This window comes from Lycium ferocissimum, chromosome 12 (genome assembly GCF_029784015.1).
Source record: "Lycium ferocissimum isolate CSIRO_LF1 chromosome 12, AGI_CSIRO_Lferr_CH_V1, whole genome shotgun sequence".
NCBI classification, from domain to species: domain Eukaryota; kingdom Viridiplantae; phylum Streptophyta; class Magnoliopsida; order Solanales; family Solanaceae; genus Lycium; species Lycium ferocissimum.
In genome coordinates, this window is record NC_081353.1 from 43,398,722 (window position 1) to 43,469,554 (window position 70,833).

The 70,833-nt window shown below is 34.9% G+C and overlaps 6 protein-coding genes across 10 annotated transcripts in view; 4 read left to right on the forward strand and 2 right to left on the reverse strand.

Annotated features, from left to right (window-relative positions):
* The window catches only part of LOC132040298 (uncharacterized), a 5,181-nt gene extending 4,320 nt beyond the window's left edge, over positions 1-861 (forward strand). For all 3 annotated transcript variants that reach the window (XM_059430937.1, XM_059430938.1, XM_059430936.1), the window contains one exon: positions 405-861. In XM_059430937.1, the coding sequence (XP_059286920.1) occupies positions 405-564 (160 nt within the window). In that variant the 3' untranslated portion in view covers positions 565-861. The remainder of the gene's footprint in view (positions 1-404) is intronic.
* Positions 862-13,145: 12,284 nt separating this feature from the next.
* LOC132039341 (uncharacterized) lies at positions 13,146-19,337 on the forward strand. The gene is made up of 7 exons (XM_059429840.1): positions 13,146-13,167; positions 13,724-13,818; positions 14,508-14,645; positions 14,752-14,916; positions 16,677-16,814; positions 16,924-17,045; positions 18,791-19,337. Exons 1-7 carry the CDS (start codon positions 13,146-13,148, stop codon positions 18,987-18,989), a joined length of 879 nt encoding a protein of 292 aa, XP_059285823.1. The 3' UTR covers positions 18,990-19,337.
* An 8,773-nt stretch (positions 19,338-28,110) lies between these two features.
* LOC132040837 (probable rhamnogalacturonate lyase B) lies at positions 28,111-33,997 on the forward strand. The gene is made up of 16 exons (XM_059431520.1): positions 28,111-28,400; positions 28,531-28,612; positions 28,934-29,055; positions 29,310-29,369; positions 29,751-29,870; positions 29,966-30,085; positions 30,425-30,566; positions 30,674-30,844; positions 31,383-31,538; positions 31,630-31,736; positions 31,838-31,928; positions 32,173-32,314; positions 32,417-32,570; positions 32,689-32,805; positions 32,982-33,108; positions 33,489-33,997. The coding sequence occupies exons 2-16, from the start codon at positions 28,571-28,573 to the stop codon at positions 33,723-33,725; spliced, it is 1,908 nt and encodes a 635-aa protein (XP_059287503.1). The 5' UTR covers positions 28,111-28,400; positions 28,531-28,570; the 3' UTR covers positions 33,726-33,997.
* On the reverse strand, positions 32,374-37,165 carry LOC132040838 (wall-associated receptor kinase-like 20). 2 transcript variants are annotated; one of them, XM_059431522.1, is made up of 4 exons: positions 36,236-37,165; positions 35,891-35,947; positions 34,392-35,453; positions 32,374-32,521 (listed from the first exon to the last, which is right to left on the reverse strand). In XM_059431522.1, exons 1-3 carry the CDS (start codon positions 37,014-37,016, stop codon positions 34,405-34,407), a joined length of 1,887 nt encoding a protein of 628 aa, XP_059287505.1. In that variant the 5' UTR covers positions 37,017-37,165; the 3' UTR covers positions 32,374-32,521; positions 34,392-34,404. The 2 variants fall into 2 exon arrangements, with proteins under 2 accessions (XP_059287505.1, XP_059287504.1); XM_059431521.1 differs by lacking the exon at positions 32,374-32,521 and having other exon boundaries at positions 34,165-35,453; positions 36,236-37,158.
* An 8,924-nt stretch (positions 37,166-46,089) lies between these two features.
* On the forward strand, positions 46,090-54,114 carry LOC132041068 (transcription initiation factor IIA subunit 2). Of its 2 annotated transcripts, none has more exons than XM_059431823.1 (3): positions 46,090-46,253; positions 48,000-48,050; positions 53,703-54,114. In XM_059431823.1, the coding sequence occupies exons 1-3, from the start codon at positions 46,125-46,127 to the stop codon at positions 53,841-53,843; spliced, it is 321 nt and encodes a 106-aa protein (XP_059287806.1). In that variant the 5' UTR covers positions 46,090-46,124; the 3' UTR covers positions 53,844-54,114. The 2 variants fall into 2 exon arrangements, with proteins under 2 accessions (XP_059287806.1, XP_059287805.1); XM_059431822.1 differs by lacking the exon at positions 53,703-54,114 and adding an exon at positions 51,396-51,808.
* A 176-nt stretch (positions 54,115-54,290) lies between these two features.
* LOC132041066 (farnesylcysteine lyase) lies at positions 54,291-56,309 on the reverse strand. The gene is made up of 2 exons (XM_059431821.1): positions 55,523-56,309; positions 54,291-55,350 (listed from the first exon to the last, which is right to left on the reverse strand). The coding sequence occupies exons 1-2, from the start codon at positions 56,307-56,309 to the stop codon at positions 54,629-54,631; spliced, it is 1,509 nt and encodes a 502-aa protein (XP_059287804.1). The 3' UTR covers positions 54,291-54,628.
* Between the last annotated feature and the right edge of the window lie 14,524 nt (positions 56,310-70,833).

Below are 70,833 nucleotides of genomic sequence, written 5' to 3' on the forward strand. Positions count from 1 at the left end.
ACACTATATGAGAAATCTGGGGTCTAGGATCAAAAGAGTTAATAAGAAAATGTGCAGTTGTTAGCTCATGCAATGCCCTATGCCGAATCAATATGGTTTTAAAAAGATAATAGGTGAAAGTGTGTGATTTTACCGCCTTCCATGGAAGTTAATAAACTCAAGGTGCTCCCAGGTATGCGCATGTGGTTGTTCATGTTGCTTACACATAGGTTTTTCTCTTTACAACTTGCCATCTACTCCATCCATTGCAATTGTTTCCATCATATGGCTCGTCCAATAAATTAAATACACTTCTAGACCATCTACCAACACTTTGCAACTGTACTATTGTGCTGCTTTATCTGCTGTTGTATGGCAAGTGCTCTGGTCTTTACGTTTTCATCCCATTTCTTGTATCATTGAAGGAACACTAGTCCAGCTGAGAGAGATCGCAGTGCTCCTAGAAGGCAGCCACATGAACTTTCCAAGAAGGGGCTTCTATTTACAATTGCAATAACGGGTGTTGCTGTTTTGTTTGGCTCACTTATTTTCCAGAGGAAAGCTGAAGACAATCAAGTTCCCTAGCAGCTTTACTGTAATCCGTCAACTGATATTTTGTCAACTTGATTTTCTTACTATCTGAGAAGTTAATGTAACGATGTCTGCGTCCTAGAATTCATAATGTACCTGCAAGCAATTAACATGCAAATCAAAGACGAGTTTCAATAGTACATGAACTGTTGTATGTAAATAATAATTTCTAAAGTTCATTTGAAATTGTGTGGTACCCCCAGAAACTACAGGCGTAGCTAAGGGTGCACGGGGTTCATTCAGATTCCGTTGCTGAACTATATATACAAGGTTTGTATTGTTTTGTCTGTATATATAGTAGATCTTTGAATCTTCTTGGCTTCGTCGTGTATTTACTTATTTTTATTTGAATCCACTTAACAAATAATTCTGGTGATGTTACTGTCTAAACCCCCGATGAACATGTAATTTACACAATAATCCAGTCTTCCAAGAAGCTCTTTACATAACTTTGGGCCTTTTCTCCAAGGGTAAAACTCAGGAATAGTCATTTTCGGACTTGTAATCGTAAAATAGTCAATTTTTTGGAATCCATGACACTGCCATGAATTTCGAACTTAAAAAGTGCAACTTCGTCACAGTATTCAGGACTCGAGTTTCACTTTCTTAAGTTTGACATTCATGACAATATCCTAGCTTTTTTGTTTGTTTAAGTTCGAAATCCATGATACTATCATTTCACTTTCTTAAGTTTGACATTCATGACAATATCCTAGCTTTTTTGTTTGTTTAAGTTCGAAATCCATGATACTATCATAGTGATTCTGCATTAAAAAATGGGAAATTTACATAGCGTGGCAAACTAATAATAGGCAATTATATTTAGTAGTCATAGTTTGCATTAATTACTTTCCATAGTTAAAAGTTGCATGTTAATGATACTTATTAGCTATTAAGGTAAAATACATAACTTTCTCCTCCTCCTCTCTCTAACGTCTACAACTCTCTCCTCTCTCTCTCTCTCTCTCTAACGTCTAGTTCTATCTTCCTCTTTATCTTCTCGTGAGTGTAAGTGTAGCGTTCAGTTCTTTGTTGCCGTCGAATCTAAACCTAGGGTTTTGGATTGTTAATAGCTCGTTTGATTGTTGTATGAATATGTGTTGATTTGAATGGATACGACGTTGTCTTCTTCGTCAGTGTCAGAGTCGTCGTCTTCTTCTTCTCCATCTTCTCTGGCGAGTTCGAACTGCCGCCGCCACACACTGACCGGAAAAGGAGTAGGTCAGTAAGGTCTAAATCTTATCAGAAAATACACTGTATTTTTCAGATCTGACTAAAAAATACCTTTTGTATTGTTGTATACATACAGTGTATTTTGTATTGTTCGTCAGAGATCTAAAGTGTATTTTGTGCTTTTCGCCTGTATTTCGAAGGAGATATTTTTGTATACAAATGAATACAGTGAATTTAAAGTGTATTTTTATTTCTTGTATCTAAAATCCGAGTGTATTTTATTTCTTATGTCTCAAATCTGAGTGTATTCATTTTTTTCTAGTGTAAAATATAATGTTTCTTTATGTATTTTTCGCCTGTATTTCGCAAGGGAGATTTTGTACACAAATGAATACAGTGAATTTTGAATACAGCTGAATATCCTTGTATTTTCTTGCATTTATGTTGTATGAATACAGCCGACTTCAAGTAAAATAAGTTGAATGCAATGTAAAAGTAGTTATGAATGAATACAGTCGAATTGAATACATCCGAATTCTTTTATATAAACAATGAATTTGAATACAGACGAATATCCCTATTTTTTTCATTTATGTTGTTTGAATATAAACGAATTTAAATACAATAAGTTGAATACGATTTGTAAATCCAACCGAATTGGAATACAGCGAAATACAGCCGAATTTGAATACACGTTACTGTAGTTACGAAATGTAATTAGCAAAAGTGTAGTTATGCCTAAAAAATCCCACAAAGTATAGTCATTTGTGTTTGCGCGGATTGCCCTTCATTTGAGGTGGTCTTTAAGTTTTGCCCTTCGCCTAATGCCCTGAGGTTGTGGGTTCGAATCCCAGCTCAATAAAAAATAAAAAAATCGCAAGGCAGATGTTTGGATTCGCAAGGCAGAGTTCTGCAAAATTCCGCCTTGCGAATCCAAACTCTACCTTGCGAATTTTTTTTAAATTTTTGACTGAGTGGGGATCAAATCCAAAACCAAGGGATTTTTAGCGAAGGGCAAAAGTTAAAGACCAGGGACAAAAATTAAAGACCACCCCCAGCAGAGGACAATCCTGCAAATTGCCCAAAAAATTTCAACTTTTTAAAGAACTATTAAATACTGGTTATGTTTTAGAAAAAATGGGTCCGGAATATTGGTTAGAGAGTAGGGCAATTCGCAGGATTGCTCTTCCTTTTGGGTGGTCTTTAGTTTTTGCCCCTCAAAATGTTGGTCTTTAATTTTTGCCCTTTGCATTGCAATCCTGAGCTTCGCATAGAAATCATGAGGTTCTGGGTTCGAACTCCCGCTCAGGCATAAATTAAAAAAAAATCGCAAAGCAAGGCTTGGGTTGCGTGTATGCCGAATCCGGCATACACTTCTTAAGGAATAACTAAAGTTATGCCGGACCCAACATAATTATAAGTTCCGCCTTATAAGGCAAAGTTTATGCCTTAAGAAAAAGTTCCGCCTTAGGGGCATACTTTTAGTTATGCCTTAACCAAAAGTATGCCCCTAAGCCGGAACTTTTTCTTAAGGCATAACTAAAAGTTTACCTTATAAGGCAAAGTCTATGTCTTAAGGAAAAGTAATGCTTTATGGGGCATACTTTTAGTTATGTCTTAACTAAAAGTCTGCCCCATAAGGCATAATTAAACTATGTCTTAAGGAAAAGTTCTGCCTTATGGGCAGACTTTTAGTTAAGGCTTAACTAAAAGTCTGCCCATAAGGCATAAGTATGTCGGGTCCGGCATACACGCGACCCAAGCCTTATCTTGCGATTTTTTTTTAATTTATGTCTCAGCGGGGATTCGATCCCAGCACCTCAGGTATAAGGCCATTTTTCAAGCGAAGGGCAAAACTTAAAGACCACAAATATGAGGGGCAACATTTAAAGACCACCCCAAAAGAAGGGCAATCTGCACAATTTTTTGTAGCTTGTACGAATTGGGTGAATGACCTATATATACATAAGAATAGGATATATTTACAAAATATAACGATACTTTTCAGTTTACAAAACATACCAATAGATTTTTCACAAAACATATACGAAAAATTTGGTTCAAGGCTTAAAGTTTTGCTCAAAATTTTGTGTATGAAAATGAGTATATCCCACTCAAAGCTTAACATTTTTGCTCAGAATTTTGTGTATGAAAACTGTATGAAATATGTATATCTCGCTCAAGGCTTAGAATTCTCACATTTTTTGTGTATGAAAATTGTAGAAAAATGGTATGAAATATGTACATAACTGTATAAAATTTGTAAAAAGATTATGTTAGATTTTTGAAAATTTAATACAACTACAACAACATTGTATACAACTTTCATACAATATTAATACAAATGTTTATTCTTGTTAAATGTACAAACAGAGAATTAACACTAAAAAGCTAAATTTATGCCTCCCTTTCTCTGATTTGTTGAGCAGGTCTCTGATATGGTAGATCTATTGCTATTGTGTGCAATGAAACAATAGCAGTGGGAAGAATTACTCTTTTAAATCATTGTATCCATGGTGGCCTATCAAGAACAACATAATAACCGACTGTTAATCAATTTCATTTAGTAATTCTCCAAGTTAAAGCCTAATCTGCAGGGAGCCAGCACTGTGCAGAGGTTCAGAAGACAAAAATCATGCCATATCGAGTTTAGTTTCAGAAGACAACACCGAAATCACCATTCTCACTCAACTCAAGTAAATCAGTAGATCTAAGTGCCTCCGCTGGCCGCCGCACTTCCGCTTTCAACCTCCTCCATCGTTTCCATGTTTCTGACACTACTTCCCGCTCCGTCGTCAACCTCCTCCACTTATGAAAAGGGGGAAGATGGAGAGAGATGTTTCCGCCTCTATATTTTTTTTTTCCAGATCTGTTGTGTGAACATATGGGGAGGGAAGGGCAGGCTTTTAATTGTTTCAGATCCGTTATGTTTTGTAATTTTGTTTGTATGTTTTGTAAATAAGAAAAAGTATCCTTATGTTTTGAAATATAGAGTCCAAAGTAGTATTATTAGGTCATTTTCCCGTGCGAATTTTACTTTCTCCAATTGATCCAACTAAGCCCAACGAGCCCAAGATCACTACAGCAGCCCAATCAAAGGCGGTCAATTAATCTTCCGTAAGTGAATCAAATTGTACAACATCATCAAATTGGATCTTAGGTTGTTTCACTTATTTACACCTTGTTTTGATCGTTGTTACCCATTGTATGGTACTGTATTGTTATTACAATACAATATTTATTTTAATTGTTATTTAAAATACATAGTGTTAAATTCGTCATTACGTAATAGTGAAAAGCCCCATTAATAACCGATTTGGTGTGGTCGCGTTTTATCTAATTTCTCTTTCTAATTATGTCCTGACTTTGACCTATTTCATAAGAATTATTCTTTTTTCTTTTCGGTTTTTTTTTTTCATTTTATTTGGAAATTAGTATTTGGTCGTGAAAATTCTAAATACAAATTGTATATAAAATTTGGAAAACATCTAAAATCCTATTTTCACTTTTTCTTTTTCCACTTTCGGTATATTCAAATAACCAAATATTCTTTGTAAAAACTATAACCAAACACAACTCCAACTTCAAAAATTCCAAATAAAGTAAAAAAAATATTTGATTTCTACATCCAAAAGCCTAACTAGTATTTCATAATCCTATTTTACCCTTACCCTATATTATATATAACTCCACCCAAATAACCTACTCCACGTCTTCCTTTTTCTGCCTCGTCAACTTCTTGGCTTGTACGTCTTTCTTTCATCTTTATCTCCTTCTACGTTTTGGTAAAGAAACTTTGAGTTGCATGCATGTTTCGTTTTTCTTTTCTATTAAGTTGAACAGATGATATTCTAGGTAGCATGGACTATAGTTTATGTTCATACACTCAGTTGCATGAATTTAATTGTGTTTGGTTTTTTGGCTTGAGTTTTTTTTTTTTTTTTTTTTTTTTTTTTAGTTGAGCAGATGATATTCTAAGTAGCATGGCTATTTAATAGTTTATGTTCATACACTCAGTTGCATAAATTTATTTGTGTTTGGTTTTTTGGCTTGAGTTTTTTTTTTCTTCTTTTTTTAAGTTGAGCAGATAATATTCTAAGTAGCATGGCTATTTAACAGTTTATGTTCATATACTCGATTGCTCAAATTTAATTGTATTTGTTTTTTTGGCTTAAGTTTTTTCTTCTTCTTTTAAGTTGAGCAGATGATATTCTAAGTAGCATTGGCTATTTAATAGTTTATGTTCATACACTCAGTTGCATGAATTTAATTGTGTCTGGCTTTTTGGCTTGAGTTTTTTTTTTTTTTTTTTTCTTTAAGTAATAAAACCAAAGTCCAAATATTATTTTTGCTTTCATTGATTTATTAAAAAAATAAAGTGTACATATCATTGTTTAGAATTTGCATGTTGTTAATAGCTTAATATATTTACGTGGCATAATTTGTGATGAATTAGCAGTAAGAATTGTCTGTATTATTTTTATGAGTAATTATTGATAAATTTAATTAGGTGTTTTCGCGGTGCTTTTGGAAGGGAATAATGGCTGCAGCTTCTGATCAAGCCACAAGTATCTGCAGTAACTGGTAAGTTTTGTTTATGAAGATGATAATATTCACTGCTGAGACAAGTTGTACATTGCGTTTGCAGAAGAGTACTTAGTCGTTAAGTACGTTAGAATTATGTTTGTTAGGTTAATACTTTAGTTCCTCTTTTATTTAAGTTATATAGTTTTGGTTATGCCACTATGGCCCAGTAATTAACTTTCTATTTAGCACTTCTAGTACCGAGTATAGTGCAGTCCTTTCCCCTTTTCTGCTATGTCAGCATATATGGAGTACTATATTTGTTCCATTAGCAGAGCATCAATGAAACAGTACCTTTAATTTTACCCTAGTTTCTCTTAATGCGCGTTTGGAAACAAGAATTGTGAAATTTGGAAAAAAAAGTAGTACTCCCTCTGTCCCAATTTATGTGAGCATGTTTAACTGGCCACGAAGTTCAAGAAAGAAAGTCTTTTGAATCTTATGGTCTAAAATAAACAAAAGAAATTTTTGTGGCTAGAAATTATTTCATTAAGGGAAATGGGAATTTTAGAGTTAAATATATAGACACGTGCCATTTTTTGGGACTGACTAAAAAGGAAGGAGTGTCATATAAATTGGGACGGAGGAGTTGTGTTTGGACATGTATATAAAGTGGAGTTGTTTTTGGATTTTTTTGAGTGATTTGTCAAAACAGCTTTTTGGAATTTTTTGAATTCCTCTATGTCCAAACAGTTTTCCGGAATAAAGTAAAAACTATTCATGGCCAAACAGGACCTTAGTTTTATTATAGCGGCAGCGTCTTTCCTTTCTTTTGTCTTTTCAATTTCCAACTCTTGTATCAGAAGCTAGTTAGAAGTGTATGACAACTGTAAATTCCATAATCATTTGCCTCCTTTTTGGTACCTTAGGTGGAATTTACACAAGACAATATTTGGGTTTTGCTTTTAGCTGCAATTTCATGCCCCTAGTGTGTATTGACAATAGGGATAAACCATCTTGGTGTGTTTTTAATAAAATAATGTTTGTTAAAGCGGATGCATTAGTTCCGTAAAGATATGGCATGCCTAACTGCTTTATTTTTGAGCGGGTTCGCGGGGAAGATTGCCCAAGTCCATATAAGCAAACTACTGTCCATTCCCCAACCAACGTGGGACTCTAACCCACTCTTACACCCCTCTTCACGCCTAGGTCCAACTGGAGCGTGGACCGGTAGCCCAAACGGGAATGGACCTGGCTCTGATACCATGTAAAGATATGGCACCTGGGCCTAACTCAATCCCAAAAGTTGGCTCATGAGGGTAGGATTGCCAAGTCCATATAAGCAAACTACCGGTCCATTCTCCAAACAATGTGGGACTCTAACAAGTTCCAAGTTGGGTTTTCCATTTTGGTATTACTCTGATATGGACGAGTAAATTACAGCTAGGTTGTTGGTGTCTACTTGTGGATTGTGATGTTGGCAGAAGTGCTCACTGAGGTTTTACTCTTTCAATTCAATTTCGCATCGGGGTTGTGAGCTAAAGGAAAATGTGAATTTCTTATTGAATCCATGTTTTCATACCAATAGTAGTAGCATTATTCTCGTAGTTCTTTGTCCTTCTATTTCTCTTACTACCTGTTGTTTCTTGTGCTTCGGTTATCGCATTATTTGTTCGTTGTTACTGTTCTTTTTTTTTTTTCAATGATTTCCCTATTATTTGCTAAGTCCTCTTTAATTAGATGTTTTATTTTTCTAACTGCTTTTATGTGCGTAACTTGAGCCGAGGATCTTTTGGAAACAACCTCTCTACCTCCACGAGGTAAGGGTAAGGTCTGCTACACTCTACCCTCCCCAGACCCCACCTGTGGGATTACACTGGGTTGTTATTGTTGTTGTTGGAAGCTGAAGGGTTCATGTCTTTAATATATGATGAATGACCGATGGGATTGTGTAAATTTCGACTAAGTGATGAACCTTCCAGTGCGTGACCAATCATATCATGCTAAATGTCATGTTTATTCAAGTTTCACCTTGTATGTTTGTCAACTTCTTATTATCTTAATCAAATATGAACTTTGCTTATGTGGTTGTATATTCATCATTTGCTAATTTGAAATTGTTATGTTTCCAGTGACAGAGCGATTCTTACTTCCAATCTCGATTTGCATGTTGCTCATGTTGAGTAGGTCCCTCAGACATGTGGGGCCCACCAGAGTTGAATAGTAAATACGCGTGGTACTGTTCACGCGTATAAAACGCGGTTTCTTGTTTTGCAATTCACGAATCTTGTTCACGCGGTTCGCTTGTTCACGCGGTGTCTTGTTCACGCGGTTTCTTGTTCACGCGTTTTACGAAGCTTATAAATAGAGTTCTAAGCTTCATTTGGAAAGGACACCAAGAAAATCTCGAACAATACATCGAGTGAGAGCAAAGTGAGGTATTCCATGTTGTAAAGAAAATAGTACGGCGAAGAAAAATAGAGTGTGAGTGATATTGTAGTAAGGTGGGAAAAATCAAAAGAGTGTTTTTTCTTTTGTGGGTGTAGTGGTCTTAGGAGTATTTATACTCGTTACTACACGATGTAAAATTCCTTACTATAGTGATATCGTGCTCCTCTTAGTCGTGGTTTTTTCCTTATTCGAAGGGTTTACGTAAAATCTTGGTGTCGTTATTGCCGCATTTTATTCTTGCTAATTTAACCATAAATTAGTGTTCCGCGTTTATCACTAATACCGTGAATATTATTTTTGCGGGGCTATTTTATTTCCAACAAGTGGTATCGAGCCAAGGTTACATCGAGTATGCTCGTGGTTGCGGCACGGTCGAACTTCCACGTCGGAAAAGAATTACTTTGGTCTTCGAATAAAATAGTATTTGTATTTGTGATAAACGATGGAAGCCAACACTAGTAGAATGGTTACTTTAAATGGCGTAAATTATGCCATTTGGAAGGGCAAAATGGAAGATTTGCTCTATGTCAAGAATTTTCATCAACTTGTCTTTGCAAATAAAAAGCCTGATAATAAATCAGATGAAGAGTGGAATTTGTTGCATCGGCAGGTTTGCGGCTTTATTAGACAGTGGGTTGACGATAATGTGTTGAACCATATTTCTGGGGAGACACATGCTCGGACCCTATGGGAGCATCTTGAAAGTTTGTATGCTCGGAAAACTAGTAACAACAAGATGTTTTTGATAAAGCAAATCTTTGGGTTTAAAATACCACGATGGTTCCGCAATGACGGATCATCCGAATATTTTTCGGGGGGATCATGAACTAGTTATACGCTATGGGCATTAACTTTGATGAAGAAATTCAAGGCTTGTTTCTACTTGGTTCCTACCAGATTCTTGGGAAATTATTAGAACTTCATTATCAAAGTGCGCTCCGGATGGTGTGATCTCTATGGATCTTGCCAAAAGCGATCTTTTAAATGAAGAGATGAGAAGAAAATCTCAAGGTTCCTCCTCATCGGATGTCTTGGTGGTGACACTAGGGGAGAGGCAAGAATCGTGGTTCTCAAAATAGAGAACATCATAGAAGCAAATCCGGAAGCGGACTTAAAGATATTGAGTGCTATCATTGCGAGAAAAAGGGCACACAAAGAAGTTACGCCAGATTTTGAAAAAGGAGAATAGAGATAAGGAGGAAAAGAAAGAAGATGGCAATCGTGTTGCCTGTCACTACTGAGAAGATCTTGTTACTATCCTTGATGCGGATGCGATAAATATTGCTTGTGATGAGTCAAGTGGGTTGTGGACAAAGTGGTCTTTGCATCTCATGTGACATCACGGAAGGAATTTTTCTCATCCTATACTCCGGGTGACTTTGGAACTTTGAGCATGGGTAATGAGACTGTATCTAGGGTGGCTGGTGTTGGAACGATTTGTTTGAAAACTAGTATTGGAACTAAACTAGTTTTAAACAATGTAAAGCATGCACCCGATGTTCGTTTGCACTTGATCTCTGTTGGTGTTTTGGATGATGAGGGATATGTCAGTACCAATGGTGCTGGAAAGTGGAAGCTCACTAAGGGTTCCATGATTGTGGCTCGGGGCGAAAAGCGTCGTGGTCTATACTGGACTACGGCCTCTACTACTGTGTTGATATGGTGAATGCGGTTGAGAGCAATAGCTCTTTGACATTATGGCATAAGAGGCTTAGCCACATTAGCGAGAAAGGACTAAATGTTCGGCCAAAAAGAAATTATTGTCAAATTTCGACGGTGCTAAATTAGAAAAGTGTGAGCCTTTGCTTTATTGGAAAACAAAATAGAGTTTCTTTCAAGTCTCATCCTCCTTCAAGAAAGACAGAGTTCTTGAGTTGGTGCATTCAGATTTATGTGGTCCAATGAAGACAAGGACTTTGGGTGGTGCACTTTACTTCGCTACCTTTATTGATGATTGCTCAAGGAAACTTTGGGTCTACGTCTTAAAGACTAAAGACCAAGTGTTGGGTGTCTTTAAGCAGTTTCAGGCCTCAGTTGAAAGAGAAACTGGAAAGAAGCTGAAGTGTATTCGTACCGATAACGGTGGTGAATATTGTGGACCGTTTGACGAATCACGTAAGCAACGGGGTATCGGTACACCGTAAGACTCCTCCTAAGACTCCTCAGCTTAATGGTTTAGCAGAGAGGATGAACAGGACCTTGATGGAAAGAGTTAGATGTTTGCTTTCAAGCAAAGTTGCCGAATTCCTTTTGGGGTGAGGCATTGTTGACCGCCGCACATGTTATTAATCTATCCCTCGCGGTTGCTTTGCAAAGTGATGTTCCAAACGAGTTTGGTATGGCAAGGATGTTTCCTATGACCACTTGAAAGTGTTTGGTTGCAAAGCTTTTGTACATGTGCCTAAAGATGAGAGGTCAAAATTAACTGCCAAGACAAGGCAGTGCATCTTCATTGGTTATGGCCTTGATGAGTTTGGTTACAGGCTATATGATCCAATTGATAATAAGCTCATAAGAAGTCGTGATGTTATCTTCATGGAGGATCAAACCATTGAAGATATTAACAAAGCGGAGAAGATAAAATCTTGAGTTACGAAGGCTTAGTTAATCTTGATCAAGTTCCTCAAACAAATGTTGATGAAGTTGGTGGGCTCGATGACGATGGTGATGCCGGAATGATATTCCGGATCAGCATGTTGATGATGATAACGATCTTGCTATTGATGAGGTAGATCTTTCTTATGAAGTCGTGGATGAGCCGACATTCCCTTAGAAGGTCTACTAGACAAAGATGTTCCTTCTTCCGTTATTCACCTAATGAGTATGTATTACTCACCGATGGGGAGAACACGAATGTTATGAGAAGGCCATGGAAGATGAGCACAAAGATCAATGGATTGAAGCCATGCAAGATGAGATGAAATCTCTGCATGAGAACCATACTTATGAGTTGGTGAAATTGCCTAAGGGCATGAGAGCTTTGAAGAACAAATGGGTGTTCAAAGTTAAAGCCGAAGAACACAGCTTGAAGCCCAGATACAAAGCTAGATTGGTTGTTAAGGGATTTGGTCAAAGGAAAGGTATTGACTTTGACGAAATATTTTCTCCTGTCGTGAAAATGTCCTCCATTCGGACAGTTCTTGGTTTGACTGCTAGTCTTGATTTGGAGATTGAGCAGATGGATGTGAAGATTTGCTTTTCTTCATGGTGATTTAGAAGAGGAGATTTATATGGAACAACCCGAGGGCTTCAAGGAAAAAGGTAAAGAAAATTTTGTATGCAAACTTAAGAAGAGTCTATATGGATTGAAGCAAGCTCCCGTACGATTGGTACAAGAAGTTTGAGTCGTTATGGGGGAGCAAGGCTTCTGAAGACTTCTTCGGATCAACGTGTGTTTGTACAAAGATTTTCTCATGATGACTTTATCATCCTTACGCTATATGTGGATGATATGTTGATTGTAGGCAAGAATGCTTCCAGGATTGACGAGTTGAAGAAACAGTTGAGTAAGTCTTTTGCAATGAAAGACTTGGGTCATGCTAAGCAGATTTTGGGCATGAGAATTACTCGTTCAAGAGTTGAAAGAAAGCTTTATTTGTCACAAGAAAGGTACATAGAACGTGTACTAGAGCGCTTCAATATGAAGAATGCTAAGTGGGTTAGCACACCTCTCCCTGGTCATCTGAAACTGAGCAAAAAGATGTGTCCTACAACAACGGAGGAAAAAGAGAGAATGGCCAAGATTCCTTATTCCTCTGCCGTCGGAAGTTTGATGTATGCAATGGTATGCACTCGACCAGATATTGCTCATGCAGTCGGTGTTGTTAGCAGATTTCTCGAAAATCCAGGGAAAAAGCATTGGGAAGCTGTGAAGTGGATACTCAGGTATCTAAGAGGAAGCTCAGATGAATGCTTGTGTTTTGGAGGATCAAATCCAATTTTGAAGGGCTATACAGATTCTGATATGGCAGGTGACCTTGATAACAGAAAATCCACTACTGGATATTTGTTTACTTTTTCAGGGGGAGCTATATCATGGCAGTCGAAGTTGCAGAAGTGTGTCGCACTGTCTACAACGGAAGCAGAGTATATTGCGCACTCGAAGTCGGCAAAGAAATGATATGGCTCAAGAGATTCCTTCAAGAACTTGGATTTAAAAGCAAATGGAGTATATTGTCTATTGCGACAGTCAGAGTGCAATAGACTTGAGCAAGAACTCGATGTACCATGCGAGAACAAAACACATTGATGTCAGATATCACTGGATTCGTGATTCTACGGAGACAAAAAGATTCCAGTTGAAGAAAATCCACACAGATGGAAATGCAGCTGATATGATGACAAAGGCGGTCTCAAGGCAAAAGCTTGAAGTTTGTTCCAAGCTAGGCGGTATGAGCTCTCGGTGATTCACAAGAACATTCTTCCCCATGTCGTCGGGAGGGGAGAATTGTTGAGTAGGTCCCTCGGACATGTGGGGCCCGCGAGTTGAATAGTAAATACCGTGGTAGCATTGTTCACGCGTATAAAACGCGATTTATTGTTTGCATGTTGTTCACGCGGTTTCGTTCACGCGTTTTCTGAAGCTTATAAATAGAGTTCTAAGCTTCATTTGGAAAGGACACCAAGAAAATCTCAGACAATACATCTGAGTGAGAGCAAAGTGAGGTATTCCATAGACTGTAAGAAAATAGTCTGTGAAGAAAAATAGAGTGTGAGTAATATTATAGTAAGGTGGGAAAAATCAAAAGAGTGTTTTTCTTTTGTGGGTGTAGTGGTCTTAGGAGTATTTATACTCGTTACTACACAGTGTAAAATTCCTTACTATAGTGATATCAGCTGCTCCTCTTGGCCGTGGTTTTTCCCTTATTCAGAAGGGTTTCCACGTAAAATCTTGGTGTCATTATTGTCGCATTTTATTCTTGCTAATTTAACCATAAATTAGTGTTCCGCGTTTATCACTAATACCGTGAATATTATTTTTGCGGGGCTATTTTATTCCCAACAGCTCACTGCTCCCGGAAGCTTGAAAAATGTAAAATCTGTGGGGATATGGTTCCAAAAAGACATGGAGAAGAACATTTCTTGAGAACTCATGTGCCGGTAAGTGAAACTATATATTTGCTCTCTTTGTTTTTTGTGGATGATGCTGAGGGGTTTATAGGGAAAAAGTTCTTTTTTCCCTTCTCTAATTGCATTCTCGACTTTTACACGCGAGGAGTTCTCAATTACCTAAACTGTATCATTTGATCACAACTAGTTTTTAGTGCCTTTTAGAGATAGATTTCTATATTTCATCAATTCAATTTCCTTTATTTTTCTTCCAGTTTTCTTCAAGATACTGTTTATGTGAATATGCACTTTTATACAGCTGTATTTGTAAATACATATTTTTGTGTACCTTGTTTCATGGTTGTTTGCTATTTTCCTATTCTTCATTTACTCATAATGTTTGTTTAACAATTAATAAATCACATCGCTATGCACGTTTTTTTGTTTATGTCGGCCTTTTCAAGTGCTATCATTAAGGCTACATCGCAGCGTTCAGCCTGTCCTGGGCTTAAGAGTGCTTGAACAGTCTTTAAGACCATTGCATTTAAGTTAGACCTCTTACTTCTCAAATTTTTGCATTTGATGAAGATTTGTTTTGTATTCTCACCTACTTCTATCATTCTGTTTTGATTTACGGGAAAGATACCTTCCCCCCTCCCCTTTTTCGAGGGCTGGGGGATAACATTCTTTAATAAGACAACTACAAACTTTTTTATGTGATTTTACGCATGAATTCTCAGGTGACCTGTTCTTTGTGTGGGGAGAAAATGGATCGTGAGATATTAGCTGTTCACAAAGGTGAAAATTGCCCACAAAGGATTGTGGCATGCGAGTATTGCGAGTTTCCTTTGCCTGCAATTGATTTATCTGAGCATCAGGTTATAATGACTATCTATGATTAGGCTTCTTTCTATTTTATACCTTTTTCTGGGTAATGTATGAACTTCAGTTACTGCTGTTTTAAAATCTGCTTTCCTTTAGCAGGAAGTATGTGGGAATAGAACCGAACTCTGCCATCTTTGTAGCAGATATATTATGCTCCGTGAAAGAGATGGCCATGAGAATAGATGTGATGGAGGCACAAACAAAATTGCAGAATCTGTTCCAAAAAGACATGCAGAAGATCAGTTCTTGAGCACTCATGCTCAGGTAAGCTAACCTATTTAATTAATAATCGTTAAATTGTGGCAGATGCCCAGGGGTTTTGCAGGGAAAAGATTCCTTTTTTCCCTTCCCTTATTGCATTCTCAACTTTTACATGCAAGGAGTTCTCAATTACCTATAACTGTATTATTTGGTCCCGATAGACGTTAGCGCCTTTTTGAGATAGATTTCTGTATTTGATCAATTCAATTTCCTTTATTTTCCTTCCAGTTTGCTTCCAGATACTGTTTATGTAAATATGCACTTTTCTGCAGCTGTCTGTATTTGTAAATACGTATTTTGTGTACCTTGTTCATGTTTGTGCAATACCAAAGAACAGATTGAACTTCATTCTTCAATTTAGTTATTTAATAACTAAGTATGGTGCAAAGCATTGCAATTGATTTCTTTGTATAAAAGGATGGACCTTTAACGGTGATCCTATTCTTAAATATTGAAGCATTAATATAAGAGCTTTGGATTAATGCTGAACAACACAAAAAGGTGTGATGATTGGACACCGGTCCACCCCCACCCTAACAACAATTTTGGGGTTGCTAAACTCTTGATATCCTAACTGCAGGGATTGAAATTCTAGTTAAAGAAAAGACAGACCCCTTCTCCATGATTTCCCTTAAGTTGTTGTCCTATACTACCTTAAGAAAACAAAAACTAGATCCTTTTTCTTGGACAAGTAAAGAATTTTATTCATGTGAAAGCACCAAGTAGGTGCATAACAAATCACCAACATCTCTTGGGGTTTAAGCAAAGTGCAATAGCGCGAGTTAAACGAAAGAAACAGAAACATATTTTTCTTGTAAGAAAGATAACTATAATTCAAACAACAATTATATGTGAAGCTACAATTAAGTTATAACGTATGAAATAAAGATCATGTGAATCAAGTTTAAAGACCATTTTGAATTCTGATTCAGATAAAAAGATGAAATTTTAAGTTCTTATTTTGGGTCCAGCGAGTTGTTTTCTTATACTATTTTAATTTTCCTAGTCCTAATTTACTCATAAGATTTGCTTAACTATTAATAAATCAAATTAATATACACATTTTTGTTAGTGTTGGCCTTTTCCTGCACCTAGTTTCAGGGCTTAAGAGTGCTTGAACAGAGTCTTTAAGAACATTCCATTTAAGTTATACCTCTTACTTTCTTCTCATATTTTTGCATTTCATGAAGATAAATTTTGTATTCCCACCTACTCTGCTTCTATCATTCTGTTCTGATTTACGGCAGTGTTATCAAAAGTGAAAATCGCAAAAAGCTCTAAGGTCAGTTGGGGCTTTAAGCGCAAAGCGCAAATAAAGCATGGGCCTTAACGAAAAAGAGACAAATGGAGGAAAAAAAATACAAATATATATGTTGTCCAAGACTGATAATTATAAGCACAAATAACACATATGGACAACAAAATTGAAAAAAAAAAATACGATAAAGTGAAATATCAACTATTTAGTGTAGCCTCTTATGGAAATGCTCATTGGCAAGGAAAAGTATGTCTTAGAGCCTTGATGATGACACTAAAGCACACATTAAGCGAAGCGAAGCTCAACATGTTTTGAGCCTCACTTCAGGGCTTAAATGCGTTTAAAGCGCACCTTTAACAACGCTAATTTATGGGAAAGACACCTTCCCATCTCCCCTTTTTCGAAGGGTGGGGGGGTAACATTCTTTTCCCACTTCTTCATAGTTGCTGTTCTTTAATAAGCCAATTACAAACTTTTTAATGTGATTTTATGCATGAATTTTCAGGTAGCCTGTTCTTTGTGTAGCAAGACAATGGAGCGTGAGGTATTAGCAATTCACAAACGCAAAAATTGCCCACAAAGGATTGTGACATGCGAGTATTGCAAGTTTCTTTTGCCTGCAATTAATTTACTTAAGCATCAGGTCATAATGACTATCTATGATTAGGCGGCTTCTTCTATTTTGTACCTTTTCTGGGTAAATGATTGAACTACAGTATCCTGCTGTTATAATATTCTTATGCCTTTACCAGGAAGTATGCGGGAATAGAACAGAACGCTGCCATCTGTGTAGCAGATATATTAGGTTCCGTGACAGAAATGCCCATGAGAATAGATGCAATGGAGGCACAAATAACCTTGCAGAATCTTCCAGGTATTACGGACCTAAAATATTTTGTTTTAGTAGATGTTTTTCATGTCCCAAAGATCAGTTTGAACCTTTCTTTCAAAGTTGAGTAGATTTTGGCTTTGATTCTTTGGTGATGTTTATGAGGTCCAACCGTCAGCCTGTTGGAAACATGAATCTCTCTGTCATTTTTACCATAATGCTATTGTCGCTCAGACATGCATTTATCATGCTTATTTTTTGCTTTCCTCTCTTACTCGCACAAGTACAACTGGTCTATGCATCTTGCCTCAGTGATTAGTGAGCACCGACTTACAAGACTTAGAGCCCGTTTGGATTGGCTTATAAGCAAAAGCTGTTTGCGAACATAAGTCGAAAAAAATAAGTTGGGGTAGTCCAACTTTTTTTTTGACTTATAAGCTGTTTTAGCTTATAAGCAACTTTAGATAAACTAAGTTAAATGGGTCAATTATTTTTTGGGCTTATTTTAAGCACAAAATGACTTTAAGCTGGCCAGCCAAACACTCAAAAAAGCTGAAAACAGCTTATAAGCCAACTTATAAGCCAATCCAAACGGGCTCTTAGAACCCATTCCTTAACCCCACCAACTCTCCAACCTGAAGACAAAAAGAAAAACAGAAAATAAGAAACATTTTCTATATATGCACCGTAGTGTGTGGCCATGATACAATGAGCCCAACATCATCATGGCTGGATATGAAGACTCCTTGGTTACTGATCATGACTAATAACCTGACATCATAAAGGGTAGGCAGGTTCCAGACGTGTGAAATTTGCTGGTTAGTAACTGTGACGAGGCATGCTACCATGGAATACTTTTCTGATTTTCGATTCATCCACTTAGCATACACTCGTCTAAAGGGATATTGGACAAGTTGCTTTTGAGCTATGTATGTTGATATGAAAATCTGTATTACTCCTACCTGAACATGAACGTACTCAGAAATGGCATGTCTATACACCTGTTTCTCAGCCATACTGAAGTTAGTGCATATAATTATGTACAGACTTGTTTCCTTTATGCTTTACCTGCCCAGTAAAGGGTGATCATTGATCAAACTCCAGTTTTGTGTTACACCGGAACTTCATTTTCTTCTCTCTTTGAGGTTAATTCCTCGTTCATCGTATCTATGTTCATCAAGAAAGTTTTTGCTTTCTTCTTCTGCTGCCAACATTGTCCCCCCTTTATATATTTGATACTCTTATTAGAAAGAATTCTTTCTGCTTCGCTCATATGTAGAAGATGCTCTCACATATTTAGAGACTCTGGGACTTGTAAGTTTGTCAAATTTACAATATACTACATCAATGGGATACACATCCGGATTTGAGAAAAGGGGGGCTTTAATTTAGATCCTTTGTCAGAAGTCTTATTATTACACTATATGAGAAACCTGTACTCGAGGATCAAAAGAGTCAAGAAGAAAATGAGCAATTGTTAGCTCATGCAATGCCCTATGCGTAAACTTTATGGTTATAAAATAATCAGTGAAAGTGTGTGATTTTACCGCCTTTCTGTGGAAGTTAATAAACTCAAGGTGCTCCCAGATATGTGCATGTGGTCGGTTATGTTGCTTACACATAGGTCTTTCTCTTTACATTTCAATTGTTTTCATCATATGTCTCGTGCAATAAAGTAAATACAATTCTAAACCATCTACTAATACTCTCTGCAACTGAACTATTGTGCTGCTATATCTTCTGCTGCATGCCAAGTGCTCTGGTCTTTACTTTTTCGTCCCGTTTTGAAGGAACACTAGTCCAGCTGAGAGAGATCGTGGTGCTCCTAGAAGGAAGCCACATGAAGTTCCCAAGCCTTGGCTTCTATTTACAATTGCAATAACGGGTGTTGCTGTTTTGTTTGGCTCACTTATTTTCCAGAGGAAAGAAGATAGTCGAGTGCGCAAGCAGCTTTACTGTAATCCATCAACTGGTACTTTATCAACTTGAATTTCTTACTATCAGAGAAGTCGTGCTAGAACTCATAATGTCCCTACAAGCAGTGGTGGAAATTTACACTGCATAGATAGATAAAAGAATTTTTTTTTTTTTTTTTTTTTTTTATATATATGTTGACTCTCCTTGTCTTTTTGATGTGTTTACTTCTTTATATTTTGATACCCCTCGGTTAAAATCCTGCCTCCGCCAGTGCCTACAAGCAATTAACATGTAAAATCAAAGACAAATTCCACTAATACATGAACAGATACTGTTGTAAGTAATCAGTTTGTATCTCTAGTTGATCAAAATAATGTAATTGCCTTATTGAAAATAATCCCATCCATGATGCAAAGAACAGCAAGTCTAGATTGTTAGAACCCGTATTTTTGTACAGTGGAATAATCTGGATTAATTACGATAAGTTAAGGACAAAAATTATTTCGGGATACAAAGTCGGGATTCTTGACCTTCGATTTTATTTTGAGATATAAGTTGTGCATGAATTTATTGGTATGGAACAATTAGGAAAATTTGGGGCCAAAAGTGATAAAAATTGGAAGATGAAAATCATCCACAATTTCCATGGTTGGCCTACACAAATGGTGTTCAATTTTAATTGGGACAACACATTAATGTGGGCCAAGGGACCTTGACCAAGTCTTGCCAACTTAAAAAAAAAAGATGACCACAAGTCTTTCTTTTCATTTCACCACACTTGACACTTAGAAAAAAAAAGGGGAAAGTGAATACTCCCTCCTCCAAGCTCACGGCCAGCAGCAGCAAGAATCATCCCCCATTTCTTTTCCTTCCAAAAATATTTTGTTGATAAAAACCCACTATATTGAGGTCCCTAAGTAGCGTGGAAGCATTGTTGGAGCGATCAATCCACTATTTCTCATCTTGTGGAAACCCTAGTCTTGTGGAAGTTAAAGAGAAAAAGGTAAGATTTGATCTTGTTCTTGTGTTATGAAGGTTATATTCATGTTGTAGTATGTTATTATGGTTGGAAATCATGAAATATAGTATGATTGGAAGTGGGTTGTGTGATGGGTGTGCTAGCCGTGTAAATGGGTATTGTGATTGGGTTGTTGAGTAAACTTCTTGTAGCATGTTAATTGTTGTAGTGTGTGGGATGGCTAAGAATCATTAATACATGTCTATGTGTAGTGATAGATGATTATGGGTCACATTACATGACAACGAACAAATGAATATCGCTTATTGTTTTAGTCGTCGTCGCTATGAATTCTATGTTGGAAATGAAAGTTTATTGACTCAAATTGATGTCGTAAATGTTGCGGACTGATTTGGAGGTTTTTGTATATTTAATGTAATTGGTATATGGATGAGATAGTATTGTTAGTATGTGAATTGTGGATTCAAATCATGATTTAAAAATGAAGAAAAAAATTAAAGGGTTGTTTCGGTTAGGGGGCTGTTTCGGGTAGCTTGGAGAAAAATTTGGATTATTGGAAATGTTGTATGAATTGCTTAGAATGTCCTTAAATATCGTTGGTAGGGGTTTGGGTTAGTATGTGAATGTATAAGCGTCGATTGTGACTTGAATGTAAGTTGTCGAATTGAATTTATGTAAGTTGTCGAAAAGTGGAAAAGAAAACTACTATTGTTATTTTGCTTTCCGAATTGGTTGTTGATGTTGCTAGGTTGGTTATTGTTGTTGTTGTTGATTGTTTTGGCGAGTTGAATTCTCGGAATGGCCTATTACGGGGAAATCTTTGCCCAATTTACGTAGAATTAAGGGCGAATTTGGAATTTAAAGCCTAAAAGTCATTAGCTAATGTTTGGCATTTTATGGCTTATTTTTAGATCGTGGGCAGCCCGAATCATAGTTTGGATTAGCTTGAGTTGGATCATTTTGGAGAGCGTTTGAGATATGTAAAGCAACCTTCCTTCTTTCGGCATGCCTTAGTTTCACATAGGCTAGATTAGAGCCTTAAGGGAATTCCAAATTCGAAATCCGAGCATGTTATGATCCTTATATATATTCTTTGGCACTCTTATGTATGTTTTGATGAAATATTATGTATTTGAAGTAATCGCTTTCCGAACCTTGCATAGAAAAGGTTCACTTTAAGGAATTTCGTAACCTCTGAATGCCATATCTTTCTCATAGAGGCTCGGATCGCTTCAATAATTTTTATAGAAGTTTGCTTGATGTTTAATGGGTATGTTTTTCATAGGCGGGCTCGGTTCGGTCTATACTCGTCCGTGGGTCCCGCGACGCCCTTTTATGTAAACTCGACAACTTTGAAACAAAAAAGTGATAATTATTATTCGATTTCGAATATACCGTTTTACTTATCCTTCGGGTTTATAATAATGATTTTATGCATATGATTCCTCACTACTCCGCTCGTGCCTACTATGATATCGTTCGCGGTTCCGGCCGGTTACGTTGTCGTGCGCTTTGTGATACATTCGGTGTTATCTTTGTGTTTATGGTTCACCGTGCTCTCGCTCGAGGGCCGGGTTCCACTTATGTTTGGCGTTATGCTGTGATTGGCGTTATGCTGTGTTGTGATGTGTGACGGGGATTCGGAGATTTGAAACTTTCTGGTGTTATGCTGTGTTATGGCGCCATCGACAGGCGGGCGACCATATTTTCCTGTGCCCTATGCATAATTTATACTTTGAAAATAAACATTTTGATATTTTTGGATATGTATTATTTTCCATACTTCTGATTCGATTATTTTTCAGATTTATTTCTCGCTTCTCGCTTTGCCTACTCGGTACATATTTAAATCGACCCCTTCTTTTCCTCGGGAGTGCGTTTCATGCCCCGAGTACGGACGTTGACTGGTGATCCACGTTTAGGACACCCCTTCGCTACTTGGAGTGCTCCTCTCGTTCCGGAGCTTATACTTTTGGTATATATATTCGTCGTTGCATTTATATATATTGTTCGGGTACGGCGGGGCCCCGTCCCGTCATATGATTCGTACACACGTACGTTTAGAGGTACGTGGACATGTTTTGTGGGTTGTGCCTACCTCTGTTCAGTTGTGTGTGAATACGTTGTGTTTGGGCGATCCCACTCGCCGCGGCGGCCGGTCCGCATATGTATATGATATTTTGTTGGCCCTGTGTGGCCTTTGTTGGTATTTTCTGTGCGCAGGGTTATTTTGGATAGTCCTTAAAACAAAGGAAACTCTGCCGAAATTTTTCTGGAAATTATCTAAATTTGAAACATAGCCTTGTCGGACGCTATGTATTTGAATGTGTTCGTTATGATTTGAGATAGCGTTTGATAGATGTGTTTGGGTGCCCAGATCGGGCACTAGTCACGGCCTACGGGGTTGGGTCGTGACATAGATGCTATAGGATGCAATGAGTTATTTGAAGTCAACTGCAGAATGTTTCCCTGTTGATTAGGTGCTTTTGGTTGGAAAAAAAAAATTCAAACATTGACGTTCCACTATATATGTCCTGTCCAAGCCAAGGACCTTACGCCGAACAGTCCTAACATATGATGATTCAGATTCGGCATTTTTGAATTAGGAAATGCTCGGTTTCCACCAGAGAACCTCGAGAACACTTAAACTGATGCCCTTAGCATCCTGAAGTTTATGTCGATTTTTTCAAACTCCTTGACTACATGGTTAGAACAACGGGTGTCGATGGTTTTTAAAAAACCAATTTAACAAACCTAACCGAATCGTACTGAACCGATTTTTAGATTTCTTTTAATAAAATCGACGGTTTTTATATAAATTTGTAACTGTACCGAATAATTAGGTCGGTTTTAAATTTTATAAAATAAATCGAAAAAATACCGAACCATATCGAATAAATTTATGTGTAATTATATTTTATATATCAAGTTTAAAATACTAAAATTTTAGCCTTGGCCTCGGGTGATGGAAACGATTACAAGCTGACAACATTATTCATATATACCCAAAGTCCTAACACTGAAACCCATTATACTACTTCTATATATTGAAACGATATTAGTTCTAGCATCTCGAGTATTCTGGTCTTCGGTTAGCTACAAGGTATAAAATATCTTTCCTCTCGTAGGATTTAAGTTTCTCTAATTGGATATTTAATCTTAATAGACTTAGTTCTTGAGCCACCTCTTGGTTGATTTCTTCCCGCTTTTGTGATCTAAATTATATCTTTTTTCTTTACTTAACTTGTTTCACACTACCGTAAAATAGTGGGATGAATCTCTATTCTTGTCGTCGTTCACGTTTTCTTTATTCATCACCTTTTAAAAAGTAAAAATGTCTAGAGAATTTTGGTCAAAGTCCTACAGAAGTATGCATAGTATCTTTTTCTAATTTCTACTAGTGACTTTTACATGATGTTTTTTTTTTTTTAAATATCAAAAATTACCGAACCATATCGATACCGAAGAGAAATCGAGATGATGGGACGGTTTCAAAAAGTCTAATTTTAGTGATACAAAATAAAATAATCAAAAATTGATACGATATATATTTTATGAAATAACCATCCGAACCGTATCATTACAAGCATGAAGCACCACTCACCTTGTTGCGGTGCTGAACCTTAGATAATCCTTTCTAAAAATTATGATAATCGATAATTAAAAATAATAGAAATTAAAATTAAAACAAATTAGGAAATATGAGAAATCACAGGGAAGCACATAAAGTAAAGATTAGGAAATGAGAAGTAAAAAAATGAAAGATAAACAATATAAAAATATATATATTCGAAAAATAAAAAAAGAATTTGTAAAAGAAAAAAGAATATAAATAAAATATAAATGAAAAATAATAGAAATTAAAATTAAAATAAAGAAGAAAAGTGATTAAAAAATAATCTCGTAATTACATCATGTAATTACAAGCAATTATCAACTCCATTTAGAACTGAACAGTGTAATTTCTCCCTCTCAATTGCATCTTTGATAAAGTAATGCTTGATCAAACAAATATGTCAAACTATATAATTATACCTAGATATCAAAATTTTAGCAATAACTGAGTAATCAAAATTGCAATTACATAGCTCAAAATTGAAATGAGAAAATTACACCCTATATCAATTAGATGATCAAGAACTTGGTATACTTGTGCATAAGATGATCAAAAATGTTCCTTCTACATTAGCTTTGGAATTATGTATGGGTTCAGTTTCGGGTCTGCATAGTGTATCTCATCAACTAAGAAACTTTCCGGTCACGTTTTATAAACTCAAGTCCTTAAAACTGACAGTGGGAATTGATGAATCCTGGATGCAAGTCATGATGCTATTGCTCAAGTATTCTCCTAATTTAGAGGTTCTTAGTTTGTTTTCGGATGAGAATGATGATTGGGATGAAAACTGGAAGCTGCATGACCCTAGTGAAAGCATTGTGTGCTTGGAATCTCATCTAAAATTGATTAAGTTGACTGGTTTCAAAACTGAAGAAAATGAGATGGATCTACTAAGGTTTTTCCTTAAAAATGCACAGGTATTAGAAAAACTCATAGTTGTTTGGGACAGTTATCGTGCCAAATCAGAAGAGGCATCAGAGGAGATTTTGAAGTTTCCTATGACTTCTTCACATGTTGTGACATTTCTTGATTTCAACCTCAAATCAAGATCTCGTTACCCGCACAATATAGATTAAAAGAAGTTTTGATTGTTAGAAGCTATGTTGCTCAAACTCTTTAAAAGTACCGCCAAGTGTGTTCTGGATCCTCCAAAAGCAATACATTTTTGGAGGGTCCGAGCATGAGATTTTTTCTCATAAATTCCTTACACTAGACCGTAATGAGCAAGCACATGGCGCCTGAAGTGTATGAATTTCTACGATTGTTTTGCCTTTCAGAATGGAAAATTCAGCTGGACAGTCCTCCGTGAAGCACGTTTCACTGATGACAGCCTCAACAGAAGGAACGTTCAACTTGTCAACAGATGTTACATGTCCCGTTCTACTTTGGACTAAGCTGGCCATGCCACACACCATTGACGATCCATATGAAAGCTGGTGCTTATGGAGAGTTGATAAAGCCGTTAAGAAGATCTGGATGATGGTCCTTGCAAGTATATTTTGGTGTGTTTCGACAGAAAGAAACCGCATACGTTTTGGTGGAATTTCAATCTCCAAACCACTCTAGTACAACCATATATGTTTGCTTAACTTGTTAATTTGTTAGAGTAACTTAGTCCCTATAACTAGGGCTGATCTACTTTTGGACCTTGTTAGCTCCCTAATCCTAGCATAGTCTCTTCTCTTGTACTGGAGCTAACACAACCTCTTTTGTAACTTCTGCATCTTGATGCATTTTTATGAAACTTCTTACTTCATCAAAAGCACGGAAAATAATTTCACTTTGGCAAATTATCTACGTTGCAAATTACTTTTTATTGAGACGATTGGTTTACCGTCCGCTGGATGGAATGGATGTATAAAGGGGCTTTTTGGGATCTAAATAAAGAGATTAGGACTCATCATGAAATGACTCAAAAATGGATCATGGCCTTTTTGAGTTGTTCATTTTGATCATATTCAAACAAATGCGGAGCTAGGATTTGAAGCTTATGGGTACATGAATCTAGTTCTTTAAATTATTGGGTTCTAAATTCATATAGTTCATATATATGCAATGAATTTCTTAAGAAAAATGCATTGAACCAAAACTACTAAGTTTGACGGAAGTGTAACCTACACTCTAGCTCCGCCCTTGTATTCAAATATTCTGTTGTATGGCAAGTGCTCTGGTCTTTACTTCTTCGTCTGGTATTTTTGGAGAAACACTAGTCCGGCTGAGAGAGATCGTGGTGCTCAGGCAGCCACATGAAGTTTCCAAGAAGCAGCTTCTATTTACAAATGCAGTAATGGGCATTGCTGTTTTGTTTGGCTCACTTATTTTCCAGTGGAAAGCCGAAGACTGTCGAGTTCCCTGGCAGCTTTACTGTAATCCAACTGATACTTTATCAGCTTGAATATCTTACTATCAGAGAAGTTAATATAACGATATCTTGCGTCCTAGAATTCATAACGTACCTACAAGCAATTAACATGCAAATCAAAGAAGAGCAATCCTTCTAGATGCTATGCTATGCAATGAGTTATTTGGAGTCACAACAGCATAATATTCCCTTGATTGATTAGGTGCGTTTGGTTGGGAAAAAAAAAATCAAATATTGTTCCACTATAGATGTCTTGCCCAAGCCAAGGAACTTACGTCAAAATGATCCAAATGAGATTTGACATTTTTTTAACTAGGAAACATTCGGTACCCATTAGAGAACCTTGAGAAATGCTGTACACTGATGCCCAGGGAAGACTCAACATAGTTGGAGGCCAAAGGTAAAAAATTGATCAGAGGCCCTTTAAAAAAAAGATCACTAATAAATTTGACAACTATCTTTCTAGCTTTTTTATAATGATTCCTTCCAATAATATTTTTCAATTGATAATATAGCTAATTGATTTAATATCTCTTGAGACATTATTGATCTTAAGTGATATTTTATAAATTTTAATTTTGAAAAAGTTCTTTCCATTGAGGCAACTTTTAACATAATTTTATATAAAGTTTAGGTGATTTAATATGTCTATCTTATGTTTGTTTTACTTCACCAAACATTGATGTCTAAATAATGGTATAGGAGTATAAGTTTAATACTCTTGGATACTCCATCAATGTCCCCGAAAGATTAAACAATTTGTAAATTTTTTATATCAAATACGTAAATTACAAATTGGCTGACATACCAACTATTATTAAAACGGTTAAACCACTTATAATAAGACTCCTGCCAGAAGAAAGACAAGGTTGTGGACTTGTGGCGTTGTGCCAATGATTTCCTAGTCTCAATTAGTAATCATTTTATACAGATAAGTTACCCTAGAAAATAGACTACACCTCATTTAATTAGGGTTATATATCCAGCTTGTTCCCTATCATTTTTAGCAAGTGTCAATTATCCTGTGGTTGGTCAAGCCCTATGTCCTTGAGTATCTTTTAGTGTATCCCTTCTCACCATATAGGTTTTTACCTAGTGTGAGTTCGAATCAATTGAATTAATAGACAGTACCCAATGATTAAATGAAAAAACACGAGACGAAGGTATATATGTAGCTTATGATATAGGGGTAATTTGGTATGCCGGACAATTATAAATAATTCTGTGATAAAAATTTAGTAATGCCTTATCCCTTATTGGATTACTAATCCTAGAATAAGTTATATCAAGATTAAAAGTAGTACCTAGATAAGTTATTCCTGCAAGATAGTACCAGGATTAGTTATCCCTGAATACAATAATGAAAATGACAAAAATAGCCCTAAGGTCCCTCAAACTCTTTTTCTATTAAATAAGGTGGAGGGTATTTTGTAAATAAACAAATTTTTCTTAGAAATTATGCGGATGCATGTTATTTTTAATATAACAAATCAAACAGTTAATAAAAAATAATACTAGAATAATTAATCTTAATATAACTAATCTTAGCATAACTTGTTTTCAAACCAAACGACCCCTAGAGAGGAAAAAATGATGAAGAAAAGACAGGATTGGGAACTATCTGAAAAAAGCATGAAATGTAACAATGATAAAAGTAGTACTGAGAACAAGTAAATACAAACAGAATACAACATGCAACAATTTGGTAAAAGGAAAAGAAAAAAGGAGACAGAACGGAACAAGATTGACAGAATTTTTTAATTTGTGAGGATAAGATTGAGAAATGTAATGAGGAAAACATACGACAAAATGTCACGATCGAACCAAGAATGTTGCTTTTCCTGCCTTTGTCTTTTTGAGACAGATTCAGAATTATCTCTTCTAAGTTACGTGTTCATACAATTATGCCTTTCAAATATTTTCAACTCGTGAACACTTGCTATCATTATCAGCTTTTACATTGGGTTTATATATATATTTACACTACTAATGTAATTTTAAATAAATTTAGCAGTTGTTTTTCTATTTTCCATTCTATTATCTTTAAACTTGCTATAAAAAATTTATAGTGTCCTTCTTGTGACCTAAAACAAACTTTATAAATTTCTGTGATTATAAACCATTTCATTTTGAGTAAAATAAGAAATTTAAGAATAAATTATTATCAAATTTGAAAATGAGGCTGACTAAAAAAGAAAAAATATTACATAAAGTGAGACGAAGAGCACTACTTACTATTACAGGTCAATTTAACGTGATAATTGTATGAGCAAGTAACTACAAATTTGAGAGTACAGTACAGTTATGGCATGTGTTTATGGTGTTCATAATTCAATATTATTATACTAATAATGTCTGATGGGGCAAAGCAGTGCCGTGCTGGACCAAATTTGCATGATAATCAGGCAATAATGCTCTGCACAAAAGGAATTACGTTTAAATATGCATCTCTCTCCTCTCCTACAAACCTATAAATAACCAAAGGCGGTTCAAATTTTGAAGCATATTCAGATCCATACTGCACTGGTAATAAGAACTGACCATTGTATTCTTCGGAACAATCATGTCTATTTTTTTAATTTTTTTTGTGTGTGGCTAAACTCTCTTTATATATGTATGTATATATTGATATGTATCTTTGTTCTTCATTGCACAGGTGGGGACACACAAGAAAAATATAATTTATTAGGCAAACAATGTCTTCTACAGGACTGCAGTTAAATGCTCAAAATGACTATGTAAAGTTTTATCTTTTTTGTCAATCATGCATATTCTTTAGAACTTACTGCTATTAACTTTGTTTTTTCATAATAGTTTCTTTTTTCTTGGTAGTAATCACACACTTAATAGTTGTTTTCGTTAGCTTTAGTATATCTGCCTTTGAGAAATTAGCTTAGAAACAAGGGAAGCTCTGTCTTGCTGGTTGTTTGGTTTCTCTGTATTCTCGGGGCTCGAAATCAAGATCTTGGTTAACAGTGTTGGAATCTCATCCATCCTATCATAATCCTGGTGGTAAAGATAACTTTTTTGTCTTTCTATAAGAGTGTTTTCATTTGTAGGTGATGATAACCAATGGGGTTGTGGAAATAACTTGGACAAATCCAGGAGGAATTATCAAAGGAATAAAGTACAATGGAATTGACAACTTGCTGGAACTAAACAACAAAGATTTGAATGGAGGGTAAGTATAAAGAAGGTGTTATCACAACTCCTCCTTTGTTTTCTGATTCAGTCTAAGCCTCTCTGGTCATTCCTCTTAGGAACTATCTTAAGGCCTTTATATTCATCTCGTATTTTGATTTCTGATGAAAAAAGAAATCTGACTTTGAGGACGTACAAAATCTACTACAATATCCGCATCTGTCTTTCATCATTTTATTAAGATGATTGTAGTTGAAAAAATAGTGATTTATTTGAAGCTGTCAAAACAAACAGGTTTTGGGACCTTAATTGGAGCGAGGTGGGTAGTCAAAAACCAAGGGGAAAGTTTGACACGTATGTACTCTTTACCTTCATCCTTTTCCTACAGAAAAAGTTTAATATTGCTTAGAAGTATCCGGTGGAATGCATATTTAGTTACATTAAAGAGATCGCGTATTCTTTGAACTTGCCTTTTCCTACTATAGAGAACTGTTAATGTTCATCTTTAGGCTATGTTGCTCGGTCTTTTTAGAAATGACATGGGGTACACAACTGCATATCGGAACCTCCAAAAGTAGAGCATTTATTGGAGGATCTGACACAAGTGCAGCCTCATTTTTGGAAAGTCCAAGCAACATAGCCTTAAGAGGTGCTAAAGTGAATTAACCAATGTTGAGAAAGTATAGAGATTGTTTTAGCTTTAGCGTCCTTTTATTGTGAGGATTATAAATGCAGGATTGAAGGGACAGATTTACAAGTTATAGTGGAAAATGAGGAGCAGATTGAGCTTTCATTCACAAGAATGTGGAGTCCAGCAGTCAAGGGTGAACAAGCTCCTTTGTTTATTGATAGGAGGTTCTTGCTTGAATTTATTAGATAGTTTTCTTTTGAAGTTCCATTATATTTCCTCGTAATGATCGTAAACGACTTGGATTCGAACTTATTTGCAGATTTGTAGTATTCCGTGATGTCCCAGGATTCTACTCGTACGCCATCTTTGAGCACACGAAAGACATGCCTGCTTTCAACCTTAACACCACCAGAATCGCTTTCATGCTCAATAAAGAAAAGTAAGAATCTGCATAGCTATTTTTTTTTAAAACGAAGCAGCACGTTGAAGTAAACAAAATTGATTCATTCGTAATGGTCATGCTCCCTTTTTATTTGATATTCTATCATGGGAAAGGAATTACTCTAAGAGGTGAAGAAAATGAAAGAAAAAGATAAGATGTAAAACCTTAAAATGTTTGGATGTAGCCGAAAATGCATTTGTCTGACGTTCTTTTGAAAGCTCTCTTCGTAAAACAGAATATTGTTTCCTTACGGATATAAAATGATCAAATTCTAATATACTATCGAAAATGGAAACAAGAAGAAGTAATTCTCTATTATCCTTCTGGCATTACCAGGTTTCACTACATGGCCATAACAGATGATAGACAGAGATTTATGCCTAGTGCAGAAGACCGGCTTCCAGGGAGAGGTGAACTGCTAGCCTATCCTGAAGCGGTTCTCCTCGTTGATCCTATAGAACCTGAGTTCAAAGGAGAGGTATTATAACTTATTAGAATTTACAGCATTTAACAAGTAAGGCTGTATTGTATATTAGAGTTTATAGTGCAGTTAATTTACTGTCTCCTTTGGATCCCCAAATGCAGGTGGATGACAAATATCAGTATTCACTTGAAAACAAAGATAATCAAGTGCATGGATGGATATGCTTTGACCCTCCTGTGGGGTTTTGGCAAATCACTCCTAGCAATGAATTTCGAACAGGAGGACCTTTCAAACAAGATTTAACCTCTCATGTGAACCCGACCACCCTTGCCGTACGTGGCTAACATACTCATTTTTGCTAACGACCGATTATAAACAGATTGCTGTTAGCATGGTTTCAGCAAAAATATGCATTTAGGGGTTGTTTGGTTGCTAGTTAGGAAGTAAGTGATTCATGTATTAGAACCAGCATAATGAGAACCCTTTTTGGTAACGTTTTAATTGCTATATATAAAATTCGGCACACGAAGTACAGTGTTTGGTTACCAGTTTACAATCCTGCAATGTCTTAAGCTATAAGTCAATTTATGTATTATTTTATGCAGGATGGAAGATGGAATAACTAATACATGAATAACTAAATCCTGTATAACTAATCTCTGCATAATTCTAACCAGCAACCAAACCACCTCTTAGTTGTCTTGTGATCCTCAGTATCCTCCCAAGTTTTTCTAGTATACAGGTTGGCAAGTAATCAAAGACATACAATAGTTTATATTAACACAATCACATAGAACTTTTTATATTAACACAATCACATAGAACTTTCTCTGGCCTAATCCCAAGTAATTTCTTAAAATTTGCTTGCAGATATTTCTAACATCCCACTATGCTGGTACAGATCTTCTGGTAAAATTTGAAACCGGGGAGGATTGGATGAAAGTCCTCGGCCCCCTGTTCACATATTTCAACTCTGTATCAGACAAAGAAATGGCTCTGTCACTTTGGGATGACGCAAAAAGACAGGTCAGTGTCACGGAGAAGATAGAAGTTGAACCAACAAAACTATAACAGCACAGTACTATTCATGACATATTTTCACATTTATATTATTTAGATGAACAAAGAAGTCCAATCCTGGCCTTACAGTTTCCCAGCTTCTGAAGAGTTGCCTAACTCTGGTCAAAGGGGCGTAGTTAAAGGTCGATTGTTAGTAAAAGACAGGTAGATTCCTCTCTTACCTTAATTCCACATTTTGCATTTCCGGGTTCGATAAGTATGTTGTCTAAGTTAGTCTTAGGTTAGCCTTATGATCTTATCGACAGATATTTAAGCAAGGAAAATTTACCTGGAAAAGATGCATATGTGGGACTAGCAGCCCCGGGAGATGCTGGATCATGGCAAAGAGAGAATAAGGTAATTTTCTCTTCTGCTCTAACCCGAATATGAAATGCAGTGACTTTGAAAACAAGCTCATCTAACCTGGATCAATGTTAAAACCTATGTTGATCGGACACTTCAAGTATACCACCTGGTGTGTGTCGGATCCTTCAAAAACTATCATTTTTGGAGAATCTGACATAGGTGTGGCAACATTTTTGGCGGGTCCGGACAACATAGGTGTAAACCACTAATGCTATGCATATTGCCATTTTACCAGGGTTACCAATTTTGGACTACAACGGATGAGGACGGATACTTTGCTATTAAGAACATACGTGCAGGCTCATATAATCTTTACGGATTGGTACCTGGATTTATCGGAGATTACAAGTATGAAGTTGTAATAACTACAACAGCAGGTTCTATTAAGAAGCAGCATTTTTTTAATTAGCTTCCATGCTGAAGCTTTCTTCTTTATCGAAGGTTCTAACTTCTAACCGATGACATTAATGTTAATACAGGTTCTGATATTGAGTTGGGTGAGCTTGTTTATGAGCCTCCGAGAGATGGTCCTACCTTGTGGGAGATCGGTATCCCTGACCGCTCTGCAGCAGAATTCTATATTCCTGATCCAAACCCGAAATATGTTAACAAACTTTACATAAATCAAGACAAGTGAGCTTCCTTAACAATAAGACCAGTCACTGAATAAAGAAATTTACTCACATATATGTCTTTGACTTTTGTATAATCGGTAATTCTTAGAAATTTTTCTGTTGTAACTTCTTCTCAGATTTAGGCAGTATGGTTTGTGGGACAGATATGCAGAGTTATATCCTGATAATGATTTAGTCTACACAGTTGGAGTCAGTGACTATCAGAAAGACTGGTTCTTTGCTCATGTTAACAGGTGAAAACTCCTCGATATACCAACATTTCTTTGTCTAATATTTTTTTTCAAATCACTCAGAGTTGTATTAGACGATACGAAATCATTTTCCATAAAGGAAAGAATAAATCTAGTGCTATTGATGATTTCCTCCAGACTCCAAAGAACTGATCAGTGTGTAAATACTTGATGCTTAGGAATATAGGCGACAATGCATATCAAAGTACTACATGGAAAATCAAGTTCAAGATTGATAATGTAGATCAAGTTGGAGCATATACATTGCGCTTGGCGCTTGCAGCTGCTAATCATGCAGAATTACAGGTATTATATTACAAAGTCTTTACATAATGTGGGCATGAATTGAATTGGTTGGTGCCGTTGTATATCACCTAATAATAGCCTATCTGGTCAAGCTACTAGGAAGCCAAAAGTGTTTATTATAGAGAGTTGAGGTGTTTGGCCTAGCTTTTCCTTATAAGCACTTTTGGAATCTTGACCTAGTACAATTACTGCCCTAACATTGGCAAAAGTGATTTCGAATTGATTAGTCAAACACAAACTGCTACTCTCCAAAAATACTTTTTTGAAAAGAACTTGTGACAAACAACGGTTTCCAAAATAGGCGGAGTTTGGGAGTTCGGCCAAACAGGCTATAAATGTCTGTTGCTAAGACTAACACGACTTGAAACTTCTTGTAAAAGGTCCGGATCAACGATCCAACAGCAGATCCTCCCCTACTTTCAAGTGGAGAAATTGGAGGAGACAATGCAATTGCAAGGCATGCTATTCATGGGATTTACTGGTTGTTCAATCTGACAATACATGGTTCTCTACTTTTGGGAGGAGAAAACACCATATTTTTGACACAAGCAAAGACAGCCAACATTTTACAGGGGATTATGTATGACTATATTCGATTGGAAGGTCGCTCATGCTAGAGTGAAAACCATTATTTAATGTTTCCACAGAGCAAATCCCAATAGAACTACTAATCATTTGTTGCTACTTCATAATGCAAATAAAAAAATTATACATTTCTATAGCATTCCAGCATGTTATAAACATAGAGGTTCATCAGCTTGATAGACTTCTTCGTGTTGGACAGCCTGAGATGGATTTTACTTGCCAATATTTGGCTGCTAGAGTGGGAGTCAAGTTTTTATGTATCAAAACAATAAAATTTTCTCCCCTGGTATTCACCTTTACTTTATATTAATGGTGTCATCTCACATACAATATGCCGTGTTTTTGGTTCAAACAGCGACTCAGCGTATATATCCAATGCAGTTAATTTACTCGAGGCGTCTAGCCAAAAAAAAAAAATATGGGTTCCTTTGCTTTGCCTTCTCCAGAGAGTTCCTTGAAAGGTGAACAAAATTTCGGAAATCGAGAATACTATCCCTAAGTGGACTTGGCAGGAAGAGGATGGAAAAGAGATAAAAGGCAACTCTAGATATGTGTGTATAAACTAACTCACTCACTCTCTAGTTGTATTTACAACAAACAAGCTCTCAAAGAAGAACACTCAATCAAATTCGTAATACACGGGTCTTTATTCTATCACTTTAATTACCAACCTAAAATACACACAAGAATGCATTTACCATTTTGAACATGTCATTGATTTATTGCTTTTGCAGTAGCAATAGTGAGTATGTACTCAATCTCCTCGGCTACTTCTTTCATGGAAGGCCTGTTTTGTCTTCTTTCCTCCAAGCAACTGAGAGCCAGAAAACCGAGTGCCTTCATTGTCTCCAACTCCAAGCTGGTTGCTCCCTCCTTTAATGCAGGATCAACAGCATCCATTATTCTCTCTTCCTCTACCAACCTTGCCACGTATACAGCCAAGTTCACATCATCCTGTTCTCGATCAAAGTCTATTGCCTTTTGGGATGTCAAGAGTTCCAGCAACACAACCCCGAAACTGTACACATCACTCTTGTCTGTCAATTGATAGTTCCTGTAGTACTCAGGGTCAAGATAACCGAGGGTACCCTGAGCACAGGTGGACACATGACTCAGATCCGCATGTGCCAACCGTGAAAGACCAAAATCCGAGACCTTAGCATTCAACTTTCCATCGAGCAGAATGTTGCTAGACTTGACATCGCGATGGTAAATGGGAGGAACTGCAGAGAAATGCAAGTAAGCAAGTCCCTCTGCAGTTGCGTGGGCGATGCTGAGCCGGAAATTCCATGTTAGGAATTTGCTTTTCCCATGCAAATGATCATTAAGAGTTCCATTCGGGACATACTCATAAACCAGCAATGGCTGTTCAAGCTCAACACAACAACCTAGAATGCCCAAGAGGTTCTTGTGGTTAACCTGACACAGTATTCTAACCTCATTTAGAACTTGATCAATGCCTTTAGTATTCCCTAGCTTGGCACACTTAACAGCAACCGCAGTACCATCATCAAGTGTACCATAGTAAACTTCACCATAACCCCCAGCACCAAGAAGCCGGTCCTTAGAGAAATTGTTTGTTGCTTTCTTTATTTCTTTGCCTGTAAATAGCTTTGCAGATTTTATACCACCTGAGCAAAGAATATCTTCCCGTTCCCGAGCTAGTTGGTCTTGTGCATCCTTAATTCGCTTGTGACGTCTGTACACAAGAATCCCAATTACAGCAGCAATCACTGCCACGCCCACCCCTGATGTCAAACCTGCGAATCCAAGAAACATTCAAGTATTTTTGGCAACTCATTAACATCAAAGACAATACTCCCTATACATGTCATGTTTCACTTTCCGAGAGTCAAACATTCTAAGATGCCGTTTTTCATCATATTGATATGAGAGAAATTACAACGTACTAATCATATATTTTTTAAATATCTAAGTTACAATTTTAAAATATTGCATTAATCTAGTAGTCAAATTGACTTTCGAAAAGCGAAACATGACAACTAATATGGGATAGAGGAGTACTGATCAACCAAGTTGAAAAAAGAATGATATCAACCATGTTAATAGCTAGATATTTTCAATTACTATAAGCTCCTTGAAGTCTCAAAATAGAGTAAAAACAGAGTAATCTGATCAAATTTACGTGAGATTTAATATCAGAAGCAGGTAAATTAAAGATCATTTTATACAATACCTGCTATGAGTGCAGTGTGGTCGCTACCACAACCATCAGGATCTTGGCACGTCACATCTGCGTATCAAATTCAAACATAGTCAAAAATAGGTTCAGAAATACTCTCCCTGTTTCAAAATATTTGTCTGGTTTTGACTTAACACGAAATTTAAAAACGTAAAGAAAACTTTTGAATATTGGATTTTCAATTAAACATGTGTAGAATGTACCAAAATACCCTCTAAATTTGTGCTCTTATACAAGCTATTTGAAAAGTTGGAACTGAAAATTGTCAAGAGAAATTCTTTTTAAACGGACAAAAAAATGGAACCAGTTGATTCAGAAAATTATTTTATTTTAACTTACTCTGGGCACATAACGCGGCAATTGGGTCCCAATGAAACCCGGTATGACAAAAACATCTACTAACCCCACCACCACGACCATTCAAACCCGGGTCGGGTCTACACGTGGAGTCCGAATCACATTCGGACTGACCCGTACAAACCGGCTCTAACGGCAAAACCCACTGTAATTCCAACCCGGGTTTTGCCCATCTACTCACAGGCAACTCCGTATCCAAGTTCACAAAACTCCTATAAGCCCGACAACCTGATTCCCTGACCCGAATCATATACGACGTGGACGATCCACCTGCCCTGAAAGTACAGCAAATCGGCGTCTGTGTACACTCGAATAAATCACCTCCACGACTTCCATTCAAGTACACGTGGCATAAACTGGATGAAGAGCAGTCGAGTGGTGACCCCAGCAGAGTTTCGGAGCAGTTAAGGTAAATGATTGTGTTGCTACTTGTGATGTTGAAAGGAAGTGATGAGTTTAACTGAATGCCAACTGTGGAAATATCCTGTGTGATGCAGGTGTTGGGTAAGAAAGGTGAGGGTTCGATAATAAGTCGTTGTGTTTCTGGATAAATGGAACTGATTGGATAGGAATTGTTGAGAGTATCGAATAAAAGTTGGGTGTCAGTGCAACGTATTTTGTAAGATTGATCGCCACAATCAGAGCCAGTACTGAGTGGATAAGGGACAGGTAAGGAACCACAATCGGCGCACTGACGAGCACAAAGTGCGCTGGTGGTGCACATTAGCAGCACCAGTAGAGCTGCCATGGAAGAAGTTGCCATTTCTTTTTTTGTTTTGGAAGGTGAAGAGTTGGGGGTTGGAGACTTGGGGGGTTGATTTAAATCATTAAATGTAAAGTATTCTTACCTATGTTCATTTTTTTTGTTTTGTTGGTCAATGAGGTTGTAGTACTATAGTTCATTGTATTGGTACGAGTTGGACTTTGGAAGATAGTGGAGGTATAGTCAGAGATTTTGGAAGCTTCATTTAGTATAAGATATTTCCAACTTGTAATAGGTTTTGTAGTAACATGTTAAAATTCTTGACTTTTGACTTCTATTGGTGGATGCACATTTTTCATTTTGCTTCTTGTTCAGTTCTTACTCCCTCCGTCTTAATTACGTATCGTGTTTTTCATTTACACTTTTTTTAAGAAAATTACGCTCTGTGTCTATGTTTGAAAATATTTACGCCACGTAGCTCATACTTTGAGTTTGTGAAAAAAAACAAAAGATATGAATCCTCTATTACAATTGTTTTTTTTTTTGATAGGAATCAAAAAGAAATATTTCAAAGCGATTCGATTTCATGCTAATGTTGCAGTATAGGAACTATTTCGATTTCGGTGAAGTTATAAATTAGAAAAACTCGAGAAATTTTAGACCGATTTTATATCACCCTTCAATTCGAATTAGCAAAAGCAATGTCTCCTTGCATAATATGGATTTCAAACATTCATGATCTAGAAAAGCATCTAATGAATTAAGAGTACAATCCATCCTGTTTAGCAGAATTCTTTGTTTTGTAATGGATAGTTGCAACTCCGTAAAAAAGAATTCAGTCAAAAAAAAAAATTCATTGAACCATTCTTATATTATATATGTGTAAATACAGGTACCATCTATGTATATATATATGGATTCATTTGGTTCTTTTTATTACCCGATTTAGCTCATATTTGTGTATAAACATCTTTTCTACACTACTATACACTTTATACAATGTTGATACAATATGTATAATGCCCCTTCCTCCACACCCCACCCCCCCCCCCCCCCCGCCTCCCAAAAAAAAAAAAATTGTATATTGGCTACGTAGCGTAGTAATTTTTAAAAGCTATATATTTTTAAAAATGTAGAGTTTTTAACTATTTTATCCTTATTTATGTCTTAAAATATAATCTCTGTTCATTGAATAATTACTCTATTTATGTGTTATCTTCCCATAATTGAGGTGCTTGTACTCTTCCAAAACAATTATTACTAGGGTAAAATGAGAAAAAATGAATTTTGTTTTGAACTTCTAAAATCTATATATATATATAATTGCAGGACAAAAGCCCGGTGATGTGGCACCCTCCTAAGCCAGGATTCTCATTTATCTTTTTTCTCAATATTTTCCCTTTTTGCCCTATTATTCTTTCCCCTCTTATTTTTAAGTCAAAAGTTACGCCCCTTAGTTCTGTTACAAACTCAAGAGTTGTGTCCCTTAATTCACTCCTTCGGTTAAAAAGTCAAATTGACATCTTAATTACTAGAACCCATTAATTTTGTTGCTCTATTCAGATTACACCTCCTCTATTCTCCTTCTTTGCTTTTGTTTTGAAAGAAAATTTTACCATGCTAGATTCCTTCTACGAACTTCCTTCATCATCCTCAATCAATTCTTTCTATCACATTAGTATTCGTTGGCGACCCAAGGAAGAACTCTTTTTCTCTTATAATATCAAATTAAGTGCACAATGGATTTCTTTTTCTAGAATCACGACTTGGCAGATTCTCTTTGACTATAAGAAAAAAAATTGAGTTGCTGCGAGTTTATGCCTTGGCCATTTTCTCCCTTGGTCTAATTTTATTTCATTTGCCAAATAGAGAAGTAGAGTACTTCTCTGATTGATAGTTGTGTATATATAATGTGTTTGTGTTTATGTACTCTCCTCATAGATACATTCTCTTTGAAAGATATGTCATTCTAATTCAATCATTTCTTTTCTTCTTTTTGATGTGTTGCTGTTTGTAAATAAAAATGTTAAAATTAGAAAAAATTTCTTTCATTCTTTCCGCTTGATCATGGTTATCACATCTTTATGTCCTTATTATGCTTTGATATAAAGATCTATAGTATTTTATTTTTATCTACTTCTCTATAATCGAGCAAATGGACATGATGATGGATTAGGAATTGTCATGATTTATAGTCTAATATTAATATCATAAGTTCAAATTTCTTGGATAAAACATTTTGTTCCATACTAATTATGTGAAAGAAGAAAATATCTTGAAATGTTATTGTAGTTAATTAGAAAAAGAATTAAAAAGTGTTTGGTTAGACAACTTTTTACTCCATAATAAATATTTATGTTAAAGGAGAAAAAAAAAGTTATCTTGTAATGAACATGTAGAGAACAACGAGAACCACAATGTGGTATCATGAAATAACACTCAACATGAATGTGTTTGCCATGATTTTTTTAAAAATAAATAAATAAAGAGCAGCAAGAAGAAATAACCTTCCCTTTTTACAGGCATAGATGACTGATTTTTCCCTTCTCCTTTTACGAATTCTTTGCTTCTAGGCTATGGTACACGGAATCTCTTCCTTTTTTTCTTTTTTTTTCTTTTGAGGAGTTGCTTTCTTAATTAAAAAAGTCTAGGTAATGAAATCACTCATTAATAGCAGAAAATTGATTTTTAATGCATATAAATAGAAAAATATTGTCTCTTGTATCTCACTAATTTATAAAAAAATATTTTAAATTTCATTTGTGCCTTCCGTCACTGCGCGAAGCGCGAATAACTTTATTAGTAATAAATAATTTGAGATAATTATTTTTAGAGATCATTACAAATAATTTGAGATAGGAAGTATTGAACAAGATCGAGTATTTGGTTATCACTGGCTCAGTGCAACGTATTTTGTAAGATTGGTCACCACAATCAGGACCAGTACTTAGTGGGTAAGGGACAGGAGAAGAACCACAATCGGACACTGACGAGCACAAAGTATGCTGGTGGTGCACGTTAGCAGCAACAGTAGAGCTGCCGTGGAAGAAGTTGCCATTTTTTTGTTTGTTTTGGAAGGTGAAAAGTTGGGGTTGGGTGTTGGTTTAAATCCTTAAATGTTAATTATTCTTACCTATTTTATTCTTCATTTTGGTCGGCCATTGAGGTTGCACTATAGTTTATTTTATATTTTTTTTTATGGTAAGAGTTGAAATTTGGAAGATAGCGGAGGAATAGTCAGAGAGATTTAGAAGATTCGTTATTCATTATAAGATATTTCCAACTAAGGTTTTGTAGTTAATTATATCTTAAAATTCTTGACTTTGACTTCTATTGGTGGATGCATATTTTTCATTTTGCTTCTTGTTCAGTCCTTACTCTCTCTTCGCCACTAATTATCTGTAGTGTTTCTCTTTTACAACATCTTTAAGAAAATATTAATTAAGATAAGTTATGTGAATATATTTTCTTATTAGTTTGTGCCAAAAAAAAATAATTTATCTCTATATTTGAACACAATTTATCTTTATGCAATAATTAATAGCCACACGAGATATATGTGACTCATTTACACCATAAGTTTAAAAATCTACTCTTCTTTTTAAATTCTGTGTCAAGTCAAATGAGTTCACATAAATTAAAACGGAAGCAGTATATACTAATCTTTTTTAATTGAATATATACTCTATTTATGTGTCATCTATTCATAATTGAGGTGTTTGTAATCTTCAAAACAATTATTATTAGAAATCACGACAAGTAATTTGAGACGAGGAAGTATCGCACGAGAGTACTTGGTTATCACTGGCTCATGCAACGTATTTTGTAAGATTGGTCACCACAATCAGGACCAGTACAGAGTGGATAAGGAACAGGTGAAGAACCACAATTGGCGCACCGACGAGCGCAAAGTGCACCGCTGGTTCACATTAGCAGTAGCAGAAAAATGGAAGAAGTTGCCTTTTTATTTTTTATTTTTTCTTGTTTGTTGTGGCGGGGTGGGGGGGCAGGGGGGGGATTGATTTGAATGTAAATTATTCTTTCCTATTTTCTTCTTTAGTTTTATCGGTCAATGAGGCCGTACTTTTTATTTTTATATGGTGAGAGTTGAAATTTGGAAGATTCATTTTTTTTTTAGTACAAGGATGTTTCCAACTAAGGTTTGTAGTAATGTATCTTAAAATTCTTTGACTTTGACTTCTTGTTTAGTTCTTACTTCCTTTGTCTCAAATTATCTGTCGTGTTTTTTTTACATGCTCTTTAAAAAAATATTAGTTAGAAGGATTTTTAACTATTTTACTCTTATTTATGTTTTATGATATAAACTCTCTTCATTGAATACTTACTCTATTTAGTGTCATACCTCTATAATTGAGGTGTTTGTAGTCTTCAAAAATAATTATTACTAAGGGTAAATTGAAAAAATAGTTAATTTTGTCTTGAACTTCTGAAATGACAAATAATTTGAGACAACTATTTTATATATCACTATAAATCATTTGAGATGGGAAAAACTAACATGAGTTGAAACTTTTTTGTAAAAGGTCCGGATAAGTCATGCTTCTCTACTTTTGGGAGGACAAAACACCATATTTTTTGACACAAGCAAAGACAGCCAACACTTTCCAAGGAATTATGTGTAACCATATTCGCTTGGAAGGTCCTTCATGCTAGAGTGAAAAGCTTTGATTTTTCCATACAGAAAATCCTAGTAGGAGTATTCATTTGTTGCTATTTAATGCTAATGAAAAAGATTATACATTTCTACAGCATTCTCGGATTTTATAAACATAGAGCTGGACTAATTTGATGGACTTCTTCATGTTGGATGGCCTGAGATGGATTTTACTTGCCAATATTGGGCTACTAGATTAGGAGGCAAGTTTTTGGGCATGAAATAATATAGAAAAGAAAATAAAAAAAAGGCCTGTGGTCTTCACCGTTGGTAGGCATTTGGCCATAGATTCCAAATATTTTTCATATGTTTATGCTTTATTGTCTTAAATACAACTTCAAAAATGAAAAATGGATTGAAAAACATGTTATAAACTGTTTCCAAATCTGAAATACAATTTTAAATTGGATTTAAAATTTTCATGATCAAACACTAATTTCAAATAAAGTGAAAGATTATTCCGAAAAATAAATGAATATTTTATGATCAAACGGGTCCTTACTTTACATTAATGGTGTCATATCCCCTATATAATATACCATGTTTTTTGGTTCAATCAGCGTGTATATTCAATGCACTAAAGTTACTTGAGATCCATGGATCATGACATGACAAGGAGAAAGATGAACAGATTCTAAAGCTGTGATCGATAGAATCAAACTTTAAAATTTAGGGTTCTGGTCACTGACGCCATGCAGCCTTGGTCAAACTTAAGACTGTCGATGGCATAATATGGAGGTCTAACATCAGATGAAATAAAAATTAGGTAGATCTAAATGTGGTACCATGATAAAAAAAATGAACCTTACGCGTAATTCAACTCAAAGTGTTAGATAATGGGTTGAAGGTCATTCCATGTGAGCTGATCCGACCCAGTTAGTAAGATAATAATAAACAATTTTCTACAAAGAGGTTACCACCACAGGTAAAGCTAAAATGTGAGTTTGTGGAAATGGATTTTTCTCTCTACAACTGCTTCTACTCTTTTTCTTTAAAAGAAATCAGAACACTCCTTTATTTTTTTTGTTATGAGAAAATATATTTGGTGTTCTTAGAAAGAATACATACACAAATCAAAAGGGAATATCAATGTTCTATTTCCTAGTGAAGTAGAATTGATTTGGAGCATTCTAAAACCAATTTTGAAAATCTTCCCCACCGTTAACAGGTACACACAGGGCAGGCTCAACAAGATAGGAGGCCTAAAGCAAAACTTAACAGAGGGGCCCTATGTTTTTTTTTATCGAATTCTGCAATCATTTCAATTAGGCTTAAAAAATTTCCATTACTTTTTTGCTAGATCTTTTCATTTTCCCCCTAAAAGCTATATTATTTTTTCAAGATTTTTGATCACGGCAATGATTCTTAACAATACATTTTTCCTATGCGCTCTATCTCTATTGATTTGTTCCTGCACATCTTTATCAATTGTTTTATTTTTGTGCAATCTAATTTCTAAATCAATCCACACACTCATATTATAATATGCTCATTTGTTACTTCATGACCTTTAAGCTTAGTACTATGATTTCTCCAATCATTACTACCTTCATTAGCTAATTCTTGTTACAAGTACTAGAAATTGTACTAAATAATTTACAACAAAAATAAAAAACTTTATCCAAATCTTTAGAATAAATTAACCATTTTCTTTCATGTCTTGCCCCATTTGCCAATATTTGAATATAATGTGTTCTAGAAAAATGTCTAGAGAGATTATCCTTTGGAAAATTTATGTCATTTATTCTAATTGGTCCTTTTTCTACTAATAGATCTCTCAACTTTGTACCTACAGTATTCCATTGACTCGGATCATATATATTTTTAGGGATGCAATTATCTAAATCATTTTGGAGTTCTTGATTTTATGGAATTGTGTCAGATTTCTCAGTAACTTCTTCTAGATTTTCTTCCTGGATATTATTATCATCTAACTCAACTCTATTAGTGATTTGTTCATTTGAAAAACATCCTCCCATATTTTTTGATTCCATATATTTATTATTTGTTATAAATCTATCAAGAGCTCCTTTTTGGGAATTAATTAATTCTTCATCTTTTCTCCTTTTTTTCCCTCTCTTTTTGCATAACTTGATGCATATTTTCTATTTTGACATATGTAAATTGAATAAATTCTAATAATAACTAAAACAAAAGTATATACAAGAATATTGACAATCACAAATTTTCAATGAGAAATATAATATAAAGCTAGAATAAGAAAATCTGGCTCAAGAATTTGATAAGTTGATATAATGATATCACTTTAATGTAATGATTGCTTCTTGCAATGCTTGAAATTTTGAAGAACACACCAAAAAATAAATCTTGAACATTTGTAAGTTTTTACTGTAGAATGTTAGGGGTTTAAGAGACTTGAGAATATAATAAGAATAATGAAAAGGAGAAGTAAAAAGGTAAAGAGATAATATCAATAATATGTGATTTGTTAGAATATGAAGGAGAAACTATTCCTTCCCAATTCAACTGTTTCAAATCTCAAAAAGTTACTGATGTAAATCTTCTCCTAAATTAACTCTCCTAATAGTAGAAGATAGGCGTACAAATATTTCTTTTTAAATAATTAATATTATATAGAGTAGCTTTAGGAAAAGAGGGGGCCCCTCCCCACATTAAATGGAGAAAAAATTGCTTTAAACTTCCTCCCCCAAAAAAGCATTCACGTGGGTGTAACTAACCATAGGAGTATTACCCCCTCCCCCCTTTTTTTTTAAGTAGTAGTAATATATAAGTATATAGGATCTTTTTACAAGTGGGTCCTCCAAACAATTGCTTGACTTGCCTTACACATGAGCCGGCCCTGGGTACACTATTATTGTTCACGTTACTATATATTATTATATTGGTATCAGAGTCATATTGTGTGTTCTGTTGATTGAATACATAATTAAAACTTAATTTATTATTTGGGTTTGTTAGTCTGTTCATTGCCATTGTAATTTTCTTGAAAATGGAGTTCTAAAACAGGAAGAACGTTAATAGTATTCTAAAAAAAAAGGCGTCGCATTATTGAAATAGTTTAACTGAGAGATGAAATTGAAATCTCGCATCAGTATTACTGTGGCGTTGTGCCAAAATTCTTCTCCGTTTTTGTCCTCTTATAATTGATTAGAGCAACTTTTGTAATTTTAGCATGGTAAAACGTGCTTAGCTGTACAACTAGTTCAAAACATGAAAAATTGTTATGTCATCCATTAATGTGAGACTACGAACATCAAATAACAGCCTTTTTTTTTTCCTGAGAAGTCAAAGAGGCTTCGCGTCATCTCTTTTTCGACAATTCAAACATTTTATTAGTATCAAAAGTTTCTAAGAACAAAAAATAATTGAAAGAACAAAAAATAATTGACAAAAGATGAATCTGTCATCTGATTTATAAGAACTGTGGATGAAACTCAGCAACTCCGACTATTATCCATTCTATGTCAATTATGTTTGATAAGTAGATTGCTAAAACATTAGATAACCTTCAATAAAAGAAACTTAATTTATTTTTTCCCCCATCAAGCAAACACAACAAAATATTTTTTAGGAAGAGAAAAATAGGCATAATAAATCTGGACCTCCTTGAACTTGGCACCATTTATTCGGTGCACATCTAAATTATTTTTATCCTAGTTACTTAGCATCTTTATAGTCTTTCATTTCATAAATGCTGACATGGCAAAGAGCGTGAATACACTCATTTTTAACCGTGTGAGAGTAAAAAAATTGAAAAATCAACTTCTAAGTAGGTATCACAGAGGAAGGGTTTTGGGCGAGTAAATATTTTCGGCCGACCGGGTAAAGCGCCTAAAGAGCATGGCAGATAAATATTTTGCAATTTATGCTCGTTTTGTGTTGTTTTTCCTTATGTTTAGCCAAATAAAAAAAATTGGGCCTAAACAATGGGAGTTCCAGAATTTTGGCCCGTTTCGCCATAAATACCAAAAAAAAATTCACTTTTTTTGGAATTTTTGAAGTTGGAGTTGGAGTTGGAGTTGTGTTTGGCCATAGTTTCTAAAATTGTAGCTTTTAGTGAAATGTAGTGTAAAAAAGCGAAAAAGTTGAAAATTTTTAAAAAATAAGTTTTTCTTGTTTTTAGTATTCCGGAGTACAACTCCGGAAAAAAGTAAATAATTTTTATGGCCAAACGCCCACTTATAATTTGGCCCAAAAAAATGATCCGAAGTTAAGATCAAACGGAAGGGTATTCTAGTCATTTGAGTTAACAATTCTACCGGTCGCCTATATAAGCCATTGGCTACAAATATTAGGGTATAAAAAGCCCCAATTTCCTTCCCTCTCTTCAAACAAATTCCCCAACACCTCTCTTCCTTTTCTCTCAACTTAAATCGTAACTCTCTCTCTCTCTCTTTAATTAATAATTAATCAATTAATTTTCGTACATAATTGAATCCAAAATAGTTTATTTAATTGTTGTGCTGGTTCTTATTTTTGTTGTTGCAGATCTTGTAAAAAAGAAGTGGAAAATGGCAACATTTGAGCTATACAGGAGATCAACAATTGGGATGTGTTTGACTGAAACACTTGATGAAATGGTCTCTACCGGCGTTCTTAGCCCCGATCACGCTATTCAAGTTCTCGTTCAGTTCGATAAGGTTGTTTTCTTAACTTTGTATGGATCTACCGTGTTAAGTGATATTCTATTATTTTGTTGCTATGACTCAGAGGCGGAGCTAGAATTTGAGGTTCCGAATTCAAGCCCTTTTAAGTTACTGGGTTCTAAATTACTAATTTATACATATTACATGAATTTCTTAAGGCAAATATAAGGTTTGAACAAAAGCTTGTGGGTTCAGCCACTGTGACCGGTGGTACTACAAACTTAGCACAAGTATATATATATATATATTCCCATGTGTCCTAGCCAGAGGCGAATTCAGGATTTCAAGAGTATGAGTTCACTATTGCTTTTAAGATAAGATATAAAATTTTATAGTGACATCAACTTGCCGAGCAAAACGTTAAAGGCTGCTTAGAGATTTTGTAGAAAAAAAGAAAGAGACTGCAAAGATGGGTTCGATCTTGTGACCTTAAGGGATTCGATCTCGTGACCTTAAGGGATTAAACCCAACACTTAACCAGTGCTTCACTTAGTCTTGTTTGACCATGTGTTCCTTCAGTGAATAGTGTGCCTCAGCTTGCACGCACCTCGACTAATTCCATGGGATACTGTTCACCGAGGTCAGGACAGATGGGAAAAAAACACCTATTATTTTTGTCTCTACTGGGATTTGAGTATAAGTATATATATTTTCCATAAATTGTTCAATTTTACATGGTTCAAGCCTTAATAGTTAGAGGAAGATGGAGGATTTTAAGTTGCATCCACTAATTTTGTGTGATTGGATGCAAACTTGATTAAAAATTTGTAGTGTAATTTTTTGGAGAATTGTTCAACTGTTTATATGGTTTAAGTCTAGTGCAATGTGTCAAAACTTGCTGTGAAGCACGCATCATTCCTTGCATTTAGTCTCCATAGACTATTTGTGGCTGTGGATACAAACTTAGTATAAGTATATATCTTTCTTTGAAAAATTGTTCAATATTACATGGTTCAAGCCTTACCAGTTAGAAGCAGACGGAGGAGTTAAATTGCATCCACTAATTTTGTGTGATCGGATGCAAATTTTCATAACAATTCATAGTGTATTTTTTCTTTAGAATTGTTGGACTATTTGTATGGTTAAGTTTTGTGCAATGTGCCCATACCTGCTTCCAAGCACACATCTTTCCTTGTATTTAGTCTCCAGGATTTTAAGTGATATAGATGTGTGGCTGTGGGTACAAACTTCGTGTGTGTGTGTGTATATATTACATGGTTCAAGCCTTATCAGTTAGGGGTAGTTGAAGGGTTTTTAAGCTGCATCCACTGATTTGTGTGATCAGATGCAAAACTTAAATCAAAATTTTAGTATATTTTCTTGGAAAATTGTTCAACTCTGTATATGGTTTAAGTCTAGTATGATGGGCCTAAACCTGCTTCCCAAGCGCGTATCTTTCCATGCATTTAGTCTCCCAGATTTTTGGTCGAAGAGTGCGGGACTTCATTGCATCCGCTACTATTTTCTGTAACTGAGTTCAAATTTAAAAGTAAAATCATATATTTGAAAAGTTGATCAACTGTGTATATGGTTCAAGTCTACTGCAATGGCTCTGCATCTGTTGACCAAGTACTGTCCGTCTATTTCTGTAAGCATGTACTAGCCTTGATAAGAATGTATATATGTACATATCCAGACAACCAATCTAGCTCTAAAATTTTGTATAATAGTAAAACTTCTTTTGTTGTCTTTTTGGGCTTTAGGTTATATATGCCTCTTATGTTGTTGCACTGATTGCAGTCAATGACTGACGCTCTGGAGACTCAAGTAAAATCCAAGGTGTCTATTAAGGTACTTATAATCTGCTTTTGTTTGATGTTCTGTTTGTCTCTCAGATAAGATCCATAATATGAGATCACACCGATAATATTTAATTGAACCAGTTTTACGATTCGCATAATTAAGAATAACTCGGACTCTTTTTGGCTTTCTGGGTCATTTTTCTTAACTTTTGAAAATCTGCTAAATGATCTAATTTCTTAGTAGTAGTGGTTGAATCTATTTCTGCAAGATTTATTTAAAGAATAGAAGATGAAGAAGCCGATTAATTCATTCGTCCGTCAGTTTACATCCGTCATATGAGGTCAAATCACAATATTTTCATTTGTCCAGTCTAATGAGTCACATCATTATAAGTTATGTTGATAATGTTTTGACTTTCTGGCTCCTTTTTGCAGATTTTCACATCTGCAAATGATATAATTTACAAACATTAGTTATATTTTGGCAGAAAAAAGAAATAAATTACCAGTGGTAGTGGCTAAACTGTTTCTATTGGCTTTATTTAAAAGAATAAAAGACGAAGGACCTGATGGATTCATTATGTATATTCATGCTTATGTTTTCCGAGAACTGAGGATACTTGTCATCCAACACCTTGTACCTTATAGAAAAAGCTAATATTTATGTTTTCCTTAAAAAGTATATAATTAATATTTATCTTATGGAGATGTTACCTTCTACAAAAAAAAATATTTAATCTGTTGGAATTAGCTATCTCTTTCATTTAAGATATAGCTTGAGTCTTAAAATGGCACTTCCATTAATAGATAAAGATACATAGGTGTTGTCAATAAGTATATCACTTCATTAAGATAATTCATATTTGTCCTGTTTGTGTGAGTGGGTGGTGGGGGGTGGGGGGATGGGGCCGTTGTTGTCCTATATTCCTCACTTGGTCAAGACTCGAAATAAGATATACGGATAGCACTTGGGATGTTATCTACCAATGAGCAACATTTATCTTCACTTACGTTGGTACGGGTTATTAGCTTGTTTTCTGCTAAGATATCTTTGGCATCTCAAATAGTTTCAGGTTAAATAGAAATGTTTGTCTCGTTATTTGAAAGTTTAGGATATCAGCTGGTTCCCCTCATTGGTAACACCATCAATGAGTTTGAATAGCGTTCTAGAGAAAAACCAAAGAGTAGATAAGGCAGGCCTTTTTTTCCTTTGATTACCGAGATATCCCCGAGGGGCAGCTGGTCCGCAGCTTGAAACTTGATGGATAATGTGTCCACCCTAATAAGGCTGACTTATTTTACTTCTAGTTATCCCAAAAATGTTGCTCTTTTATCACTGTCAGTAGAAAAGCATGCGTTCCTTTTCTCATAGCGATGAGAGATGATGTCTGTGGAAAGGATGATCTTTGACCTGTTACTTAGAAAATGCTATGGAAGTAATGTGACGGAGGAAAACATCTCTTAAGATGTTTAGCTTGTCAACATCTCTTAAGATGTTTAGCTTGTCTCATTCTCGATCGAGAGTATCTTAGTGAAATTGCTCTGGTCTTTCAAACCAATCCCCAAAAAAACAAAGGGAAAAAGGTGCTTTGGTCTCTCAAAATTGTCAACTAAGAAGCAACTTTTGATGGACTGCATCGTACTGAATTCATGTGTTGTGTTGATATAGAGCATATTACTTTTGAGATATAGCATTCATTCAGAGACCTTTTCCTTTTCTTTTAAACTACGAAAGATCAGGCACATACTTTTTACTCTTCCTCTTGTCTAATCGCATTTGAGAAGGGACCTCATAAGAATTGCAGTTGCAAAACTTGAAGTCTTCCGCTTGCATCTGACTGAAGGTTATCATTCTCCTTTGGGAAAAACAAAAAGATTTGAAGAGGATAGAGGATTAATCGCTATTTCGTCCGTCTTATATAATATGGCTGACATCGTAAACACTTAGGAGAAGAGTTTAGTTATCTTTATAAAAGAAGAGTTCTGTTGCCAAGTGATTGCAATCAGACCGAGGAACCTGATTGTGTTGATTTGCTTATTCTCCGCAATAGACATCTACGGCATAACGGTAGGTAGTATACCCAGCTTTTGTATCCTGAGTCCTGACCATCAGGAGTCAAGGAAATCCAACTGAATTTTGGGGGTGGGTGATGGGTGGTGCTAGGTATCTTAGACTGGTTAAACGAGGAGGGTAGTCCCTAAGTTCATGTCCTTGAAGGTAGTAGGTATGGTGGATGATTGCGCAGTAGCTGAGCTTGAATTAGAAGAAAAATTTGTTGTAAATGTTAACAGCATCTATGGACTGTTTGCCCAGAAGAGCAAAATATATAAAGAAGTTACTCCCACTAAAATACAACAAACTTTCAAAATCTGGTACTTTACTCGAAATAAAGTGGCTAACTAGCTGATCCTTCTTGGTGACAAGAAAGACTTGAAGTTGTTGTCGACAAGCAAATTTTAAATCACAAATCGTACTACAACCTTTGACTTGACAACTATCACAATAAGGCTCAGTCATTTGCACTAATAAAGCAAATGACTCTAATGTATTGGAGTTAATCTCAGTTTTCTTTTATAAAGATAACAAAACTCTTCTCCTAAGTGTTGTGTTAACCAAAAAAATGAAAATAAAAGCATGCTTTTCAGGATTTCAGAAAAGATAAAAAATTCCAGATAGGAGAAACTAAATTCCGGAACTCATATCAAATGTCAGAGATACTAAAGTTCAACATTGTACAAAAGGTCCATCAAATACATTGGCATCATAGATATAACAGCTTTAACTAATATTAGCTATCGATGTTTGCTTGTTTGTACAAAATAAGTATTAAATGGCGGCTACACCTCCCATGCATCCTCTTCTCTCAGACTTATCTTATGTTGATTTCTACATTAATGATAGAAATGCAAATCTGAAACAGAAAATTCTCTCCATCAGCCGTTAACGGTTGACCTCTAGTTCACACTTGTTAGTGCATTGGAAGGGACATATATATATCAAGAACATTCTGTTAGATGTTAAAATATGCATGACTGTTCCTGCGAGTGGGATAGGTGTTCAAGAAGGTGCTTAGATTTCATTAGTGAAATGAGATCTTATGTTCTTGCTTTCTGCAACCTTGAAATTGAGCTCTAGGGCTTCTGTTAATAGGTACTTCTTTTGTCATCTCTTTGATTTTGCTATACCAGCAATGGTCAAACTTGTTTGTGAAGAATTCTATAGTCTTGCCAGCATTTTTGTCTGTCGGGTATTTCAAACCCTTTTTATTTGTTTTCGGGCTCCTTTCTAACCATTGTTGCATTTTGGCTGTTCGTTCCATGATTTTTTGGGGCTTATTAGCATGAAAATGCTTCAGTTATATTCTTCTTTTAACTTGAGCAACTATTGTTGCAGGGACATCTTCACACCTACAGGTTCTGTGACAATGTCTGGACCTTTATCTTACAAGATGCTGTGTTCAAAAGTGAGGAATGCCAGGAGACTGTTAACCGCGTTAAGATTGTGGCTTGTGACTCAAAGCTGCTCACGCAGTGAGCACACGGCTGATGGAGAGAATTTTCTGTTTCAGATTTGCATTTCTATCATTAATGTAGAAATCAACATAAGATAAGTCTGAGAGAAGAGGATGCATGGGAGGTGTAGCCGCCATTTAATACTTATTTTGTACAAACAAGCAAACATCGATAGCTAATATTAGTTAAAGCTGTTATATCTATGATGCCAATGTATTTGATGGACCTTTTGTACAATGTTGAACTTTAGTATCTCTGACATTTGATATGAGTTCCGGAATTTAGTTTCTCCTATCTGGAATTTTTTATCTTTTCTGAAATCCTGAAAAGCATGCTTTTATTTTCATTTTTTTGGTTAACACAACACTTAGGAGAAGAGTTTTGTTATCTTTATAAAAGAAAACTGAGATTAACTCCAATACATTAGAGTCATTTGCTTTGTTAGTGCAAATGACTGAAGCTTATCATTTTCCTTTAGGAAAAAACAAAAAGATTTGAAGAGGATAGAGGATTAATCGCTATTTTGTCCGTCTTATGTGATATGGCTGACATTGTAAACACTTAGGAGAAGAGTTTTGTTATCTTTATAAAAGAAGAGTTCTGTTGCCAAGTGATTGCAATCAGACTGAGGAACCTGATTATGTTGATTTGCTTATTCTCCGCAATAGACATCTACGGCATAACGGTAGGTAGTATACCCAGCTTTTGTCTCCTGAGTCCTGACCATCAGGAGTCAAGGAAATCCAACTGAATTTTGGGGGTGGGTGATGGGTGGTGGTAGGTATCATAGAGTGGTTAAATGAGGAGAGGAGTCCCTAAGTTCATGTCCTTGAAGGTAGTAGGTATGGTGGATGATTGCATAGTAGCTGAGCTTGAATTAGAAGAAAAATTTGTTGTAAATGTTAACAGCATCTGTGGATTGTTTTCCCAGAAGAGCAAAATATATAAAGAAGTTACTCCCACTAAAATACAACAAACTTTCAAAATCTGGTACTTTACTCGAATAAAGTGGCTAACTAGCTGATCCTTCTTGGTGACAAGACTTGAAGTTGTTGTCGACAAGCAAATTTTAAATCACAAATCGTACTACAACCTTTGACTTGACAACTATCACAATAAGGCTCAAGGACATACTTCTTTGATTATTATACAAGTGTCACAATAAAAACTATGGTTGATACCTGAAGCATAAGAGACGGCCAACTTTCAGAATGATTGTACGAAGTACGTTAACATGTAGACTCCTAGGATAGCTAATGTTTGCTCTTAATCTCAACTCCTGAACACATTCCGTTCCCTTGTATATTCTATTATCTTCGTAACTTAACATGTCTCTCCACTTACCATGAGGGCTACCTTACAAGTTTTTGAGTAGAAAGGTATTGTGCAACTTGAGAATAATTGATAGAACGCACAACCGTGAAAAAGCGAGTGCCTTTCACCACAGTCAAGCCATATGCTTAGTTGGCACAGGGTAGAATTTGCAAACATTGGGATGTCAAGTATTTGGCGCAGAGATATTAGTCGTCCATTCCGTGCTAATTTTGTTTTTAGCATAGCTTAGTTGATGGTGTTCGAGCCAACTTGCTTGCCTGGACTATTCCACCTGGTACGTACAACCTGCTATTAATACAAGTACGAGGTAACTCGGCCCATAAGGCTTAGACAGATGGGAGTTAATCACTTAGCTTGCCTCATTGAGTTTTGAATCGTGGTCTTCCATGGTCGTCATTCCAGCTTCGTTAACGGTTGACCTCTAGTTCACACTTGTTAGTGCATTGGAAAGGACATATATATCAAGAACATTCTGTTTAGATGTTAAAATATGCATGACTGTTCCTGCGAGTGGGACAGGTGTTCAAGAAGGTGCTCAGATTTAGTGAAATGAAATCTTATGTTCTTGCTTTCTGCAACCTTGAAATTGAGCTCTAGGGCTTCTCTTAATAGGTACTTCTTTTGTCATCTCTTGATTTTGCTATACCAGCAATGGTCAAACTTGTTTGTGAAGAATTCTGTAGTCTTGCCAGCATTTTTGTCTGTCGGGTATTTCAAACCCTTTTTATTTGTTTTCGGGCTCCTTTCTAACCATTGTTGCATTTTGGCTGTTCGTTCTATGATTTTTTGGGGCTTATTAGCATGCAAATGCTTCAGTTATATTCTTCTTTAATTTGAGCAACTATTGTTGCAGGGACATCTTCACACCTACAGGTTCTGTGACAATGTCTGGACCTTTATCTTACAAGATGCTGTGTTCAAAAGCGAGGAATGCCAGGAGACTGTTAACCGTGTTAAGATTGTGGCATGCGACTCGAAGCTGCTCACACAGTGAGCAGACAGCTGATGGAGAGAATTTTCTGTTTCAGATTTGCATTTCTATCATTAATGTAGAAATCAACATAAGAGAAGTCTGAGTGAAGCGGATGCAGGGGAGGTGTAGCAGCCATTTAATACTTATTTTGTACAAACAAGCAAACATCGATAGCTAATATTAGTCAAAACTCTTATATCTATGATGCCAATGTATTTGATGGACCTTTTGTACAATGCTGAACTTTAGTATCTCTGACATTGATATGAGTACCACAATTTAGTTTCTCCTATCTGGAATTTTTTATCTTTTCTGAAATCCTGAAAAGCATGCTTTTATTTTCATTTTTTTGGTTAAGTAGTTTCATTGATGACATCAAGTAGATACAAAAGTTATAAAAGAAGGGCAGCGAAAAGAAAACTGAGATTAACTCTAATACATTAGAGGCTTATTCTAAGACCTGGGAGCTAACAAAGCTGAATAGCTTGCTTTATTAGTGCAAATGTTACAAAAGAAGTTCAACAAAAAGAAAACTGAGTTAACTCCAATACATGAGAGGCTATTTTTTTGTCATAGAAACTTGGATCTGTATATTGCTTTTTATCCGCATAGCGGCATAGGGACAAAGGAAGTACCATATACTTCACAGCCAAACATACAAAACATACCCAATGTAATCCCACAAGTAGAATCTGGGTTACAGCTGAACTTACTAGGATGTATTAGCAAGTGGTAAATAAATACACTCACAACCTGAAAACTCCGGCATATTCTACATGAATGGCAAAAATGCAACTGCTTTCGACTCACAAGTCTGCATGCACATCATATGCATCGTCACCAAAGCTTTTCAAATTCACTGAACCCGAGCTCTTTTGGCCAGAAAGCCTGGAAAGAATCAGCCTTGCAATATTTTCAGCAGCAACAGCGCTTGTTTCCATGGTGCTAGCTGCATTCTCAAAAGCATTCACATAGTACAAGTGCTTACCATCCAATATAAACGGTGCAAATACCTCAGGAGCATGATAATGCGGGTATGCAGCCCAATCTATCTTAATCGTCTCATTTCTCACACTGAAAATCTGATCTAATAAAGCATCATCAAGAGGTTTACGCGAAAACACCTTGTATGACATATCATTCTCCTCATGCTGCTTAAGAACAGAAATGCTCGAAAAAGGAACATCATCTGTCTCCACAGTGCCCACCAGTTGTGGAACTTCTGATACCGAACCTAAACCAAAATAAGCAGGATTTACTGCACCTCTAACGAACGTCGTATAAGTGTGCTGTAATTTCCTCTCAGGTATTGAAATCCCTGGAATAAATTGAATTTTTAGCTCATCTAAAGGTGTAGCCACCACTGTAATACCACATTCGTAACTCTTTCCCTTTGTCGTATTAAGTTGATAGTTTTGCTCTATGAAAGAAACTGATTCCACTTCTTCATTAAGATGCAATTCGACATCACAATGCTTGATTAACTCAACAGCCATTCGCCGATTCCCTCCTTCAACTGACCATAAACCTGTTGTAATCGACATAACATAGCGTCATTTTAGCTAACAATTGCAAATCTTGAACGATGATAAATCAGACCCAAATAAATCAAACCCAAAGTAAATATACTAAAAGAAACATAATATTTTAATACGATTTGGTCAACTGGAAAACGTAAAAAATCAATGTAACAAAACTACCTGGTGAACTTCCAGCTAAAGAAACAGCACCAGCAAGTCCACTGATTTTAACACTTTGCCCATAATTAATTCTGGTAATAACCGTAACAAGTTCATCAATAAGCCGCGGCGATAAATTAGCATCGATTAACTCCTCTTCCAACGTCCTTTTAGTCAAATCATAAAGCCCGGCCCATTTAAGCATTTCTTCAACAGTCTCAAACACGGGCCTCGACTCAAATCCTTCATAATACTTTAAGAAATTGTTGACAGTTCCATCAACAAAACTATTCATTCGAAACAGAGAGAATCCGTATCGAAGGAAAATCAAGACCGAATTCGTAAAGGAAACAACACGTTGATATATAGGTAGATTTGAGTGAGAACTTAGGGTTTTAAAAACGAAATCGTGACCGTTCCAAATACCGAAAGATGAGTCATCAGATTCTGATGAAGGTGGTTTGTGACTAGTGAGGTTTAAATTTTTTGTGTAATTCAATGCGTGGTAGTTTTTAGGATGGAGAATTGATGCGCCAGCTTCGAATGTATGGTTGGAGAGAGTTACGGTGGCCATACGGCCACCGATGAGGTGGTTTCGTTCGAAGATTCGGATGGTGTTGATTTGGGAGGAGTAGGTACGGAGGAAGTGTGCTACGGAGGATCCGGAGATTCCGCTGCCGATAATACAGACAGTCGGAGATGATTTGGAGTTGACCGCGGTCACAGTGGGGGAGATGAGGAGGAGGAGTATAAATGAGAGAAATAGGTGGAGATGAGTCATGATTGAGTTGTATTTGTGGGTTTTCATTGGTTGATTGTATTAGTGGAGTTTTTGCTATTGAAGGTTTTGGTAGAGTGGAGACTAGAGAAAATGATAAAACTAGTCTTGGTTCAAAACAGTCCGCTAAATATAATTGAGTAATTTTGGTCTTTTAAGTTTGTCGAAAGTGAGCACTTTTTTGTTTCCGTCAAATATTTAATAATTTCTGATTATTTAATCAGAAATGTAGAAAGAAAAAAAGTTCAACAAAAAACACCAAAAATATCATCAAAATTTTAAAAACTGCAACAATAAAGATGCACAAAAAATAATTGACTTGCATTTCAAAAAATTACATCAGACTCTTGAAATAGACCAAAAATAAAATCTGTACTTTTTTTTTAAAATTGTTTTTATTACATAGGGGTAGGGGAAGGGTAAATGGGAGAAGGGATTACAATGTGGAGATTCGAACCCTCACCAACAAGATGAAAGTTCAGATAGTCAATCAACTGAGCTACTAAGTCCCTACAAAATCTATACTTTCAAATGTGAGTTTCTGTTAAAAAAAATTTCCCATTAAATTTAACAATTAGAGTTTGATACATATTTGACGGGGACTAAAATGTTCACTTTTGACAAACTTATAAAGGATCAAAACTGATACTTAAAAAAATATTTAAAACCTACCATCAAAGATGAGGGAACAGTTTTGTCATTTTTCTCGTGGAGACTATTGGAACAGATAAGACTTCTTGACTGTTACTGAACGAGAAAGGCACATGGATCAAAGTCAATGCCAATTAAGTGATAATAAAAAAATAAAAAATAAAAAATTGCGGTTGGCTTAGAATTATTGAAATTTCTGGGTTAATAATTAAAAACTTTGGGATTGAACTTTTTTTTTTTTCTCGTAGCTTGAATGGCAGTGGTGGTGGAGATGAGTATAAGTGAGATAAATAGGTGCAAATTCTTCATGATTGCAATGTATATTTGTGGTTTTTCCTTTGCTCGATAGTATTAATGGAGTTTCTTATCTCCAGTAACGGATTCAAGATTTTTACCGAAGGGTTCAAAAATTAAAAATATATTGCTTGGAATTTGAACTTGAGACCTCAAGATAAATTTTGAATCCATCAATCACGAGCTAATTTTTAGTAATTTGTTTAGAGTATTCAAAATTCTATATATGTATATAAAAAATAATAACAAAATATTGTATATACAGTATACTATTTTATTGAGGGGTTCGGATTCCCCCTCCTAGATCCGCCCCTGCTTATCTCATCAACTGGAAGTTGATATGTCGCAGTTAAAAGTTTTGGTAGCTGGAGACTATTGGGACAAATAGATTTGTTGAGTGAGTGTTCTAATGAAGGAGAAGGCACACAGATCAAAAGTCAATGTCAATTAAGTGATAATTGAAATTTTTGGAGATTTATGCATAAAATTTAAAATTTCAAAAACTTTAAAAGAGCATCTACTTTCAAATTATTTTACAATTTTCATTTCATTCTTTCTCTTTTTTGAAATGTTAGAGAAAAAAAATACTCCCTCCGTTTCAATTTGTATGTCTGATTTTGACTTGGCATGGAGCTCAAGAAAATAAAGAAGACTTTTGAATTTTATAGTCTTAAATTAAAGATATGTAGCATGTACCAAAATGTCTTTTAATCTTATGGACTTAAAGCTGTCACGAGAAAAGTTAGAATTAAATAGTTTCCAAAAAAGGAAAAAAAATTTAAGCAGATTAAAAAAGAAAGTAAGACAAACAAATTGAAATGAAAGAAATAATAAATTTTGATGAAGTGAAAATTCTGCAAATATTCCCTGAAATGTTTGGAACAACACCATCTTTCCTTTTTTTTTTTTTTTTGACAATTTTGGAAGGGAAGGAATAAGAACTAATTTTGTCTTTTTCATGCTCAGTCTTTTATGGACGATCGTGTTTTCCCATATCAACTTTTTGCGCAGATTGACCTTCTTTTGGGGTGGTCTTTAATTTTTGTCCCTCAAATTGTTGGTTTTAATTTTTATCCTTCGCTTAAAAAGGTGGTCAAAAATATCCCGAGGCTTTGGGTTCGAAACCCCGCTCAGTTACACTTTGCCTTAAGGCAAGATAAAAAATGCTTGGGATTCCCGTGAGACTTTGTCTTGCCTTAATAACGCAAAGGCTGCCGAATCGATGGGAAAAAATTTTAGTTATGCTTTAAGGAAAAGTTTGTCTTACAAGGCAAAGTTTGTCATCTCCGGCATAAGTTATATGTAACTTTGCCCGAATAGGCATAAGTTTTTTAAAATATTACTATTTTTACTGCTGAATTTCAAACCCAAGATCATTTTAGATCACCTTTTTAAGCGAATGGCAAAAATTAAAGATCAGCGAATTGAGGGGCAAAAATTAAAGACCAGTCCGTATGAAGGACAATCCTGCAAATTGCCCTTCCCATAGTGAGCTAGACTAGAACATGCTTGTCCTCATGCTACACTTATACACTCACTACAGTTTAATGAAATCTCTGATCATGTCAAATTATCTATTTTTTTTAATGTGAATTCAAACATAGAATCTTCAAATTTTTGAAATAAACTTTATATATTTAATAACTACATAAACAATAGTATTATAAATCATAATAACTCATAATCTAAAATATTTTTGAAAGGCATATGAAAAAAATTAAGTATAAAAAGAAACTCATTTGACTCTCCAAATTAAACGATAATTGCAAAATATAAAATGGGAAAGTTGTGAGCATTACTTATCAAAAAAAAAAAAAAATGTATAGGGGAGGAGGGGGCTGTGGGAGAACTAATCAATAATTTATAATTAAGTTACAAAGCTCATGTGTTGCACGTTACATAAAATACTGTCATGACCTACAATACACAAGAGTAGTATTTTCCACATAATAATGAAGGGAAAAGCCAATCTGGTTTCACAACGACAACAACATACCCAATGTAATCATAAGAGCTGTTTCAATCCCAATGGCTTCACCAATGATCTATTTCTACAGTTTTCATTGTGACCCAAGTGTTTACTTTATTAGGACAAAGACATAAATGGTCATCCGGGTGAACCTATTCACACCGGACGGCCCAAGAAACTTAATTTCATTTTGTAGTCATTTTTCAACTAATTTCATCATCTGTATAGGAACGGTATCATTGTTATATAGAATATGTATCAATACTGTATATGTATAGAAAATGTATCATTGTTGTATAATTTGTGTATAATAAATATAATAATCAACGTATAATTTATACAGACTAATGATACACATATTATACACAATTCACACACACACAAGGAATATCGGAGAAAAAAAAAGACACCGCTGGAAAAGTTTTCCAGCCAGAGCTATACCAAATTGCCGATTTCAACATGAAGACGTCCGCTCCGTCACAAAGAATAACAGCTGGCTATAATGAAATAGTAGCTCAAAAGACTGTATTTTCCTATTGGACCAAGAATGAAACATCCCATAACATGATGGGCCAGAACACAAAAGTCCACAAACTGAAGCCTCTCCACTCATCGGCGCAACAAACATAGTAATAGCTACTCTATAGCAAACCCCACTCTTCTTCTTCATTTGCTTAAACTTGGGCCTTGAGCCTTTCTTTTTGCATGTCTTTTTCCTGCTTTATTCATGTTCTCAAAACAATTTTAAAACATAGAATTGATTCGCCTAAGGGTGGGTAATCACACAACTAGCGAAAATGAGCCGTGACAAGAATGGCTGGGTGTGCGAACAAAAGCGTTAGTAAGAAGAAAAAGAAAAGAAGCTACTTATAAGGAGTTGGATACTCTTAATGATATGAGGCCTTTTGGGGAAAACCATGCGAGCTTGGCCCAAAGCGGACAATATCATATCATGTTAAGAGTATCTTTGGACCGTTTAGCCCAACAACTGGTATCGGAGCCAGTGGTTTGGCGGGACGAGTATGAAGATGGCGGAGTGTGGCGTGGGGCCCGGCTTAGTGCCTTTACCCGTCTATGGGCCGGTTTACAACCTTTACCCATAGCTTTGAAGACGCATACACAGCCTTTGGGATTTGGTGACCGTAAATACTCTGACGATGTGGGTGGCACACAGACATGTTAAATCTCTGACCCGTGGTATGATAATGAGCCATGTGGAACTTAGTTCGAGGAGAGATTGTTGGGTGTGCGAACAAAGCATTGGTATTTGAAAAGAAAAAGGAGTTACTTATAAGGAGTTGGATACTCTTAAAGATGTGAGGCCTTTTGGGGAAAACCGTGCGGGCTTAGCCTAAAGCGGACAATTTCACATCATGTTAAGAGTATCTTTGGACCGTTTAGCCCAACAAATACGTCCTTCATTTTTTTAGAACTGAGGGAAGATAGATGGATAATTTACCTGTACAACTTACATTGACTAAACTAATAATAACTTAATCCTTTTGATAATTATCCATTTGATTACTTTTGATCTATGCTATTAAAATTTCCAGATTTTTTATTTGTCATTATATACTGCAGTTGCATGAAGATTTTTTAATGCGATGATGACACATGAGAATAGTTAATACGGTTGAATATTTATCACATAGTTAAGTATTCTTCTTTTTTCTTCTAATTTTTTATGTATCTAATTAATTTGGAGTTTCTAACATTCTATATTTGATATATAACAGTATATCAACTATAAACAAACATTTTATATAATAGATCTGGTGATAACAAAACAATTGATATCACACACTCGGATATCACACACTCGGAAAATGACTAGAGTACTTTAAAAAGTAGTCTTCCTGGTTTGGTCTACACACTATCCATACATTGAGAAAAATAAATTAAATAGCATTATATATCTTTCAGTAGAAAGATTTAATTACCTAAACCTAATGTAATGTTAAAGTCAAGAAGGTGCAAATATATGCCTGAAAAAAAGTGACACTCTTACAAAGTGACTATTTTCTTAAGTGACTACTTTTGGAAAACCACTGGAGTATTTTTAAAAGTAGCTACTTTTCGCAAGTAATACTTTTAAAAGGGGCTACCTTTGTAAAGTGATTACTTTTATAAAGTTGTTATTTTTGAAAGTTACTACTTTCACAAAGTCCTAGTTTTGCAAAGTTGAGAGATAGGGGGAGGTGGTAGGGAGGTGAGAGGTAGGGGTTGGTGTAGGTGGTGATAGGGTAGGGGTGGGTTAGGTGGTTATAGGGGTGGGGAGGGAGGTAGTGGGGGTGGGGGCAGGAGGGGGTGGTAAGTGTTGGGGGTGGTGTAGGAGTGGTTTGGGGGGGGGGGGGGTGATGTATGGGGTCGGGAGTGGGGGTTCGGAGGTGACGGAGTGTGGGAAGGTCGAGGAGTAGGGGTTGGGGGTGTTGGTGGGTGGGAAGGAGATAATGAACTTGCAATGTTATTTGTGGAACTTGTTTTCCCTACTTCCATCAAGAAAGTCATTTTCCTCATTTTCAAAGAACTTGTTTTCTTAGAGAAAATATTTTCCAAGACACTTTGACTAACCAAACAATGGGAAAATTGAAAAACATTTTCCAGCAAAATGTTTTCCTCCATACCAAACACACTCTAAGTTTATCTAAGTTTTGCATATGTCAATTTTCATTTGATAAAAGAATTCTGAAGGCAAATATTTAATTGCCACAGTTTGTTAAGTAAGTAATTTTGCTAATATTTTGTAAGTTTTGTTAAAATATTGCATAGTTTTGATTTTTTTCCTGGACCCAAAAAAAAGTATAACTAAGGTCATTGAAAAAGTATGTTTGCATTAGATATTTCTACTATATTAGAAGCACCGGTTGGTGCTTCTTTCGTCGTCCGTCTGGACCCCCCCCCCCCCAACAACACCAACATAAAAAAAAAAAAAAAAAAAAAAATTGGCCCCCATATTAAACAGGCCCTAAAAAAAAAAAAATTGAAAAAAAAAAAATTATGGGCCCCATATTCAACAACATTCAGTATTAAAAAAAATTGTGGGCCCCATATTAAACAACATCCAGTATTAAAAAAAAAACGGAACCCACCACATCCAAACTCACGGGAAAAAAAGTAAAAATATTGTGGGCCCCATATTAAACAACATCCAGTATTAAAAAAAAAGCGGAACCCACCACATCCAAACTCACGGGAAAAAAAAGTGGACCCCATATTAACAAAATCAAGCAATATTTAAAAAACAAACAATGTTAAAAAAATGCGGGCCCCATATTAAACACGATGCGTATTCATAGCAAACACTAATATAATAAAGTTTTAAATACGGAGCACAAACTACAATGTTATATTAATCGTGTTTTGAACATAGTATCCCATATTGACAAAATCAAGCAATATATAAAAAAAAATGAATCCCATATTAAAAAAATAAACAATGTCAAAAAAAAAGTGCAGACTTTGTATTCTTAGCAAACACTAATATAATAAAATTTTATATACGGAGCACAAATTACAATGTTATATCAATCATGTTTTGAACATAGTAAAAATTGTAAAAAAAAAAAAAAAAATTGTGGGCCCCATATTCAACAACATCCAGTATTAAAAAAAATTGTAAAAAAAAATTATGGGCCCCATATTAAACAACATCCAGTATTAAAAAAAAAAAAGTGGAACCCACCACATTCAAACTCACGGGGAAAAAAAAGTGGACCCCATATTAACAAAATCTAAAGAATATTGAAAAAAAAAAAAGTGAATCCCATATTTAAAAAACAAACAATGTTAAAAAAAAATATGGGCCCCATATTAAACACGATGCGTATTCATAGCAAACACTAATATAATAAAGTTTTAAATACGGAGCACAAACTACAATGTTATATTAATCGTGTTTTAAACATAGTATCCCATATTGACAAAATCAAGCAATATATAAAAAAAAATGAATCCCATATTAAAAAAATAAATAATGTCAAAAAAAATAGTGTAGACTTTGTATTCTTAACAAACACTAATATAATAAAGTTTTAGATACGGAGCACAAATTACAATGTTATATCAATCATGTTTTGAACATAGTATATATAAAAAAAAAAAAAAAAATTGGGCCTCATATTAAACAGGCCCATAAAAAAAAAATTGTAAAAAAAAAATTGTGGGCCTCATATATATTGACCCCATACTAAACAGCATCAAGCAATATATAAAAGAAAAAAAAAAAGTGGAACCCACCATCTCCAAACTCACGGTAAAAAAAGTAGATTCCTATATTAACAAAATCAAGCATTATCAAAAAAAAAAAAAATTGAACCCCATATTCAAAAAAAATAATGTCAAAAAAGACTTTGTATTCATAGTAAACACTAATATAATAAAGTTTTAGATACGGAGTACAAACTACAATGTTATATTAATCGTGTTTTGAACATAGTATATATATATATATATATATATATATATATATATATATATATATATATTAAAAATAATGCAAATTAATAATGTCCAAAAAAAATGCACCCCATATTAAAAAATCAAACAATATTCATGTAATTTCCAAAGTATCTCATTAAGTCAATAATAATGGATTCATTACGCGTGCGTATCAATCCATTAGTGGGAGCAAATGAAATTATTGTACAAGAACATACTTAAAATACTTATATATTAAAATAAGATAGAATTTAATTACTTTTTCATTTTTTCCTTACTCTAATAAATGTGAAAATAATTGTGGGCCCCATATTAAACACCATGCGTATTTGTAGCAAACACTAATATAATAAAGTTTTAAATACGGAGCACAAACTACAATGTTATATTAATCGTGTTTTGAACATAGTATCCCATATTGACAAAATCAAGCAATATATATAATAAAAAAAGTGAATCCCATATTAAAAAAATAAACAATGTAAAAAAAAAAAAAGTGCGATTTTGTATTCTTAGCAAACACTAATACAATAAAGTTTTAGATACGGAGCACAAATTACAATGTTATATCAATCATGTTTTGAACATAGTGTGTGTGTATATATATATATATATATATATATATATATATATATATATATATATATAATACAAACTAATAATGTCCAAAAGGGTGGGCCCCATACTAAACGACACCAAGCAATATAAAAGATAAAAATAAAAAAAGAAGAAACTATATAAAGCATGGGTTTAGACCCATGTTTCATCGTCCGTTGTCCTTTAAAAAAAAAAAAAGGAAGAAAAAAAAAGTGGAACCGACCACATCCAAACTCACGGAAACAAAAAAGTGGACCCCATATTAACGTAATCAAGCAATATTAAAAAAAAATGTGAATCCCTATATTAATAAAACAAACAATGTTAAAAAACAAATGCTTAGAAAATCAAACAATTAAATCAATAATAATGGACTCTTTAGAATAAGGAAAAAATTAATTTCTACTTTGTTTCATTTTAAACATGTAAAATTAATTTAATAATTTGAATTAGAATTATCTAAATCAAAATTTGATAAAAAATAATAAGTATTTTACACCGTTAAATTAATCGAATTAAAATTGAAAGTATCAGGCGATATTCAAAATATTGCTATTGTTTTATCGAAAGAGAGAAAAATAGTTTCTTTTAAACAAGTCTTCTCTTTTAAAAGGTATTAATAAATTTTCGTAGCAAACACGAATAAAATAAAATTTTAGATACAGAGCACAAACTATAATGTTAAATTAATCGTATTTTGAACATATATATATATATATATATATATATATATATATATATATATATTATCATTATCTAAACACAACTATATATACATAGATACACTATAATTCGAAGTGTTGGGCCAAAAGACGGCATAGGCCATCTAGTATATTGACAAAACTAGAATTGAACGATGAAGAAGATTGCCAGTACATATAAAATTAGCTGCAAAGTTGTAATTTTCTCATCAGAATACCAGCGATATCGAAATCAATGATGAACATTATGTTAGATAAATATTCAGTTCCATTATAGCTTTTCATTTCATGCCATATTGATAGGATACATGAACATGTTTAAGTTAATATTTTCCAAATGAAAAATGAACTGTTGAAGCTCTGAATTGTGTAATATGTTAAATCACCAAATTTGATTTTTTTTTTTCCTAATCCGGAGTCTTTTTTAACGACAATATATAACTTACATATATAAGAGAAAAAATGATAAGAAATTTGATGAGCCAAAGTTTTGTATTTGATAACATAATGATCTATTGAATACAATGGTTTCCAACTAAATATGATTGCTGATAATTTAATTCAAATTCGCGATCCATAAAGATGAAACAATGAGTTTTTTCTCAAATCCTAAAAGAGTACTACTAAAAAGTTAAAACTACATACAATAGCTTATTGTTATTTGATGAATAATTTAAGTGTTCAAATAAGAATTACATTTAATGTTTTCTTTCTATGTAATTAGTCTTTGAATTGTGAACTAGCCTTAATTACTGATCTCCAAAATTATGAAAACAAGTCCTAATTCAAGATATGTATTGACGATGTCAGGCAAAGCCCCTTTTACCAGCTTATACAACCCTTTAAAGGATCTTTTGATAAATTAAAGGCAAAAACTTTGCCACATTTTTCTCTGAGGTACCTAAACCCCTCTGAATTTGTACCACATAAATACTTTTTGCTAATGTGGCAAAAAAAGTGAACCACACTTTCCTTGGGCGCGTGACCCACTCAGAAATGTTAATTTTCTTTTTCTTTTTTTGATTAAAAACTTACCTCTTTGACTTTAATTAGATTTAAGAAAACAAAATATTGGGCCCATTCTTCAATCCCCTACCCCTTGCGCCAGTCATCTCCCCTCCTTCCCACCTCGTCTTCTTCACTTCTGTCTTCTTCAGTTCTTCTTCTTCTTCTTCTTCTTCTTCTTTTTTTTTTTTTAATTTCTTTATATTTTGTTTATAAAAATTAACTTAAAAAAAGGAGGAAGACAACTGGACCGGGCTTCTTCCTCAATTCTTTCATCCAACTATTTTCTCACCCCTCAATTTCCGGCGAAGCTCCATTTTTTCCTTCCTTTTTTTTTCTCCTCTTCTTCTTCATTATAACACTTCATTTCTTTTAATTATTTATAAAAAATTAATTTGTGAATTGGATGTTATTTCTTACCACCATTTTTTTGCCCTTTTTAGATCTAAAAAGTAGCATTACCATCTTGTTCACCGGAAAAAATAGGGATTCACCATTACTATGACTCTTTTTTTTATCTCACCTTTCATTAAAGGTTGGTGGGTCTTGTAAAGACATTGATAGATCTAAATAAGAGAAGAAAAGGGGAATAAATTATTGGTGAGGTGGGAGGACGGCGGTTGGGGGTGGTGGTGCGGCCGCCAGTGGTGGGGGAGCGGCAGCTGGTTGCAGTTGGGGAGGGGGGGGGGGGCGAAGGAGATGAAAATTGGAGGGGGGGAAGGAGATGAAAATTAGGGGGGGCGTGGTTGTATAATTTATTTTTTAATTATTATGATGGACCCCCCCCCCCCCCCCCCACACCTCCACGTGTCATGTTTTCATTTGACAAAGTTGTCACGTCATGGAGAGTGTAATACACTCTTCTAATTTTGCTGATTATTGTGAAAAAGGTACCCAATAGGATCGAATTTGGACTGGTTTAGGTACCCAATAGCTACAACCCTTGGTTTAGATACCTCAGAGGAAAATGTGGCAAAGTTTAGGGGGCTATCTATGACTTTTGCCTAAATTAAAAAAGGTCTTAATTCAAGATTTTTCTTAAGAAAAAAGGAAGGCTAAATACCTAGATAGCCCCTTAAACTTGGCATCTTTTATAACATAGGCACTTAAACTTACATAGTGACCAGATAGACACTTGAACTTGGTAAAAGTGTATATTTTAAACACTTGTGCACATAATGCCTAATGCGTGGAGTACACATGCTTTCATGTGTTAAATAGACCAATTATTAAATGACACGTGTAATTTCAAAAAGAATTGACAAATATAAATTTAAAAAGTAGACTATATAATAAGAGTAAACTAATTTAAAAATAAATACAAATATGGGGGAAAAAACCACTTCTCACCCCCACCACTGCCAAGTCAGCCCCTCCATTTCTCCATCCCCCAAGCGGTCCCTTCCTTTCCCACAGATAGACCATTTTTAACTTCTTCGTACCAGAGACCTTCTTCCCCATTCTTCTTCATATTTTAATTAATGTAGTTCTTTTCTTGATTAATTTTTTTTTTTTTAATTGAATTTGGACTTTTACAATAAAACTCATTCTCTGGCAAATTAAGTTTTCTAAAAAAATTGGATTCAAAAGCACAATAATGTTGCATTGCTAATTGATTTTTCTTGTATTGTTTTCTGAGTGCTTTTTAGATTCGATCTAAACAAGAAAGACTTTGATAACTATGGTAATCAATTCGTAACTGTAATAAATTCAGCTAAAACGATTTGTCAAAGTATACTTTTTTTGAATAATGAACTGAAATAGTAATAATTATTTTGGGGAAGAAAGAAATAAGCGAAGGAGCTCAGTGGTTTGAGAATCTTTTACTAGTTTGGGTTGGAGTGGCCATTTTTGCCGATCATATACTCACGAAGAAGATGGACTAAAATCTTTTAGATATAAAATGAAAATATTAAGGTAAAGTTAGCACCCTCACGCGCTCAAAGTTGTCCTTAAAACACACAACTTGCCACGTCCTCCATGAGCGTCTAAAAGTTACACTTTTGTCAAGTTTAAGTGTCTATCTGACCACTATGTAAGTTTAAGTGTCTATGTTGTAAAAGATGTCAAGTTTAAGGGGCTATCTAGGTATTTAGCCAAAAAGGAATAACTATTATTTCAAGCAAGGTCCTTTTTTTGGTGTATCCATTCTTAAAATATTATGTTTGGCATCTCTTACAAGTTGATATCCTTTAAGGAGGTAACTTCTCAAGTGAATATTTTTTTAAATATTATGTTTGCCATTTCTAAGTTGACATTATTTTACCGTCAAATAAAATTATTGTGTATATAGCTAAGTTGGAAAAATAAATCTAATCAGAAAAAATGAATTTCAAACACTATGCCATTTTAAGCAGAAAAATTAATATAACAAAAATATAATGTCACGTGTTTACATTTTAGAACTGTAGCTATGCGAGAATAATGCGATTCGAATAAGCTTTTTCCATATTTTAGTAAAAAAAGGGCGTGAGTTTTGAAAAAAGTTATCTAATTTTTTTAAAAAGTCATGTGATTTTTTTTTTTTTTAACGTTTGGCGAGTTAAAGTAAGACTTTTACAATTCGAGTCAAGTTTAAATGTTTTTATAATTTATGATCAAATTTGTTTATGTATGATTCAAAATTGAATTTTTTTTTTATCTCCGATATACTTTTGATCTAACATTACTCGTGGTTAGGGAAAAAAAAAAAAAAAACTTATTTTCGCCCTTGCATCTGAACTAGAGTTAAAAGTTGAAAGTGAAATTGGAGCATCTGTTATCAAAGAATTTGCATATAGGAAATTTATCCATTTCATCCTAAAGTTCCGTTAATGACCCGGGAAAATAGAAGATAATTTGGCAGTAACGAGGCAAGATTGAACATTTTGGATTGTAATGGGATAAATATGGATTTTTTCCTTTTACTCCCTACCATTTATATGGCACAGTTGAAATTTTGAGGTTTAAACTTAAGTTTGACAGTGTATTTGGACATCGAAACTTTTTGTTTTTTGAAATAAAATTTGTATATTGAAAACTATTAAAACGTATTATAAATCACAATGATTAACAATTTAAAATATTTAAAAGACAAATAAAGAAATTTCGGTTAAAGAAAAACTTAATTGACTCTCAAAATTCCAACTGTAATGCATAATGGGACGGAGTGAGTATGTATGTAGAGAGATATCTTCAAAATATACAGCCCAACATAAAATATTACGCCACATAGCCCATAAAACAACATTGTACTTGAGGAAAAATATTATACATGATGTATCAACCTTGTATAAAAATGTACAATAATGTATAAAATGTGCTTATACACAAATATGGGCTAAACCAGGTAACAAACTCAAAATATAGATCTACCTGACGTAAATATTTTCTCCCAGTAGACATAAACTAATTTCATTTTTTTGCACGGATTGCCTTCAAAGTTGGTCTTTAATTTTTGCCCCTCAAATTGCTGATCATTAATTTTTACCCTTCGCTTAAAAAGTGACCGAAAATACCCCGAGGTTCTGAGTTTGATCCCCGCTTAGTTAAAAAAAAAAAAAAAATCGTAAGGTGAGGCTTCACGAAAAGTCCGCCTTATACGGCAGAATTTGCCTTAAAATTTAGAATTCGCCTCAAGGAATTTTTTTTTTCTTTGCCTTAACGCAAAAATAAAATAAATTATTTTTTTACTCTGCTGGAATTCTACAAAAGTTAGGCCTTAAGGCCTAATTTTTGTCCGAATAGATGCAACGAAACGCTGCCTTGCATTTTTTTTTTTTTTGATTCAGCTGGGAGTTCGAACCCAAAATCTCAAAATATTTTTGGCGAAGAGCAAAAATTAAAGGCCAAAAATTTGAGAGGCAAAAATTAAAGACCACCCGAATAAGAGCAATCGTGCAAATTGCCCCCATTTTCCACATAAGCCTTTTCTTTTTCCCTTCTTTTTTGGTCCAAGCATTAAAGCCAAATAGTTAACGTAGGAAGTGCAGTGGTTTGTCTCTTTTCAGTTTAGCAAATATGGCGGATCAAAAACAGTTCCTTTTACGTCCTTCTCCTACTATTACTCCTTTTCCACTGATTGTCCTTCTACCTCGCTTCTCTCTCAATTTCTCTCTATTATTCATCACTACTCTCCACCTTAGCCAACTGCAATTCCTTTGTTTTTTTTTTCTTTCTTTGAATGAAGAAAGAATGCAGAAACACAGTGTATAGTGTATTGAGTTTTTTTCTGCTTTGAACAAATGATTTATCAGTGAGGCACGATATTAGATACGATCCAACATGGCTGCTTCTTTGGCTAAGTATATGTTCGGTTTCTTTGTTGTTTCGGCTATACTATATAGTATAATCAAGTAAGTCAACATGCATTTCAACTATTATTTATCAATTACACTGCTAGTTTGCTCCCGTATGATAATCTTTGAATTCTGGGATATTTCCGGACTTTTTTTTTGTCCGTGAGACTAATAGCTTGTTTGGCCAAATTTATTTTTCCCCAAAAGTATGTATTTTTTCAATAAGTGCTTATGAGGTGTTTGGCCAAAATAAGTATTTTTGGAGTAGCTATAAACTTGATTTTCAAAAAAGCTAAAAAAAATAGTTTTTCGCGAAAAAAGCACTTTTTTGAAAAGTACTTTTGAAAAAAATACACTTAGAAGCACTTTTTAAAAGCTTGGCCAAACACTATTTGCTGCTCAAAAGTTTTTTTTAAAAAAATTAATTGGCCAAACACAAACTCCTTTTCACCAAAAGTACTTTTGAAAAGCACTTTTTAAAATAAGCTGATTTTAGAAGCTTAGCCAAACAGGCTATAAATTTTCAATCAAAAAACACATCTGAACGGTAGCTTTTGGCGAGTTTCATACTTCAACTATCAGCTAGTGTCTTTGCCTACCTGAATTATCACCATATGTGTATT

Bases quoted from the DNA above. Each gene is read 5' to 3' on its own strand.
- LOC132039341 (XM_059429840.1), top strand. From the start codon at position 13,146: ATGTCGTCGGGAGGGGAGAATT. The intron at 14,646-14,751 runs GTTATAATGACT...TTCCTTTAGCAG, and splicing joins TTGATTTATCTGAGCATCAG to GAAGTATGTGGGAATAGAAC. The intron at 14,917-16,676 runs GTAAGCTAACCT...ATGAATTTTCAG, and splicing joins TCTTGAGCACTCATGCTCAG to GTAGCCTGTTCTTTGTGTAG.
- LOC132040837 (XM_059431520.1), top strand. From the start codon at position 28,571: ATGTCTTCTACAGGACTGCAGTTAAATGCTCAAAATGACTAT. The intron at 29,871-29,965 runs GTTCTTGCTTGA...ACTTATTTGCAG, and splicing joins CCTTTGTTTATTGATAGGAG to ATTTGTAGTATTCCGTGATG. The intron at 32,806-32,981 runs GTGAAAACTCCT...CTTGATGCTTAG, and splicing joins TTCTTTGCTCATGTTAACAG to GAATATAGGCGACAATGCAT.
- LOC132040838 (XM_059431522.1), bottom strand. From the start codon at position 37,016: ATGGCAACTTCTTCCATGGCAGCTCTACTGGTGCTGCTAATGTGCACC. The intron at 35,948-36,235 runs GTAAGTTAAAAT...TTTGATACGCAG, and splicing joins TGCCGCGTTATGTGCCCAGA to ATGTGACGTGCCAAGATCCT. The intron at 35,454-35,890 runs GTATTGTATAAA...TTGGATTCGCAG, and splicing joins CCACACTGCACTCATAGCAG to GTTTGACATCAGGGGTGGGC.
- LOC132041068 (XM_059431823.1), top strand. From the start codon at position 46,125: ATGGCAACATTTGAGCTATACAGGAGATCAACAATTGGGATGTGTTTG. The intron at 46,254-47,999 runs GTTGTTTTCTTA...CACTGATTGCAG, and splicing joins TTCTCGTTCAGTTCGATAAG to TCAATGACTGACGCTCTGGA. The intron at 48,051-53,702 runs GTACTTATAATC...CTATTGTTGCAG, and splicing joins AATCCAAGGTGTCTATTAAG to GGACATCTTCACACCTACAG.
- LOC132041066 (XM_059431821.1), bottom strand. From the start codon at position 56,309: ATGAAAACCCACAAATACAACTCAATCATGACTCATCTCCACCTATTT. The intron at 55,351-55,522 runs GTAGTTTTGTTA...CGATTACAACAG, and splicing joins TTTAGCTGGAAGTTCACCAG to GTTTATGGTCAGTTGAAGGA.